Source organism: Cannabis sativa, chromosome 2, assembly GCF_029168945.1.
Source record: "Cannabis sativa cultivar Pink pepper isolate KNU-18-1 chromosome 2, ASM2916894v1, whole genome shotgun sequence".
NCBI classification, from domain to species: domain Eukaryota; kingdom Viridiplantae; phylum Streptophyta; class Magnoliopsida; order Rosales; family Cannabaceae; genus Cannabis; species Cannabis sativa.
The window spans coordinates 78,583,658-78,655,746 of NC_083602.1; the positions used below are offsets into that span (position 1 = coordinate 78,583,658).

General features: G+C 35.3%; 2 protein-coding genes across 2 annotated transcripts; both read left to right on the top strand.

Annotated features, from left to right (window-relative positions):
• The first annotated feature begins 17,947 nt into the window (after window positions 1-17,947).
• On the top strand, window positions 17,948-20,903 carry LOC115719697 (transcription factor bHLH130). The gene is made up of 6 exons (XM_030648842.2): window positions 17,948-19,324; window positions 19,403-19,749; window positions 19,838-20,011; window positions 20,114-20,179; window positions 20,287-20,355; window positions 20,478-20,903. The coding sequence occupies exons 1-6, from the start codon at window positions 18,775-18,777 to the stop codon at window positions 20,529-20,531; spliced, it is 1,260 nt and encodes a 419-aa protein (XP_030504702.1). The 5' UTR covers window positions 17,948-18,774; the 3' UTR covers window positions 20,532-20,903.
• A 26,310-nt stretch (window positions 20,904-47,213) lies between these two features.
• On the top strand, window positions 47,214-47,693 carry LOC115720186 (uncharacterized). Its single transcript, XM_030649344.2, has one exon. It carries the CDS (start codon window positions 47,214-47,216, stop codon window positions 47,691-47,693), a length of 480 nt encoding a protein of 159 aa, XP_030505204.2.
• Window positions 47,694-72,089: the final 24,396 nt, after the last annotated feature.

Genomic DNA, 72,089 nt, shown 5'->3' on the forward strand with positions numbered 1-72,089 from the left:
GAGACTTTATCTTGCTATTGGCAAGGTTATATTCGACATTTACTCTGTCTTGGCTTACGTGGACATACCTCATCATCTGGACAAAACTTGGGATAAATTTTTTCCCCAAAACCCTTTTCAAACATCTGGTCAGATAGGGACTTTCTAGCTCTCATCTTATTTGTAGTAGTGTCTGTCGAGTAGCCTGTCTAGCCAAGTGTTGGCTTTTTTGCATGGCATACTTTTAGATCTTTGATCTTCTCTCTCTCTCTCTCTCTCTCTCTCTCTCTCTCTCTCTCTCTCTCTCTCTCTCTCTCTCTCTACATATATATATACGTCTCATCTTCTCTTCTTTGATATATCTTCTTTGTACCTGCCATTGATAAGTTTCAAGCTTTTTAAGCTTTTAGAAACTTTTTGATTTTCATGTTAGAGATAATATTTTTGGTATTTTAATCCACATGACAGTTTTAGAATGTATAATAATTGACTTCTGATGGAAAAAATTCAATTTTGGCCTTCGTTGTTGTTGAACTCAAAAAGTGATCAACGTATAGTAGGGTCGTATAGATCTGATACTTGCCACATGTTTGGAAAAATAAGAATGAAAAATAATAGACAAAAGATTTGTTATAGAGGTTTGGCCCCCTTGTGATAGCACGTAAGACCTACTCTCCTTTTAGTTGTATTAATACTGAGGTTAATACTATCCAGATCACTATAGGTGGAATCTGCTATAACACCCTTAGGAATACAAGGTATGAATCAATAATGGAAAAACTCAAGTGTTGAGATGATGCTAGTGTAGGCGTGTGAGAGAGGGAGTGAGGAAGAGAGAGAGAGTTTGTTAGACACTTAGAACTTGGAGGCAGGTTACAGGCTTAGATGCAACTTAGGTTTCTAGGCTAAGGTTAAGGCATTTATATAGGAGGCCTAAAACCCTAGATTGTAGTTTAAATCCCTAGATGTTTGAATAGATTGTTATATAATTACAAAAGACTAAATTGCCATTGAATCTAGATATTATTCAGCCATTTTGTTGGGCTTTTAGGGCCCAATTTGCAGCCATGACTTGCTGTCCATGTGTAGAAGGGCACAGTAAAACCTGCAGAGCACCTCCTAGTTGGCTAGGCCCCTGTGGAGGCTAGGCTGGCTGGCCATGGTGTAGTCCCAAGACTGGCTGGCCAGCTCTTAAGGGGAGCTAGTCTGTCACTTGATGCCCGTTTGAGTGTCGGGGTCTCTATTTGTTCAGGTGCTAACTTGGCCTTCCTATTTGTAAGATGTATTGCCACATGGCACTGATTTTTTCTATGTAGGCATGCCACATCATGAGAACAAAAATTGGGATAACATTTACCCCCCAAGTCCATGCGTGGACAACTGTACGGATAAGGACTTTACTAGCTATATTGATGTGGTCAGGACTGTTGTAGCCTTTGTTCAATAAAAGTTGATGTGCTCTAATCTAATTGTTATAGAGTAATAACTGCTTTAGTTGCCTTTATGATGTGTAGGTGAGGTAAGTGAAGAAAAGGGGCCCACATGTATTACATAAGTGACTTTTAGGGGGAAACCCTTTTTTCACTTCTCACTTTTAACTTTTCACTTTCTCTCAATACAAAACTTTCTTTAGAAAAGCTCCTCCTTCTCTCTAGGTGGCCGAACCCACAAGTATCATTCTTCCCAAGATTTTTGTGTCGTTTCGATAATCCAAGCTTCCCACTTTCTTCTTCAACAAAATCATGTTGTGGGTAAGCTTCATATTCCTGCTATTTTACTTGATTTGATTGATTTTTCCATGGATGCATGAACATTATTTCTTGTTTTGAACATGCTTTGAATCTTAGTTAGATTTTTTGTCCTTTCGGTACTTTGATCTGCATGATAGCCTTAGGATAGATAATGTGTGATTTCTAGACGAAAAAGATTTGAATCTAACCTTTGTTGATATTCTTGGCTCCTTGAGTCATGAAGAACACGAATAACATGTTTGAGTTCTTGAAAAAACACGTGTTCTGATCCATGCAGATCTTGGTCGGCCAAGGAGGCCTTGTTTGAGGCCTGACCGGCCATAAGGGGCTTTCATGGGGTCTGGCTGGCCATAGGGACTGTGTCCCTAGGCTGGCAGTCTATGCCTAGAATTAGGGTTCCTGGCCAGCCACTAGACTGGGTCTTAGGGTTTGGCCGACCTCTAAGACCTGGAACCTTGGCCGGTCAAGGCCAAGGCTCCAAGTGGGCAACCAATTTTTCTCCCTTTTTGACCTTAGCTAGGGTCTCGTGACGGCCTTGGAGGCATATAAAAATCTGACCTTATGCGTGGTTTCTCCCAGAAACTTTGTATAAGGCTAGGTAGTGAGTTTAATATAGTCAATTATATAACTTAGGACTTACTATATGTCTTAGTAAGTGTACTTAAGACAATACATGGTCGTTGATCGATCTTGTACATTTTGTTTTCCCTGGAAGGTACCCTTGGGTACTGTTGACTTTAATGTGTTTATAGCTTTGTCAGGTTGCTCACCTCCCCTTCTTTCTTCCATGCAGGTAGTGTCGGGTATTGAATAGTGGTGACAAACACGTACGTCTCTTTATTTACATTTTTCTTATGGCCAAAACGAAATAGACTCTCCATAGGGTGCTTCCATATGACCCTTACGTGGCCAAGGTGGCCACAAGGGGTCAAGTTAGAATGGTGGAGGGGACCGCTCAGCCTCCTGCTGATGCTGAACCAGAGATGGACTCAGGGGATGAGAGTTCTGATGTAGAATCTGAGCTAGAGGAGGTTGTTCCAGTGAGGAGGAAGAGGTATAGGACTAGTTCTATCCTCATGGATTGTCTCTCGGGTAACATGACGCCCAAGGTAATCCACTGAACAGGCTCGGTGAGCCTTTAGAGCTAGGACTGAACCATGTCCTAGAGCAATCTCTTGAGCTGGAGATACTGGATGCGAGACCACCTGGAGTTAGTTGGGTCTTTCCTGCTTCTATTCTATCCGATGAGGCCTTCGATGAGATCCTTGCTAGTGGTTTAATAGAGGATGTACGTTTCGAGATTCCCTGTAGAAACTGTCGGTGCACATGGGGTGGCGGTGCTGCTTCACCAGTATTTTCTGGATGTCGCTACTTACTTTGGGATGAGCCCAACACAGCTAATGTCGAAGAGCATCAAGTATCTCTCGATGATTTTCGTCTTGTATAGGGAGCTAAGCTGGCTCCGCCTACCCCTTACGAGATAAGGTTCTACTTTGATCTGAAGTGTGTGTCAAAGTAGAACAGGACTGGATATTTTTATTTTAGCCAGATTGGTCACCAATTGCTTGGTGAAACTAATTGCACAACCATGTCAAAGGATAGTGGGTACACCAAAAAGTACTTTATTGCATACAGTCTTCGTAAGATTGGGCATTACAAATTCTGGCCGGTGCAATTCTTCAGACGCTCTATCCTTACTTTGCAAATAAGGGATATGGCAAATCACATCTTGTCTCATCGGTTGAGCAAAGAAATATAATCTGGTCGACCAATGTGGAAAATTTTTGGAAGTATGGCTTATATCCTCTTGCTCCTAGAGTTGTAAGAGTGACAACTGTAGATAGAGCCTACCCTAGAGATGGGCAAGCTTATGGCTTGGATGATGATGAAGTACCTTTATCCCACATTTCCCAAAATTTGGAGAAGAGAGAGAAGGCTCTCCACCGACACCTAGCCAGCGATTATTTGTTCTCAAAATGTTGGCACCATGCATGCAGCCTCTACTAGAGAGAGAGACCTGGGATCTTGCATCGTGCCGACCCGTTTAGCTTCATGCTAATTTCTGGTAGGTACATTTAGGTCTGCTATGGAAAGAACTAGTTCTTCTAAAGCTGTGGGTGACAGTAGTCTTTGCAGAAAAAGACAAAGGCCTGAAACTACCATTTTTGAAGTAGGGGCCCACCATCCACGTCACGATCCATCGTTGAGGTTGGGCCAACCTCGTCCGCACTATCCTTCCGCCCTCCCTAAAATACCTTCCATGTGGTTCACATTCCCTAAAAAAGGCTATTCCTTTCAATCCACATGACATGCGGAGAGAGAGGGAAGTGAATAAAGCCTTGAAGGAGCGTCTTGAGGCAGAGAAAGGATTGGTACATAGACGAGCCACCTTGCTCTTGGCCGTACAGAAAGCCAAAATTTCAGATAGCCTTCACACCCTATCCCCTACTAGACCAACTGTGGAAGTGGAGGGCTTGGAGAAGCGCTTGGCCCCAAAGGTAGGGAAAGAAGCCGCCCAATTTACAGTTGAACTTTTGGACCTGGTGGTTGGGAATGCCTCTCAGCTAGCCATGGAGATTTGAGCGTCATGTAGTATGACGTCTTTGCTTTAGCCCATTCTGCTAAGCAACAGGTAGTTGTGGTAAAGTTTAATGAGACCTTTCTTTCTCTCTCTCTTTTTTTTAATATTTTGACTCCTTTCCTGACCTTTCATTTCTCTCTCTCTTTTTTTTTTTTAATATTTGGATCTCTTTTTTGTCTTCTGCCCTTGTACATTGGCTGAGGCTTCTTGTAATGGACCAGGTTACAAGTTGCCTTATAGACATTCTCTCAAGTATCAACAAGGGTTGTGTACTCAAAGTATCTTGACTCCTGAGTCTTCTATTTCTTCGCGGAATCATTCTGACTTGGACCCTTGGAACTCCTTTTGCTCCGTGATTGTCTTACATTGGACTCTGGAGCTTCTACTTTTTAGTTCGTTTGCCTGAGAGCATCAATGTATCTAGTTTTTACTACTCCAAACCTAGAAAAACTAGACTATGCAGCTGGTAATGCGGAAGCACTTGGTCCGTAAACTGTAGGAGTCATAAAGGCAGTTGTTTGAGGGAAAATTGATGGACCGGTCATTTGTGGAGTCTGGGCAGCTGTTGTGTTGGTGGAAGGTGCTAGAAGTACTCCATAAGCTTGGGCGTAAGCATCTTCTGTGTTGATGGATCCTTGGGCTCTTGTTAAGAAATTAGTCAAAGTCTTTACTTTTTTGAGTTGGAGATCTCCCAATAGAAAAGATCCAACAATTAGTCTTGATGTCAAAGCCACCATCTTCATATCATTAGTAACTTTTGATTTTGCTCAACATCCATCATACGCTGGATGTACTTCTTAAGGCTTTCTCCTGGTTATTGTTTGACACTAGTAAAGGAACTAGCTTCCAGATCGAAGTTCTTTGTGGATACAATTTTTTTCTTGAACACTGCCCGTAGGTCCCTCTAGTTGTTAATTGATCCCAAGGATAGCCTTTTCCACAAATATTCTACGGACTTAGTCAAAGTTAGTGAAAAGCAAAGACATTTGGCATCATTGTTGGCCTTTGCAACTTGCATCATGTTATTTTATTTAGACAAGTGGTCCTTTGGTCTTTCTTGCCTTCATACAATTCCATTTGGGGCATTCTGAAGCACTCTGGCAGAAGTGCATCTATAATTCTTTTCACGCATGGTTATGTGTCCTCTTCTTCTAAATTGAACAGGACTCCAGTTTTCTTTCTAGAAATATTCTCTGTTGGCTTTATCGACTCTTCAACTTTGCATTTCAAGCATTGAGTTTTATCACTTGAATATTCCCTTCTACGAATGCAATCATTGATATGATTTCTCAAATTGTCCCCACAGGGCTTGTCTTTTTATGTTCTAGCTTTTTCTTTCTTTTCATTTAATCTTCTGCGAAGATCATTTGTGGAGAGACTTCCACTGTTGTTATCTAAAGTTGGATATACCTCATCGACATCATCACTTTGACTATTAGAGTCATTGCGACAATTCTTTTCCTTCTGGGAAGTAGACTTCTTGACTTCGACATCAGTCTTATCTTTCTATGCAGCTCTACCTCCCGAATTAGTTTGGTTACCCTTCCCTAAAGTAGGATTTCCTTTATTTTTCTATGGAGGTTGGCTGACACTTTTAGACCTCTTTTGTTGTTTAGTCGAAGGAGCCTTCTTTGAAGTTTCACCTATTCTCGATTTCTCTTTATCCTTGTGAGGATAGAGGTTTCAGGATCTTTACGATCAACTCTTCCAGGAGCCTCAGTTGTTGGAGTTGTTTTTACATTAGGGTTCCTTTTGGTTAGGGCTATCATCACGACTTCAATTCTCGTCATTTTCCTAGCAGTATCCCATTGAACGATCCTATCAAGATAACATGCTTTCAGTTAATTGAAATTTTCTAGCCATAATGACCACGAGATCTGGCCCATCAAGATTTTCCTTTTCTCCAACATCATTGTCAGTGGTCTTGTCCTGGTGATCATCCTTCAATGTGTCTTGAGGATCATCTTTTGAGGTGTCTTGAGGATCATCTTCAGCATCATTAGAACTATTATGTTCCAATTCATCATTTTTGAATATAGGAGCATCTAAAATTATGTCTTTGCCAAGTTGATCCTTGTGATGGCTAGTCACCTCATTCTGATCTTCTGTATTCCCTACATTGGCATTAGGATCAATGAAGTGAAGACCAAACTTGTTTCAGGTGAGGACCATGATTACTGAGCATAATCTTCATATGGTATCACTTCTTCCTTCAACTCTCAATGAAAGCACTAAAATATTTACCAATATTTTTAAAAAACTAAGAATAATAAATTAGAATTAAAGAAATGAATAATTCAAAGAAATAATTTAGAACAACACACAAATTTTTTACGTAGTGGGGCGTTAACAAGCCTTAGTAGACGAGTCGATACTATTATGTATCTTTTAGCTAGAAAAGCCTTTGAGAATATAATGAGAATAAGTTCTCAAATTTTTCTTAAGAAAACATTGCAAGAGTTCAACCCTAATCTGAAGGATTTTTTTGGGTATTTACACTGTTAAGAGAATTATACTTAGTTTCCCTTTTTCCTTCTAATGGGGAGTTTACATGAAAATACATAAGTTAGGCTGTTCTCGTAAGGCTCGGCCCATGAGGAGACTGATCTACTGACTAGGAAAATAGACACAATTGAGTTGTCAATTTTGTGTCCTATAATTATGGGTAATTAGTTATGAATTAATTGCTTGATCTCTATTTTAGGTAGTTTCCCTTTTTATATTGATATGATCATCTGTCGAGATTTGAGGAACATTTAATTCCTTATTCTGTGTGCTTGAATAAAAAGGGACGTCAGAATTATCTTCTAGGAATACGCTATCTGGCCCTCCGACATCGCTATAATGGAAGTGCTTCTGGATATGGACTATCATTAGAGGAAGCTCATCTGGTCGTAGAGCTAAGGTACTTTGTTGGAAGGCCTTGTATGATTTGGGCTTAGCCCAAATTATCTTCTTTGGACCCACAGGTGGACCTTTGGTGCTGACCTAGAATCCACGTGTCTCTTGCCTAAAACACGGATAAGAAACTCATTCAGTTACCTTTTTGTGCATTTCTGGGGCATCCGACAATATGTGGGCTTCCAGGTGGGTATGGATTTCCAGGTTTAGGAGCAACAATAGGTCTTGCTACTGGAGCATTCTATACCCTCTACGGGGTATGTATAGCTGGAGCTTGTATTCTAGGAGCTTGTTGGAGACCTACTCCCTGAGGAGAATTTATGGCTCCAGGCTATCCATATGCTACTGCTTATTCGGGATAGATAACTAGTATCCTCACCCAATTGGATAAATGGATGTTCGTGACTAATCCTTCAATTTTATCCCTTAATTAGTCACATTCATTCATTATATGTCCAATATGACTGTGGTATTCACACCTTTTGTTTTGGTTCCTTTTTTGTTTACCACCTTCGTACATAGGTGGAGGTCTTTTGTAATGAACCATAAAACAAGTGGCCTTGCAAACATTCTCACAAGTATCAATTAGGCTAGTATACTCGGAAACCTAGATTCTAGTGTTTTTCCTTTATTTGCAGATTAATTTTAGCTTAGAGCTTTGGAATTTTTTTTTTTTTTGCTCTGTGAATGACTCACATTTGACTCTAGAATTTCTGTTTGCTAGTTTATTTGTCTGAGAACTACACTGTATCCTATTTGTGCCGCTCTAAAGCTGGAGAAACTTGTCTGTGTAGCTGGCTACACAGAAGTACTTGGTCTGTAAACTGTGGGCATTGCAAACATTGTTTCTAGAGGAAAGATAGTCAGAGCAATCATATGCAAAGTTTGAGCAGTTGTTGTATTAGTTGTAGGTGTTGGAAGTACTCCATAAGCTTTAGCATAAGCATCTTCTAGGTTTATGAATCCTTGGGATTTGGATAATAAGTCAGATAAAGAATTAGCCTTTTTCCTTTGAAGTTATCCCCATAGATCCAATTGTTATTCTTGATGTTAAAGCTATAATTTTTATATCTTTATTAACCTTTGTCTTTGCAGTTGTATCCATCATGCAATGGATGTACTTCATTAGACTTTCTCTTGGTTGTTGTTTAATGTTTGTCAAAGAACTAACTGTTGGGAATATTTTATCAGGATCTAGATTTACTAACAAGTATGTTGATTAACATCCTACATATGAATATCTCTAAAATAATGAAATTAAATACATAAGAGTTTAGAAAATCTTACATTAGTTACAGCAGAATAATATGACTCTTTTTGCTCTGATCTCTAATCCTTGTTCCTTTCTGTCGCAGAGTATTATTAAGATCTGAGCCTGGATCTCTTTCTCTCCTTCGGGTTTGGTTACCATCGTCTTACTCACTATGATTGAGTACTTGACTTTGCTATGTGTTGGCATGGCACTCTATCACTATAGGCTCAAGTATGAAGAACAATGAAGGAGGCTTGAAAACTGTATAGAAGGTGTGTCTCATCTACTAGTTGTCGAACAGAGTTAGAAACTAGATTTTGGGAGGTTGAAAAGTGTTAGATGAGATGAGAGCATCACGTTCCTTTTATAGTGTTTTAACTAGGGCTTAAGGTTGAATTATATGGATTAAAAAAATATTGGGCAAAAATTCACACTAAGGCGAGCAACATATTGGTCCATTCTCTAGTTACAATTTTGTCACTTTATTTCAACCAGTTATTCTTCTTTCAATAATACCATATTTTCCAATTCAATTCTATAAATGCCAAAACTATTTATTTAATAATTATAATTAATTATCAAATAAAATTTTCATTTATATAATTTATTAATTAGACCATGCAAAGTCTCTTAATTAATAAATAGACCCCTAAATCTCTTTTCTTCACAATTAAGCCCTTGCTTAGTGAAAATTCATAAATAAGATATAGTCTAATTTTAGAATTATTATTGATTAATTAAAATCAATGAATGAGTCTGGAAGCATTATTGTAAAGACCGCTTAGTTTAATTTAGAAATTAGCAGTTAATCATGTTTAATTATGAGATTTATTTATAGCTATTTAAATAATTATTTATACTGTTATTATTGAATTCAGAGGTGCATTTTTATGTCATTTAGTAGTTTTCATAATTTTGCATTTCCGGTGCCCGGTAACATGGAACTCGGTGTTTGGCTCAGTAAAATTACAACTTAGTATGTCAGTAGATTGGGACGGTTTATTAGACATTGGGAATGTCGGGAATGGCCGGGAATTTAGAATTTCCCAAAATACCCCTTTAGTGTTATTTACGTGATTTTAGTGTGAAGGGGCAAAATGGTCATTTTGCCCCATTGTTAGTTTGTCTTTTTGTGGCTTAATATTTGGAAATATATGTTTAATTATGCTTTATTTTTGGCTGAAGTAAAAAGCGGTTAAGTGGCATTTCATTTCTATTTTTCAAAACTTAGAAAAAAATTACAAAAAACTCTCAAAAGCTCTCTCTTTTCTTCTCTCTCTCTCTCTCTCTCTCTCTCTCTCTCTCTCTCTCTCTCTCTCTCTCTCTCTCTCTCTCTCTCTCTCTCTCTCTCTCTCTCGGCTGGTATGGTGCTTTAAGGCTGAGATTTCCTTGATTTTCAAGCTCTTTTCCTTTCAATCTTAGTGTTCTTCAAGTGTTTGGTAAGATCTTTATACCTTATTCTTTTAATTTCTTGAATTTTGAGGGAAAAGATGATGTATGCATGCTTGAATTGGTTGTTGTTGTGGCTGCGATTTTGTTGTGATTTACAGTGGATTAATGTTGTTGTTTTAAGTAGATTAGAGTTAGTGTAATGCATGATAATTGCTTTGATTTCAAGCTTGGAAGTTTTTAGCTCAAAACTATGGTTTTCAAAGAGAAATGGTTAAAATCTGTTGCTGTGATTTTGTTGATGTTTGTAGTAGTTTTCAGTAGCTATTTTAAGCATGTTTAAGTAGGTTTGGACTGGTTTGATTGCATGTTGGTAGTGTTTGATCAAGTTTGAGTTTAAAACTCAAAGCTTGATACTTTAATGGTGATTTTTGATTCTGTGTGTTCTAGGTGGTTTTGTTGCTTTAAAACTGTTATTTGGGTCCTATAGAACAGGTCTGGAAGGTTTGAGGTTGTTTGGATTTGTTTTGGTTGACTTATGAATTTTTGAAAATCTGCCTGCGAGGAACCGGAATTCCGGTTGTGCATCCGGAATTCCGGATGGGTTTTGAAAATTCCCAGAACCGAAATTCCGGTTGGACAACCGGTCTACCGGTTGGGGAAATTTCAGGAACCCTAGTTTTCCTCATTTTTATGTTATTTGGGGTATTGCCATGTTTTTTATCGATAGGGAAACTTTTAGTTCCTAGTTTAAGTCCCCGGGATGTGATTTAGCGTATCACTTATAGTGTTGTGATTTTTATGGTTTAGGAGCCTGTAATCCGCCGCGCAGATAGTTCCAGTCAAGTTGACCGGCACACCTGAATTCGGAATTGAGGTAAGATTAGTATAACAGTATGCATATGTAGATTACATGTTTAGCGTGCATGTTAGGAAGCCTGTTAGATTACATTAGATATGTATGTTGGCTTCGAACCATCCGACTGTGTCACATCGGTATAGGCTGGAGTATGACCAGCAGCTGGAGTATGACTAGTATGACCGAGTATAGGCTGACACTGTATCACATCGGTATAGGCTGGAGTATGACCAGCAGCTGGAGTATGACCAGTATGACCGAGTATAGGCTGATACCTAGGTTGGTTGTTCCGTACTATTTGACGTATCACATCGGTACATGCTAGAGTATGACTAGCAGCTGGAGTATGACCAGTTCGACCGAGTATAGGCTGATACTGTAACACATCGGTACAGGCTGGAGTATGACCAGCAGCTGGAGTATGACCAGTTCGACCGAGTATAGGCTGTTACTTGTCAATAGTACCGTCCCTATGAATGTTCAGGACTCAGTATCGTGTTGGACACGGCAGTTAGGGTTATGGTCAGGGGTATGGGCGTCTGATCATGACCGGGATTTATGTATGAGTATTATTATGCTTTTCTTACTGAGTGTCGACTCACAGTGCTATGTTTATGTGTAGGTAAGGGCAAGGCTAGAGCTGATGGACCGTGAGCAAAAATTAAAAAGCAAAATTTTAATTAATCACGTTTTCCATAAACCTCGTTGATTAGCAACGAGCTGCACAGTATGTTTATAAAATCACGTAATACGCCTATGCTAGTTAGGGTGTTACAAGTATTATCTCAACTAGTGAGGGGACCATGGGCCTATATAACTAAGCTTCCAATAAGTAGATTTAGAATTTACCAAGTAAATTTTCTAACTTATTAATTTTTCCTTATGCCACTATAAATTTGGAATTGAATAGCACTCTCAATTATATAGAATGCTCTATATGTACCACAATATAGATATGTTATAATTATCCATTGTTACTATCCTAATAGTCAAAGATCCTCTATAGATGATCAACATCAAAAAAGGGACAAATTTACCGTTCTATCCTTCAATATATTTTATCCTTAAAACACTTAGCTACCTATAAATGATATTTCTAGTAAATTAATATAAACACTGATATGAGGCCTCAATCATTTATTTTTATTCAGCCGAGCTCGAAGGAAATCATTGTTTCACTTCTAAATACTTATAGAAGCTATAGATTCCATATCTATGATTAGCGCTCCCACTCAATTGAACTACCATGTTCCCAAGATGTAAATATCCGCCAAAACCATTGGTTAGCATCCACGAACAACTTGAAGAACATAAATAATATAACTAAGTTGAACTTAACCATATTAGGATTAAGATCCATAGACTTAAGATCAACTAGTGATATTGAAATTAGAAAGATATAACGATAACTTTATGATATCTTATCCAAGATCAATATCGGTCCCTTACAATGTATACTCCATACATCTGATACTGGTAAACTTTTCCAATACCCTGGAAAGAACATAAGACTTATCCAAGGTATAAGTATAACTTATCGCCGATTATCATGCAGTTTAAATCCAGTGAACTGACAAATCATGGGAGTTAAACTTTTGAACATATAATCAAGATTATATTCTACTGTGCTGGCGACACTATAATCATGAACAAATATATATATTTATATATGTTCTGGACTTAATAGAATTTATACATTAAATATAATAATGAAATAAATCATGTGAACTATGCAACATAGAATGATTTCTTATCTTTTATTAATTAGTAAATCTGATTATATTGAAATGAGTTTTATTTAGGGCACAAAACCCAACACTAACTACCAAGTTGAAATCTTTTGGTGCTATGAATTGTTTTCTTAACATTGTTTGCAAATCTTTCCAATTATAAACTGATTTGGGAGATAATCTTTTCTACCACTCTTCCGTAGATTTTGATAAAGTTAATGAAAGCAGAGGAACTTTATGTCATCACTAGCTTTCGCTACCTGCATCATTTGACTGTATGTGGATAGATGGTCCATGGGGTCTGCTCTTCCATCATACAGTTCTATCTAAGGCATTCTAAAGTGTTTCGACAATTGTGAATCTATGATTCTTTTTACACACGGTTCCGTGTCCTGCTCCTTCATGTTAGACACAGTTCCATTTTTCTTCTGGGAGATCTTTTCCATGAGCTTTGTTAACTCTTCAATTTTATGCTCCAATCGTTAACTCATAGCATCAAGTGATTCTATTCCACAAATATGATCCTTGATATGATTTCTTAGGTCATCTCTACAAAGTTTGGCTTTCTTAGTTTTGGCCTTTACTCTTTTGACGTCAGCTTTGTCTAGAGATCATTCGTGGAAAGACTTCCACTTTTTTCATCTAACAATGGATACACATTTTTGACATCATCACTTCAACTAACAGAATCATCACAATGATTTGTGTCCTTTTGGGTAGTAGGCTTCTTGGCTCTAGCATCAAATTTGTCTTTCTCAGCAACTCTACCTCTAGGATCAGTTTGATCCCCTTATCGTGAAGCATGGGTCCCTTTCTTTTTCTTTTGAGGTTGGTTGACAATTTAGATTTCCTTTGCTGTTCAATATGGGCATCCTTCTTTGAAGTCTCGCCTACCTTCTCTTCCCTTTCTCCTTATGAGGATTTTAGGTTCCAGAATTTTTAGGATCAACTTTACCAGCAGTGTTATTTTTGGGCAGTATGATTGGCACTATTTTCAATGGTCATTACCATAATTATGGCTTCCATTCTTGCCATTTTTTTGTGCATCAACAAAGATACTTTCTCTTGCAACGATAATTTTTCCTCATTTATTTTCAACTTCCTAGCCATGGCGATCACATTATCTGACTCCTCTAGATCACCTTCCTTTTCGACGTCATCATCAACAGGCATAACTTGAGAATTATCCCCAGGATCAACAGAGTTAGTCTCCTCAAATTCATTATCCTCATTCATAGGATCTTCAAGCATAGGCTTCTTGTTAGTTTGATCCTTCTTGCGGTGACTGGTTTCTTTATTTCGATCTCCTCCATGTCTTGTTTTAGCATTGAGATCAACATCTCCCTTTGTAGGCTCATTGATGTGGAAACTAGACTTGGTTCGGGTGAGTACCATAATTACTGAAGGTAATCTTAAATGGTATCACTGCTTTCTTCTGCTCTCAATGAAAGCACCAAAATATTTACTGAGATTTTTAGAAAACTAATTATTTAATATTAGAGTTAAAGAAAATATATCCAAAAGAATGATATATGAAAATGACAACTAAAACTTTTATGTGATTGGGGCGTTAATGAGCCTTATGTTGGAATATATTTTACCAGGATCTAGATTTACTAACATGTATGTTTTTAACATCCTAATATGAATTTCTAAAATGATATAAATAAACACATAAAAGGTATGAGAAACCTTACAGTGGTTGCAGTGGAATTAAATGACTCCTCCCACTCAGATCTAACCCTTGTATCCTTTCTGTAGCAGAGTATCACCATGATCTGAGCCCGATTATCCTTCTTGTTGATTGGATTCTTCACAGTCTTACACACTATGATTGAGGACCAACTTGTTATATGTGGGCATGCACTCAATCACTAATGACTGAATATATTTTGTTAAGAAAGGCTTAGGTATTTCGAAAATTCAAGAGGAAGACGAAGAAGGAAGAGGTCTCATCAGAAAGTTAGGTTTTTAGCTTTGGAGGCATTAGTTGGATGATGAGACCTTAGCTATCCTTTTATACTAATTTCCATAGGGTTAGGGTTGATTTATTTTGGAATAAAAACTTAATAAAAATAGAGTAAAATAGGACCATATGTCCGGCCACATATTGGGCCCCACTCAAGTTTAGTTTTTGCTATTTTTCTCAACTATTTTATCTATTTTTCACAAATACCACTTTTTACAATTTCAACCCTATAAATACCAAAACTATTTATTTAATAATTAAAAGAATTATCAAATAAAATTGTCATTTATAATATTTATTAATTAGACTCCAAAAAGACTCTTAATTAATAAATTAACCCTAAAATACCAATTCTTCACAATAAAGCCATAACATAGTGAAAATTCATAAACTAGACATAGTCTAATTTTAGAATTAAAATTGATTAATTAAAATCAACTAATTGAGTCTTACAAGCAGTTTCTCTCAACTAGTATGGGGACCATGGACCTATATAACCGAGCTTCCAATAAGCAGGTCTAGAATTTACCAAGTAAATTCTCTAACTTATTAATTCCTCGTTGAACCACTATAGAACTTGGAATTGCACTCTCAATTATATAGAACACTCTATTTGTTCCACGATATAGATACGCTATTTATTATCCATTGTTATAATCCCAATAATCAATGATCCTCTATAGATGATTTACATTGCATAGGGACAAAATTACCGTTACACCCTTTCAATGTATTTTATCCTTAAAACACTTAGCCACATATGAATGATATTTTAGTGAACTAATATAATCACTAAAATGAGCGCTCTATCATTTATCTCTATTTAACCAAGCTCGAAGGAAATCATCGTTTCACTTCTATGTCCGGATAGAAGCTATAGATTCCATATCTATGATTAGCGCTCCCACTCAATTGTACTACCATGTTCCCAAAATGTACGTATCACCCTGACCAAAAAGTAGGCTTAACTAACAAATTAAAGAACATGAATAATACTCTTGAGATCGAACCTAACCATCTAAGGATTGAGATTATTTGATCTAGGATCAACTAGGTGATATTGAATTGAATAGATATTACGGTAAGAATATCATATCTAGTTCAAGTTCAATATCGGTCCCTTCCAATGCATACTCCATACATCCAACCGAAGCTTACTTTAACCAATACCCTAGAAAAGACATAGCACTTATCCAAGGTGCAAGTAAACTCCGTTGTAGATTATCATATCAGGTAAACCCTGTGTACTGATAAATCAATACATATAATCACACAATCTTGTTTACTTTCTACTGTGTTGACAACACAATAAACAAGAATATCAGTGTGATAAGGGTTTGAATGAATTTATTAATCAAATAAGTAAATATATGATCACATGAACTAAATAACACATTAAACAAGTAATGAAATTAAATCTGTTTCTTTATTGATATGAATAGAAGAGATTACATTGAAATAGAGTTTTATTTAGGGCACAAAGCCCAACACCTTAGTCCATGAGTGAATAATATTATGAGATTTGCTAAAAAAGCCTAAGGGATTACAATGAATACCAGCACTCTATTCTCTTCTTAAGCAAATAAGTCAAGAATTTCTAACCCTTTACATGAAAGATTTAATGTGTATTTATAGAGTAATAGAGGTCATACTTAGTTGCTATTTTCCTCTAATGGGGAATTTACAAATAATACATAGATTTTGGTTTATCAAGTGAAGTCCAATCCACAAGGCAATGTGTGTACACTGATGTGGAGATTTAATCATGGTAATAACTATTCATGTCGTGTCTTATAATTCTGGGTAATTAATGTGATATTAATTACTTGATCTTTAATTTATTCAGTTTCCCTTTTTAGGCATGATAATATTCTCTATACAAAAATTTTAGGAAAGTATTCCTTATTCTATGCAGAGTAGTAAATGAAAAACTAGGATTGGCTTTCGAATACACGCTGAGAACCACTTATAGGTACACTGAGTTAACACTCCTCCGTATGCTGACTAGGCTTAGTCGTGCGATTGTTCTCTCAAAAAGTCAGATGTTAATTGGGCTTGGCCCAATTTATTTTATTTTGGGCCACTAATGGGCTTTAAGCTTCTATTTAGATTCCATGTATCTCTTGCCAAAAATATGGATAACAACATCCAATCTGGTTTACTTTACTAATACTTTGAAAAGACATTCCACTCAACTAGGTGTAAGTAAATCTTATCGGTGATTATCACGTCAACGTAAATTCAGTGCACTGATAAAAAATAGGGTTTAAAAAAATTATTTTACACGCATATAAAATACGAGGCGAATACATCGATGAAACCTTTTTGGGTACACCATAGAAATTCTCCTCAAATCTAATATTATTATATGGTGCGGCTGGAGGAAGAAGATGAAGTGGGGGTGGGGGCGGTGTGGCTGGAGGTAGAAGATGAAGTGGGTGTGGTGTAGCTGAAGGTATAAGTTAATGGAGAAAAAAAAAGAAAAAAAATGAAAAAGAAAAAAAAAAGATTTTAAATATATATTTTTTAATTTAAAATTATTTTTAATTAAATTATTATTTGGGCCAATACTATTTTAACTAGTGGAAATTTTGAATAAGTTAACGGATGGGTTAAGTTTAGGATTAACAGACATATATAAAAATCGATCTTGGAGATTATTACGCTATTTTTAAAGGTTGGAGACTAATATGCATCAACACAAATTTTTCAAAGACTTTTGTTGCAAATTTCTTTTATTATTATTATTTGGAGTATGTCCAATATTATTAATTAGAATGAATTATATAAATATATAAATTCAATTATATTTTTTCGATTATAGTTTATATAATTTGATGACATTGAAGTGGTGCTAACAAAGAGAGTGTGGTCAAATTTGAGAAAGTGAAAACAACTTAATATGTTTATACTTTGGGAAATTTGTGTACCACATAAAGGGTTAGTTTGTTAGAGCTCTACCAGTTTCGTATCTCTAAGAATTTTTTAGTTTGATTTCTTTTGATGATCGTAAAAGACTTAGTTATTTAAAATTATATATAAATTTTTAAAAAATTCTAAATAATTTATTGTACTGAAAATAAAATTTAAAGTGTTACTTACTATAGGCCCGTTTGGCACAGTTTTTAAAAAAACTAAAAACTGCTATTTGAAAAAATTGTGATAAAAATGTGTTTGGTAAACAGTTAAAAAATAGTTTTTTTTTAAGAATTTTAAGAGAAGCTACAACTAAAACTAAAACTGCTCCAACTCAACTTTAATGTATATAGGAAAAATAATGAGTGTCAAAAAATATGTAAATCTTATTTACATATAAAAAAAATAAAAATTTATTAATAAAATTAAATAATTACAACATATGAAAGTATATACAAATTAAATTAAAAAACTTCTTACATACCGAAACAAACAGGACAAACTCCATTTAAAAGTATACTGTAAACTTACACTATTATTTTTTACATCAGAAAACTAAAATAGTTTTTTTCTTAAAAAAAAAACTCTAGAACTTATTATTCTTCACAAATTAGTGGACATGTGTCTCAATTGAACTCAACCATTTATTTTCTTTTAGAAAGTTATTTTCGTTATAAGAGAGTTCTAATAAGGGTAATATGGTCATACTCATTTTTAAAGGAAAAAAACATACCAAATCTGGGTGACTAGATTTCTGGCTTCTTTCTTTACTTCCCAATTAGCTCAACTGATGTTTCGGAATTGCAAATAAAAATTGTAATTTTATTATTATTTTTCACGAATACCTTCTCTTTCATCACTGTGTCTGTCATCAAAAAGCTTGAAGAACACCACACCACTGCCACTAGTGCCACCACCACTACCACCACCTCCCTCTGCAACTAGAGAGAATTTCTGATTGTAGAGGAGGGAGAAAGTCTAGAGAGAGAGAAAGAAAGATAGGCTCTTTGGTTTTTAGTTATGTTCTGTACATGGTTTCTGGTTTAGTACTGCCGAATATTGATAAGTTGGCCGATTCAGTTTTTGCATTAGACAAAAGGGTTGTTGTAAGATTTTCCTTTTTTACAATTTCTGTGATTTTCCCGGAAAAATTTCCCTGTAAAAGTTGAGTCTGTTTAAGCCTCTGTTTCCATTTCCACGAGTCTAGAGCTATTTTCAGCCAAGTAAAAATAAAAATAAAAATACCTATTGGGGTTTTGGTTTGGTTGTACAAGATCTACAAATATCACCTGAACACAATTGGCGTCCACTTCTGAATTTGTTTTCCACTTTTCGTTTTGTTCTGTTCTGGTTGGTATAGGTAGAAGAGGAAGGAGAAGATAAAACCCAGAAAGAAAAGAGTGAGAAAATTCGAGAGAAAAAAGAAGAAAAGTTGAAAAAGGAAACAATGGAGTCTGATCTTCAACACCCTCAACAACAAATGGGGTCTTCATCTGGCTTGATGCGTTATCGGTCCGCACCGAGCTCATATTTCACGAATATAGTCGACAGAGAATTCTGTCAACAGTTCTTTAATCGGCCATCCAGCCCTGAAACAGAGCGAATTTTCGCTCGGTTTATGAACAGCGATGGCGGCGGCGGAGGAGTTGGTGACGAGGATGTTAATTTAGCCGATACGGCAGCTCAGAAGTTGTCGTCTGAGAATACCCAGTTCGTAACTCCAGCGACGATGAGTAACGAACCAGCTGGAGGGGTTCTTCCACCACAACCGCCGCCGCAACAACCGACAAATTTGAATAGCTATTCTTCTGCTTCCCCGAGCTTTTACCAGAGCCAGTCAAAGCCACCTTTACCAACTCAGAACATGGCTTCTAGTAACGAAGGGTCTTCGTATGTGAATCAGTTCCCGACGATGAGAACTGGGGGTGTAAATAACTCCAATCTTATCAGACATAGCAGCTCCCCTGCTGGACTTTTTGCCAGTATCAATATCGAAAGTATGCAACTTTTTGTTCGTTGTGTGTTTGATCTTTTGTCTGAACGAACAATAACGTGATATTTTGGTCTTTTTTCAGGCTTGACTGCAATGAGAGGTATGGGGAGTTATGGTGCCACTACCAGTACTAATGAAGATACAACTTTTTCTTCGCTAAACAAGTTAAAGAATTTCTCATCTGGAGCAGGTTTGATGAGTCCTTTAGATGAAATCATCGATGACAAAACATTGGTGGCTGCCATTCAAGACAGTAGTACTGAAGCATTTGGTGAAGGTCATAGCAATAGTAATTTCGTCCCAAACTTTCCGTTGGGTTCTTGGGATGACTCTGCTTTAATATCTGATAATATCAGTGGCTTGAAACGGCTGAGAGATGAAGATGAGAAACCATTTTCTGGGTTGAACAAGAGTCTATCAGAAACTCAGGTATATCTGTATAAGGATAGAATAGTTTTCTTAAGTATTTTAAATGCTTTGCTTTGCCACTAAATTTAAAAGATGTGATATTAATCAGAGCGTGGAAGCTGGAACTCGACCTCCCACTATGCTAGCTCATCACTTGAGTTTGCCTAAAACATCATCAGAAATGGCAGCCATTGAAAAGTTCTTGCAGTTTCAAGACTCTGTGCCTTGTAAGATTCGAGCTAAGCGAGGCTGCGCCACTCACCCTAGAAGCATAGCTGAGAGGGTACTTTATTATATATATATATATACATACATATTTTCAAATATATATATGTTTGTGTATGTATAATGACATAAAATGCACGTACATTGAGTTCATTTTCAGGTAAGAAGAACTAAAATCAGTGAACGAATGAGAAAACTACAAGAGCTTGTCCCCAACATGGAAAAGGTACTATTAATTAAGATTAAGACCTTCATCACCACCTTCTTTTATCATTTGTAGAGCTTGATGGTCATGGTGAAAAATTGAATACTTCCACTATAATCTTTTAACAGCAAACAAACACAGCCGACATGTTAGATTTGGCAGTTGAGTACATTAAAGATCTCCAGAGCCAAGTACAGGTAAAAAAAGGAAAAATCTAAAATATATGTATAAGAATAATTATTGTGTATTAAATGCTAATTTCTTTATCGATCTATTGATTTTTTTTTTCTTAAACATTGTTTTTGGTTATGATCTTCAGACACTTTCTGATGATCGTGCCAAGTGTACGTGTTCAAACAAGCATCAGCAATAACAGCAAAAGCCCTGGAAGTGACTTTGGTTATGTGATATGTGTGTACAGAGAGAATCATAAAAGTTTGGGTATAATATAGCTGAGTTTGTCTTTTGAAAAAGAAAAATGATAATAATGAGCTATAGCTTATTTATTAATTAGACATGATTCGCTTTGAGGAGTGGAAAAATGAAAAAGAAAAGGTACTACTGTGTAGAATCAGACCCCAAATATTTGATGACCCAAAATAGGAATTCACGGTGTATAGTAATAGTTTTTATTTTTATTATATATTTTATATTATATTATGCTTGTAGCAAATAACACCATGTAACGTGCTGCTTTTCAGTTCTGTAACTCAGCCTAGTTGAATAGCATTTATTTTTCTTGATAGAGAGATTTCTATCATTGCCACTAAACTAAACCCTTCCTTTTTCCCTTATTTGGTTTCATGGTATGCATGTGCACAGGGAAAAAAATCAATAAAAAAGCTTTCCTTTCTATTTTTTTTTATTATGGAGAAAGTGACTGAGTGAGTGCAGTGGAGTAAGTTGCCCAAATCATTAAATATATGATAACATAATTTAGAGTATAGGTTTTTTTTTTTTTTAATGAATATTTATAGTGTAGTTTGTATATTATAGTTGATATGTGGTGTCTGTCACCATAGCTAATATTGTTGTTAGTGTCATTTGTTGAAACTAATACTAGTATAAGTATTATTATGATCATGAGAATGCTATGGGATGCAAGCAATATTGTATGGGGTGCGATATCGTGACTGATCTTGTATAACCATAATGGCTTTTTATTTGGGATTATTTAAAAAAAAAATCACAATAAAAAAAAATAATACTAAACTACTTGTACGGAATTTTAAATACTTTACAACTTTCAAAATTTTATTTACATAAAATGTGATTTTTTTGATATATTTTTATGTTATATTTTAGTTATTTTGTTGCTTTTTTTTGTTGTTATTTGTATATTAGTTTTTTCTTTATGTAATTTTAATATTGGTTAAATGTTATTTTTCATGTTATTTTTATATGATTTTTTTTTTTAAATTTTAGTATTGTTTTTATTAGGGCATCTCCAACCCAACTGTATTTTCTTATATATAGTGTGAAATTTTCTTTTTTTTACTCCAATGGGACGGCAATGGTCACCCTATTTTCATGGGGATCTATAGTGTCCCACTATTAATAGTGGGGCACTATATATCACGGTATTTTTTTTTTTAGTTTTTAATGATTAAATAATATTTATTAATATAATTTATTGGATTTAATAAATATTTAGTATTAAAATATTTTTATTATATTGATAAAATAATAGAATAATAAAGAATGTAAAATTTGGTGTAATTTTTAGTGTTGTGGTTGGAATTGAAAAAAAATTTAGTGCTAAAATAGTAGCTTTTTGGTATTAATTTAACATCAAATTTGAGTTTTACCATTGGAGATGATTTTAGTACCGTAAAAATATAAACAAAAATGTTTAAATTTAACAAATTTTATAAAAATAGTAGTTTAGGTTAATTTTCTATTAACCAACACAACCATGGAATGATAGAACCTAACAATGATTTCTATTTGGGCCGAAGTCTGTTGTTTCACCTCTATTCCTCTCTCTTCTTAAAGAATTTTACAAAAATATGTAGCACTTTTACTATACGCCTCGTTTAGCTCATGTATTTTAAGGATTATTATTATTATTATTATTATTATTATTATTATTATTATTATTAATTTAGGGAATTATCCAATATACAGTTTTTTAATTTTTTTTTTTTTAAATTTACGGTTTGACTTTTTAAAGTGATTGCAGCGCTAGTTGCAATACGGGTTTTTATACGATTTTTTGTTGCAATTTAGGTTGCAGCGCTAATTGCAATAGATGTTTCTATATAAAATTCCGTAAAGATACAAAAAAAAAAAAAAAACTGTTTTGAGATGTAAAAAATGAAAAAGTGTCTTATTATTTTTTAAAGAAAAGTCCTTAACTACCTAGCAACAAGACTAGCAAAAAGTGAAGGGATCAAGGATTTATTCACGAGCACTCTCAATAATTTTCTTATTCAATTTTTTAAAATATTTTATTAAAATTTTTCTCTATTATTTAAATATTATATCTTTACATATATTTTATTTTTTAAAAAAGAAATATTAAAATTTTATATGAATAATAAGAAACATGTAAATGTATATATAAAATACGGAATTAATCAAACATATAGATAATATAGCTATATGATCGAAATACCTTCAGCCATTGATTTTTTGAGCTTTAATCCCTCATGAGTTTTGGATCTGCAAAAAAAGAAAAATGAAACTGATAATTAGTGTTGGGTAATCGAGCTTCCAAGCTCTTTCTGTTATCTTTAGATGGATTTACTGCTTTTACAGAATGCGTAGTGAGCTCAGTGACCGAGATTCTATATTTATATAGGTGAGACCTTCTATAAAGGTGTCTGCCACAATTAATTGTCAGAATATTTTGACAATTAATTCAAGAAATTAAATGAAAAATAAAATATTTGGTAAATCGTAATCTTACCATATGTAGAATATAAACCAATTAATTGTGTCCAGACTCAAAGAATATAAAATATTCATTTATCTTAAATTAATTTATTGATTTTATTCTTAAAATAAAAAATATTCTAATATTCTCTCACTTGGTTAATATTTAAATTTACTACTTAACCCAATGATTATTCTCTCTCTCTCTCTCTCACTCTCTCTCTCTCTCTCTCTCTCTCTCTCTCTCTCTCTCTCTCTCTCTCTCTCTCTCTCTCTCTCTCTCTCTCTCTATATATATATATATATATATATATATAACAAACATATCAATCATGGCAATATATCCTCATTATATGCTGAGTATTATCTTTTATGTATTACGATATATTCATTATATAACAATGTACTAAGCGAATAAACCCTAAATCTTATGTTTATTCTAGTTGTAATATCCTGGAAAATATATTGATATTTTAATAGGACATATTTTATTAAATATGTGATTAAGTGGGCCTTAGAGTAGGATTATAATCCTACTTAAACTAATTACGAGTTGATTAGGGAAATATGAGTAAATAAATAAATAAAGCATAATTTATTAATTACGGAGATTATATTGGAATATGTGGGTATCGTAGATACCATAATTTGAATAAAATATTCTCGAGCCTGACAAATGTGGAACTTGACGGGGAGGTCAGAAATGTCACGACAATAAAAGATGAATTGAATTGTACTTTATACCGGACTAGTTTAGAGTTTTGAGTTGTCAGTTTGGCGGATTAGCTAGAATTACTAAAATGCCCCTAGATTTTGAATGGTTTCAGTTTTATTAAGAAGGCAATATGGTCTTTTCTTAGGTTAATTTATTTTGACATTCAGTGTTATTTAGGCTAGGTTTTATTTGTTTATATTAGATAATTTTGAACCTATTTTTAGAATAATAAGTTTTTTTTATTTAGAAATCAAGAAACCACAAAGGCTTCATCTCCCTCTCCGTCCCCCTCTCTTTCTTAAGCAACTTGAACCAGCCAAAACCAGGGGAAATTCTTCACCTTTTTCCTTGAATTTGAGTAGAATTTGTACCCAAGTTCAACCTAGAAGCATTGGAGGTAAGTTCCTTACTTTGAGGATTGAGAATTTTCAAGTTTTAAGTTTATTTTCGGGTTAGGGTTTTGTGATTTCATGGCTGTAGGATTAAACTGGTTAGGGATTGTGTTTTCAGACCTGTTTTGAAATGTGTTAAAGTTTGAATTGAATGTTTTTTGCTGGTTGTTTAGTTTGGATTGAGTTAAATGAAATAAAATGAGTTTTCTTCACTTGAGTATGTGATTTTTGAATTAAGAGTTCAGATGTTGTAATTGATGCTTGGGATGCATTATATTGATGATATTGTACTATTATGGAGCTTTTGGGTTGCTTTGGTGGTGTTTGGATTGAATATGGAGGAGGAAAATTTGAAAATTGCAGCCCTGCCAGAACCAGTCGACCAGTTGGTCTAGTGCAGCAAAATCGGTCGACCGGTTTGCCTACAAGGGGAAATTTTCAGTTTTCTTCAGGGCCAGTTTTAGGGCTCGGGGTGATTTCCGTGTCTGGTGTAGATTGTTTAGAAGTTTTAAAACCTATTTTGGAGCTAATAGAAGTTAAGGTTTACCGGTTATGGGAATTAGGGTTATTCCCCGAATTATTGATTTAAGGTATTTATTGAATGTTGTTGTCGTGACATAGGACCTGAGATCGTCAAGCTTTGTTTTCCACTTAGGCCGACATGCATGCTTAATCTCTAGATTGAGGTAAGAAAAGTATTATGCACTGTTTATGGTTAACGACTATAATTGTGATAGTCTCGATTATGATCGAGATCCCGATATGTGTTTGTTGTTACTCGATTCTGATTGAGGTAATGATATAGAACGATTATTATCGTTTGTGACTCGATTATGATCGAGGTAATGATATGAAACGATTATTATCATTGTGACTCAATTATGATCCAGTAAAAGATACGGTCATTACCATTATGAGTAATTACTCATTGAAACTGCGGATAGTTCCCGTGGCTACTATCAAATTAATTAAAATTATATATATTATTATATTCTTTATCTCAAAATAATAATTTGAGATATGAGTTATTTCACCTTATATATAAAGTTTTTATCATCATTTTCAAGTAACATATTGTCTATATATAAAATAAATATTACTCCCATCGATCTTCTAGTATATAATTAATTCTATAATAATCTTTTCAAACCTAAATAAAAGATGACATAATGAAATACAAATTATGAGAAATTTGTTTTAATCTATGTGAGGCTTTTAAAGCTTGCATATATTCACCACCGTCAGAGGAAATCTTTAGGGTTGTTTGTATACCTTCTCCTCTAGTTCACTGATTCGTAATTGATGAATATATTGAAATGAGTAATAAATGATAATGATATTAATATGTTCTTAATTTATGCTATGCAGGCTCCACCCCATGTGCGACAATGCTTAGTTTCTTAAACCTGTCACACACTATTATTTGGGTGTACTAGGTATATGTATTGGAAAATGAACCCATGCTTTTAAAGAAACTTAGCAACTGTGGTGGGAGTTTATCTATCCTTACAAATTTTAATGTAGTATTAACCATCTATATTTGATCTCACTATCTTAATATGCAAAATGCATTATTTCTCTACTTAAGATTTAAATATCTTTGAAGCATATAAATCTTTAATTTTGTAGCGATAATATTTATGCGAGTAATCATTAATAAATTAGATGAAAAAATTTGTGAAATACGAGTCCATATCTACAAGTATTAGTTGACTTGTATGATTTCTAATACGACAGAATTTTAATGTGCACCATTTTAGCTTGTTGGTATACTTTTCCTTAATGTACTCCACACATGCTCTAAATAAAGTTAGTAAAATAAAGTGAAATGAGTATCCCTACTATTTACTAATACTTATTCTATTTTGGAGATATATTCCATAATCTTTGATGACATAATGTAGAGGAATTCTTATTAATAACACATTTTTTGTTGCCAGATTGAATATGCAGATCCTTATGAATGACATCATTTTATAATTAATATTGTAAAAGAATTTTAGACATGTGGCTAACTCAAGCTTCTAAAGAAACTTGGAGCATTAGGTCTTTAATAATTGTAAAACAAAGCTCTATTATATTGATTATTCTTGAAGTTTCTAAATGTGAATTCATCTTTTCTGTAGATAAGATTTGCTCACAATTACTGACTGCATTAGGTTTTGTTATCCGCGTTTCTAGCACTGAACATGTAGAATCAAGGTTAGCATCCAAGGCCCATTAGTGGGACCCTCAAATAGGATCAAGTGGACAAGCCCATTTGGATAAGTCCTTCCAAGAACGTATCTTAGCTCTGTAATCATAAAAGTTTTTACTTTCGGGAAGTCGTACCTGGAAGCATGTACAGTATCATGAGACCAAAGGGATAAGACGGTGTGTTCCTGAAAGACCCTTCTAGTTTCCCTTTTTATTCCTATGCATAAATAAGGAAACTCCAACTGCCAGATCACAATAGAGTATATATAAGGATAAATGGGAAAACTTCCTACATTGAATATTAAGCAATTAATTCATAGATTAATTGCCCATAATCAAAGCATACGGTATTGACCAAATCATGCTAAATCTAATTTGCCTAGTCAACAGATCGTCTCCTTCATGGGCTGGACTTCATGAGATAACCGAAATGTATAATTTACTATGAACTCCCCAATATAGGGAAAACAGAAACTAAATGCAATTCTCCCACTATTATATATACCCATTGAATCCTATGGATTAAGGGTTGAACTCTCTTGCAAATTTTACTTAGGCAAACTTGAGAACATATATTCTTGGTATTCTCAAAGGCTTTTACAAGATAAAGAGTTACTAAATAATACTAAGTTGTGGACTAAGACTAATTAACGCCACAACCACGTAAAAAACTATTTGTCTTTCTTACTCTTTATCTTTTGATTATTTGTTTCTTCAGTTTTTATCGTTTATACTCCTTTTCTAAAATTCTTGGTAAACATTTTGGTGCTTTCATTGATAGTTGATGAAAGTAGTGAGATCACTTGCAGATTACGCCCAAGTAATCATGTCCCTCACACAAACAAAGTCTCGTCTTAATTTTCACTAATCTTGGTGCTAAAGTTGGAGACTCTAATGACCCCCAAGAGGTGACTAGTCGTGAGAAAGGATGTTGGGACGAAGATTGGAATCAAGATGATCCTATCATTGAAGATGCAAAATCTAGAAAAAGTAGCTCTTAAGATGCTGAAGTTAACGCTGAGGACATACCAGAGGATATGCAGGAAGATGACCTTTAGGACAAGGCTGCTAATGATAACATTGGAGAGAAGAGCCAACCTGATGAGACAGATCTCGTGGTCATCATGGCAAGACAACTTCAACTAGCCAAAAGTAGGTTAACTTGGCAAGATCAATTCAACAATTTATTACTCGGCAAGATGACTAAAATGGCAGCTGTAATGACTGCCCTGACTAAGATAGCTCCTGACGTACAACCTCTTCCAACAGCTGATGCCTCTGACAAAGTAGATCCAAATGATCATGGAACTTCAGGCATTTGCAAAGACAAAGGTAAATGAATCGTTGTTGAAGAACCAAAGAAGACTCCTTCCACCAAGAAGCATAAAAAGTCTAAAGCTGCTGACCAACCTTAACAAAAGAGGAAAGGAAACCACACCTCAAGGCACAATGGCAAGACCAATTTTAGAGGCAGAGTCACACAGAAGAATAAGACTAATGCTAGAGTCTCAAAGGGAAAAGCCTCTTCCTAGTGACTCTAGTAACAACAATGAGGATGTTGATGAAGTACATTTGGTGTCAGACGACAATGGCAGAAGCCTTTCAACGAATGATCTCCAAATACGACTAAATGCTAAGAAAGAAAGAGCTAAAGCAGAAAAAAGCAAGACCCTGCAGTAACAATTTAAGAAACCACATCAATGATTGTGTTCGCAGAAGAGAATCTTCAAGTGATAAGACTCAACACTTGGAATGTAAGGTTAATGAGTTGATGAAAATAAAGGAAAAAATTTCTAGAAAACAAAGTGGTGTCGTATCTAATTTTGAGGAAGAAGATATAGAGCCTTATGTGAAGAGAATCATTGATGCCCCACTGGCGGAGCGTTTTAGAATGCAACAGATGGAGCTAGATGAAGGATGCACAGACCCCAGGGACCATTTGTCCAAATACAATCACATCATGCAAGTCGCCAAAGCTAGTGATTATGCAAATTTTTTATGTTTTTCATTAACGCTAAGCAAGTTCGTGGAGGACTGGTTTAAGAGGTTGTCTCTGGGATCGATCCACAATTAGAGAGACCTATAAGTAATGTTCAGAAAGTAGTTTATAGTAGCCAAGGACTATTATTTGGAAGCCAGCTCCTTGACTAGCGTTAATCAATAATAACGAGAAACCTTAAAGAAGTTTATCAAAAGGATGATGGATGTGGCTGCTAAAACCAAGGTCACTGATGACATAAAAATGGTGGTCCTAACATCAGGACTTACAACTAGAACTTTGTTTTGGGTAGATATTAAACGCAAAGGGTAGATACATTGTGTAACACCCTAACTAGCATAGGTGTGTTAAGTGATTTTTAAACGTACTGTCCAGCTCGTTGCTAATCAACGAGGTTTATGGAAATCGTGATTAATTAAAATTTTTGCTTTTAATTAAACTTATATAATATTTCATACAAAATACTTTGGGATCCCATTTACAAAATACTTTACAAAAAGTTAACTGTCTATTAAAAAATACTTGTCGCCCAGCGACTAATTACAAAAAGCGCTGTTGTCCCGAGGATCGTACGCTCCAGGCCTAACCGCCCTGACATGTACAATCTCCATCGGCTCCTCCTCATGGTTCCTCAGCCTTGGCCTTGCCCTTACCTAAACATAAACATAGCACTAGTCGACAGACTCAGTAAGAAAAGCATAAATCATAATCATACATAAATCCCAGGTTATGATTAGACGCCCATACCCCTGACCACAACCCTAACTGCCGTGTCCCACACGATACTGAGTCCCGAATGTTCGTACGACGGTACTTTTGACAAAGTAACAGCCTATACTCGGTACACTGGTCATACTCCAGCTGCTAGTCATACTCTAGCCTTACCGATGTGTTACAGTATCAGCCTATACTCGGTACATTGGTCATACTTCAGCTGCTAGTCATACTCTAGCCTTACCGATGTGATACGGTCAAACAGTACAGTACCACCGACCATATTATCAGCATATACTCGGTACACTAGTCATACTCCAGCTGCTAGTCATACTCTAGCTTTAACGATGTGATACTGTCGGATGGTACGAAGCCAACATACATATCTAATGTATTCTAACAGGCTTCCTAACATGCACGCTAAACATGTAATACTTATGCATACTGTTATACTAATATTATCTCGATTCTGAATTCAGGTGTGCGGGTCAACGTGAGTGGAACGAACTGCACGACGATTTACAGGCTCCTAAACCATAACAATCAAACACTGATAAGTGATACGCTAAATCACTTCCCGAGGACTTAAACTACAAACTAAAAGTTTCCCTATCGATAAAAGGCATGGCAATACCCTAAACAACAAAAAAAAATGGGAAGAGCTAGGGTTCCCAATTTTTCCCCAACCGGTAGACCGGTTCTACAACCGGAATTTTGATTCTGGGAATTCCTGGAAGCCCCATCCGGTAGACCGAATGCTGCAGGCTTCACTGAACCGGAATTCCAATTCAGTGCAGGAAACAATTAAAATTTCATAACTCATTCAAATCAACCCCAATTCACACAAAAACTTCAAGACCTGTTCTAAATACCCCAAATAACAAAACCCAAGCAATAGAACCAAGCTTCAAGCACAGAAACGCATTTCACCATTGGAGGTTCAAGATTGAGTTCAAAAACTCAAAACTTGACTAACTCCCCAAACTGCCACTAAATCATGCATAATTCAACCTATTCCAACATAATTCAACTCTGGAAAATAGATTTCACAGCAACAACAATCACAGCAACAAGATTCCTCATTTTTCCTTGAAAACTATAGTTTTTGAGCCAAAATTCACAAACTTGAACAAGGATAACTAGCATGCATCAAAACCTATCTTATCTCACTTAATTAAACATTTTTAAACCACAGAAAACAACAATAACAATTAAGAGCAGCTACAACCATAATCCAACAAGCATGCATTAACTCATTTTTCGTTAAACTTCAAGAAACTACCAAGAACAAGTTAAAGAACCTTACCTTAGCTTAGGATCACTACCAACTCGTTGAATTAGCAAGAATTACAAAGTAAAAACCCCAGCCCTTGCAGCCCCAAGCAAACAGAGAGAGAGAGAGCTTTGAGAGGAAAATTTGGTTTTTTCTCAATTTTTTCTAACTTTGAATAAAATGAAGAAAATGCAATTTCAATTCTTTTGTTTCAGCCAAAATAACACAACATAATCACATATTCACATTACACTAAGTCCACTAAAGGACAAAATATTATTGGGGCAAAATGACCATTTTGCCCCTCCACACTACAATAACATACAAGGGTACTAAAGGGTATTTTGGAAAATTCTAAATTCCCGACCAATCCCGACATTCCCAATGTCTAATAAACTGTCCCAATATACTAACATGCTAAGTTGTGATTCCACTGAGCCAAACACCGAGTTCCATGTTGCGGGGCACCGGAAATGAAAAATTATGAAATTTCACTATATGACATAAAAATGCATTCTGAATTCTAGAATAACAGCATAAATAATTATTTAAATATCTATGAATAATTTTCATAATTAAATCATAATTAACTGCTAATTTCCAAATTAAACTAAGCGGTCTTTACAACTATCCCCCCCTTAAAAGGATTTCGTCCCCGAAATCTAACCTGAACAACTCTGGATATTGAGCTCTCATATCTGATTCTAGCTCCCAGGTGGCTTCCTCCACCTTGCTGTTTCTCCAGAGTACCTTGACCAATGCTATGGTCTTATTCCGAAGGACTTTATCCTTTCTATCCAGGATCTGCACAGGTTGTTCCTCATATGTCATGTCTGGCTGCTATTCGAGACTCTAATAACTGAGTATATGAGTAGGGTCTGAAACGTACTTTCTCAACATAGAGACATGGAATACGTTGTGAACTGCTAAAAGAGCTGGAGGCAACGCTAACCGGTATACCACTTGACCTACCTTCTCGAGAATCTCGAAAGGTCCTGTAAACCTAGGGCATAACTTGCCTCTTTTCCCGAAACGTTTGATCCCCTTCATTGGAGACACCCGCAAAAACACATGGTCCCCTACTTGGAACTCAACATCTCTGCGTTTCGGATCTGCATAACTTTTCTGTCTACTCTGTGAGGCAAGCATTCTAGCTTTAATTTTCTCAATTGCCTCATTGGTCCGCTGCACTGACTCCGGACCTAGGTACTTTCTCTCCCCTGTCTCATCCCAGTGGATAGGAGACCTACATTTCCTACCGTATAACAACTCATAGGGAGCCATCCCTATCGTACTCTGATAACTGTTGTTGTAAGAAAATTCTATCAACGGTAGATATTTACTCCAAGAGCCTTCAAAATCCATGACACAGGCTCGTAACATGTCCTCCAATATCTGAATTGTCCTTTCGGACTGCCCATCTATCTGAGGATGGAATGCTGTAGTGAACTTCAGTTTTGTACCCATTGCCCGTTGCAAACTTTGCCAAAACTTGGACGTGAACTTCGAATCTCTATCCGAAACTATAGACTTCGGTACCCCGTGAAGCCTTACTATTTCTTTAACGTACAATTCTGTCAATTGGTCCACTAAATAGGTTGTTCTAACAGGCAGAAAGTGAGCAGACTTCGTGAATCGATCCACCACAACCTAGATGGAATCGAACAAACCTGTGGTTCTAGGTAACCCAACCACGAAGTCCATTTTGATATCCTCCCACTTCCATTTAGGTAGGGTTAAAGGCTGTAATAACCCTGCTGGTCTCTGATGTTCAGCCTTAATTTGTTGACAGGTTAAGCACTTCAATACAAATTCTACCAAATTCTTCTTCATACCGCTCCACCAGAAGTACGGTTTAAGGTCCTGGTACATCTCAGTGGTGCCGGGATGTAGGGAATAAGGGGTAGAATGAGCCTCTTCGGAGATTTCATTCCTGAGTTCCACACTATCTGGAACACAAACCCTAGCTTTATACAATAACATCCCGTTGTCTGACACTGAAAAATCCTTGGCTTGACCAGCTGAAACCTCGTCTCTAATTTTTACTAACTCTGGATCAGTCATCTGAGCAACTTTAATTTTTTCTAACAGATCAGATTGGAGCGTCAAGTTGTGAAGCTGGCCTACAACAAACTCAATGCAAGATCTGACCATGTCCTCTGCTAACTGAGGTGAGATCTGAATCATGCTAGCTACCTGCCCGGGACCTTTCCTGCTCAAGGCATCGGCCACTACATTGGCCTTCCCGGGGTGATAGAGAATCTCACAATCATAATCTTTCACTAACTCTAACCAACGCCTCTGTCTCATATTCAAATCTTTCTGAGTAAAGAAGTATTTGAGACTTTTGTTGTCGGTATAGATTTCACACCTTTCTCCATAAAGGTAATGCTGCCAGATCTTCCATGCAAAAACTACCGCGGCCAATTCTAGGTCATGAGTTGGGTATTGCTGTTCATAATCCTTTAACTGACGGGAGGCATAAGCGATAACCCGATTGGCTTGGATCAATACACACCCCAGACTGTTTGGATTCATCGCAATAAACTACAAATTTCTCTTTGTCTGAAGGCAAAGCTAGCACTCGAGCTGTAATCAACCTCTGTTTCAGCTCCTGAAAACTAGCTTCGCATTTATTTGACCACACAAACCGCTGATTCTTCTTCGTAAGTTTAGTTAAGGGTGTTGAGATCTTAGAAAACCCTTCCACGAACCGACGATAATAACCACCTAAACCCAAGAAGCTTCTAATTTCTATCACTGTCTTCGGTCTTGGCCAATCCCTGACGGATTCTATTTTCTCGGGATCCACCTTGATCCCATCTCTGCTAACAATGTACCCTAAGAAATACACCTGAGATAGCCAAAATTCACATTTCTTGAATTTGGCATAAAGCTTACATTCCCGAAGCCGTTGCAGAACCATCTGAAGGTGTAACTCGTGCTCCTCTTCTGATTGAGAGTACACAAGGATGTCGTCGATAAACACAATTACACAGATATCGAGGAAATCCTTGAATACTCTATTCATCAAATCCATAAATGCTGCAGGAGCATTGGTTAGTCCAAACGACATAACCCACAATTCGTAATGTCCATACCTAGTACGAAAAGCCGTCTTTGGAATGTCCTCCTCTCGGATTTTCAACTGATGATAACCCGATCGGAGATCAATCTTGGAGAAGACCGTCTTCCCCTGAAGTTGATCGAAAAGATCATCGATTCTAGGTAATGCATATTTATTCTTCACTGTTAGCTTGTTTAACTCTCGATAGTCGATGCACATTCTCATAGACCCATCTTTCTTCTTGACGAATAATACCGGAGCTCCCCAGGGTGACACACTAGGCCGAATAAACCCTATGTCCAGTAATCCTCGAAGCTGAATCTTTAAATCTTTAAGCTCAGTTGGAGCCATTCTATACGGAGCCTTGGAAATCGGTTCCACTCCGGGTGCCAAATCAATAACAAAATCAATCTCCCGCTGAGGTGGTAAACCCGGAAGTTCTTCGGGAAAGATATCTAGAAATTCTCGAACCACCTTAATGTCCTCTGGCCGAATGGTGTCTGGCCGAGTGGTGTCCATCACCATGGCCAGAAACCCTAAATAACCGCCATGCAGTAATTCCCTAGCTAACAGGGCCGAAATCACTGGGATTCGAGATCCCCGAATTGAACCGACAAAAACAAACGGTTCTTCACTTTCCGGTTGGAAGATTACCATCTTCCTCTTGCAGTCAATACTGGCTGAGTATTTAGATAGGAAATCCATTCCTAGAATAATATCGAAATCTACTAAGCTCATTTCTATTAGGTCAGCACTTAACTCTCTACCGTCTATTCTGATCGGCATAGACCTAATCCACCTTTTGGAGATAACTAATTCTCCGCCAGGTAATAGGGATCCAAACCCTGATTCGTATCTATCATACGGTCTATCCAATTTACTTAAGATTCTGGCTACCACATAAGAATGTGTGGCCCCAGAATCAAACAATACTGAGTAAAATGAGTTGTTAATTGATAGCTGACCTGTCACCACTGAAGGGCTGGCTTCTGCATCAGCCTACGTAATGGTGAACACCCTAGATGGAGTGGGTCTCGCCGAAGCCCTTGGTGCTTCTGATCTAAGCTGGGGACAATCCCTCTTGTAGTGTCCGGGCATGCCACACTGAAAGCACCCCTGACCTCTGCACTCACCGAGATGGTGCCTTTTACAACTGGGGCACTCTGGGTACGAAAAACGGGTCTCAGCACTACCCTAACGACCGCCTCGACTCTGGTTCCCCCGGAACCTCTTGTTCTGCCCTGAGCCACCGGATGCAGTGGATGTTTTCCTCTTCTGATCCATGGCCGAACCACTACCTCCCCTGCTAAAGCCTGATGCAGGAGGGGTAGGAGCCCCGCCACTCACTGGAGTCCTAACTGACTCCGACATACATCCAACTGCGCCCTCAGCTCGCAGTGCTTTTTCCACCATCTCAGCATAGGTGGTCTTGTCATCTGTAGTGATCATTAGGTCATGCTTGATCTTCACATTTAGTCCATCCAAATACTTTTCCTTTTTACTGAAGTCGGTTGGCACGATTCTTGAGGCCAACCTTCCCAACCGATCAAACTGCGTTGTGTATTCCGTCACACTCATATTTCCTTTCTGGGTCAGGTGAGTGAACTCTTTCCTTTTGGCACTTCTAACGACCTCATTATAATACTTTGCGTTAAAAAGTTCCTGGAACTTTTCCCAGGTCATTGTGGTGACGTCGTGTATCATGGACACCATGTCCCACCAGACCAACGCATCCTCTTGAAACTGAAATGTGGCACACACCACTCTGTCGTTCCCTGTGACACCAATAAAATTCAATATTCTCGTAATCACTGTTAGCCACTGCTCGACTTTCATGACATCCGAACCTCCCAGAAAAACCGGAGTTTCCTGCTTGCGGAACCTTTCATACTGGGGTTCCATTCTATTCGCCGCTACTACTGGTTCGGTCAGGACAACAGGGGCAGGTGCCACTGGAACTTCTGGCACAGGTACTGCAGGAGCACCTTGCTGTCTCAATCTCTGAATCACATTATCTTGCTCCTCTATTCTGGCTTGCATTTCTGCAAACCTAATTTCCCAATTCTGGGCTTCCTGATTGGCTTGGGCAGCCTGTGGCGGGTTAACATCATCCCGACCACGAGCCCTGCCCCTGGGACCTCTACCTCGGCCCCTAACATTTGGGGGAAACTGAGCTCCTTGACCTTGATTTGACCCGACCGAGTTGCCCTGACTCCTGGTATTTCGCCTGGCGTCCATCTAGTCTGAACAGCGTGCGAAACCAAGAGTTGGCATATCAGGTCATGATCAACGAGAGCTTACTAATGCCGCTTAATTTGAAAATTAAAAACATGCGCCTATTCTACTATCAGGCTACTAACATGCTTCCTAACAGGCTTTTCTTATTTCATAATAATTAAATAAGCTACTAAAGAAATAAAAGCTTACTGAACCGTAGAACGAGCTAATTGTTGATGACGACTGTACATGTCGTGACGATCTTCGAAAGACAACCTGGCGGCTCTGATACCAAATTGTAACACCCTAACTAGCATAGGCATGTTAAGTGATTTTTAAACGTACTGTGCAGCTCGTTGCTAATCAACGAGGTTTATGGAAATCGTGATTAATTAAAATTTTTGCTTTTAATTAAACTTATATAATATTTTCATACAAAATACTTTGGGATCCCATTTACAAAATACTTTACAAAAAGTTTACTGTCTATTACAAAATACTTGTCGCCCAATGACTAATTACAAAAAGCGCTGTTGTCCCGAGGATCGTACGCTCCAGGCCTAACCGCCCCGACATGTACAATCTCCATCGGCTCGTCCTCATGGTTCCTCAGCCTTGGCCTTACCCTTACCTAAACATAAACATACTGTGAGTCGACAGACTCAGTAAGAAAAGCATAAATCATAATCATACATAAATCCCAGGTTATGATCAGACGCCCATACCCCTGACCACAACCCTAACTGCCGTGGCCCACACGATACTGAGTCCCGAACGTTCGTACGACGGTACTTATGACAAAGTAACAGCCTATACTCGGTACACTGGTCATACTCCAGCTGCTAGTCATACTCTAGCCTTACCGATGTGTTACAGTATCAGCCTATACTCGGTACATTGGTCATACTCCAGCTGCTAGTCATACTCTAGCCTTACCGATGTGATACGGTCAAATAGTGCAGTACCACCGACCATATTATCAGCCTATACTCGGTACACTGGTCATACTCCAGCTGCTAGTCATACTCTAGCTTTACCGATGTGATACTGTCAGATGGTACGAAGCCAATATACATATCTAATGTAATCTAACAGGCTTCCTAACATGCACGCTAAACATGTAATACATATGCATACTGTTATACTAATCTTACCACGATTCTGAATTCAGGTGTGCCAGTCAACCTGAGTGGAACGAACTCCACGGTGATTTACAGGCTCCTAAACCATAACAATCACAACAGTGATAAGTGATACGCTAAATCACTTCCCGGGGACTTAAACTAGAAACTAAAAGTTTCCTTATTGATAAAAAGCATGGCAATACCCTAAACAACAAAAAAAAAAGGGAAGAACTAAGGTTCCCAATTTTTCCCCAACCGGTAGACCGGTTCTACAACCGGAATTCCGATTCTGGGAATTCCTGGAAGCCCCATCCGGTAGACCGGATGCTGCAGGCTTCACTGAACCGGAATTCCAGTTCAGTGCAGTTAACAATTAAAATTTCATAACTCATTCAAATCAACCCCAATTCACACCAAAACTTCCAGACCTGCTAAATACCCTAAATAACAAAACCCAAGCAATAGAACCAAGCTTCAAGCACATAAACGCATTTCACCATTGGAGGTTCAAGATTGAGTTCAAAAACTCAAAACTTGACGAACCCCCCAAACATCCGCTAAATCATGCATAATTCAACCTATTCCAACATAATTCAACTCTAGAAAATACATTACACAACAACAACAATCACATCAACAAGATTCCTCATTTTTCCTTGAAAACTATAGTTTTTGAGCCAAAATTCACAAACTTGAACAAGGATAACTAGCATGCATCAAAACCTATCTTATCTCACTTAATTAAACATTTTTAAACCACAGAAAACAACAACAACAATTAAGAGCAGCTACAACCATAATCCAACAAGCATGCATTAACTCATTTTTCCTTAAACTTCAAGAAACCACCAAGAACAAGTTCAAAAGCCTTACCTTAGCTTAGGATCACTACCAACTAGTTGAATTAACAAGAATTACAAAGTAGAAACCCCAGCCCTTGCAGCCCCAAGCAAACCAAGAGAGAGAGAGAGCTTTGAGAGGAAAATTTGGTTTTTTCTCAATTTTTTCAAACTTTGAATAAAATGGAGAAAATGCAATTTCAATTCTTTTATTTCAGCCACAATAACACAACATAATCACATATTCACATTACACTAAGTCCACTAAAGGACAAAATATCATTGGGGCAAAATGACCATTTTGCCCATGCACACTACAATAACATACAAGGTTACTAAAGGGTATTTTGGAAAATTCTAAATTCCCGACCAATCCCGACATTCCCAATGTTTAATAAACTGTCCCAATATACTAACATGCTAAGTTGAAATTCCACTGAGCCAAACACCGAGTTCCATGTTGCCGGGCACCGTAAATGCAAAATTATGAAATTTCACTATATGACATAAAAATGCATTCTGAATTCAAGAATAACAGCATAAATAATTATTTAAATATCTATAAATAATTTTCAGAATTAAATCATAATTAACTGCTAATTTCCAAGTTAAACTAAGCGGTCTTTACACATTGATTGAGTTCTTAACAAGAGCTCAAGGATTTATAAATCTAGAAGATGCTTACGCTCAAGCATATGGAGTACTCCCGCACCTTCCACCAAAATAACAAATGCTCAATGTTTGTAGATGAAAACTCCATCCATTTACCCTCTATCATCTACTTTTACTACTTCCACGGTATATGGACCAAGTACTTCTATGCAGCCAGCTGCACAAGCTAGTTTTTTTGAGTTCAAAGCTGCACAAACTAAGTACAGTACCGCTCCTAGACAAACGAACCAAAAGCAAAAGTTCTAGAGTCCAATATAACCCACTCACAGAGTAAAAAAGAGTTTGAAAGGTCCAAACTAGAATGAGTCTTTGAAGAAAGGAAAAACCCAAGAATCAAGATACACCTATTATAAAAGTCTCATAGATACTCGGGATAATGTATACAAGGAAATCTCTAAGATGGTACATTCATGAAGCCTCCACAATGTATAAAGGCTGAAAACAAAGAAGAGATTCGAGCAAAAAATGTTAATATCATGGTGATATTGGTCAAATGAATGTGACTATATAAAAGATGAAATTGAGGGATTAGTGCAGAACGGATACTTAGCAATTGGGTAAGGATCCTAGTTAAATATCCAGGATAAGCAGTTGCACACAGACAACTTTTCATTCCGGGAGAGCATGGAGTCATAAATCCTCCTCAGGGAGTAGGTCATTCGCAAGGTCTTGGAACACACACTCTAAATCCACAAGTCCTTCAAGGGGCACAGAATGCTCTAGCAGCGGCAGTAACTATAGCCCCCAGTCTCGAAAATCCATACCCTTTAGGAGCTGCATTGCCAGTCTTAGATGGTCATGTAGCAACTATTTTAGGTGGACCTCATATTGCCAAAAACACTCAGAATGCATAATAGTGGTACCTTTATGAGTTGAATAAATGTGAAGCTTGCCACTTGGTATAATCACCTGCCCAACGTCCAAGTATGATGAATTTACCAATGACTTTTACAGAAGATGACGCCAGACATGTGCACTTCCCTCATAATGACCCGTTGGTGATAGCGGCTCAAATAACAAATAAAAGAGTTTCTAGAATCCTCATAGATAATGGAAGCTCTGTGAACATAATTTTTATAAGAGCCTTCCATGCCATTGGTCTTATGGAAGCCAATAAGCAACCATGCCTAATCCAATTGCAAGGTTTTAATGGAGACACATTGATCCCCATGGGAAAAATAAAACTTTTGATGACTATAAATGGGGATGTTCCCGAAAGCAATGTAGTATCATCGTTTAAGTACAACACGTTTGTAATATTCAATTGCCCTACTGCTTATAATTATATCCTGGGAAGACCATTTTTAATTGATTTTGGAGTAGTGACATCCATCTGGCATCGTTCTTAAAATTCCCAAACGATACCAAAAACATAAGGACAAATAGAGGAGATCAAAGAAGTTCACGAAGTTGTTACAGTATTTCAACCAAAATTGTACTCGTGGTCTAAGAAGGAAATAAATCTGAAGCTAGAAAATTTTCCCAACCATCATTGGGGGGTGGTCCAAGAAGATGAGCTTAACCCATGAATTTGTGAGGAACATGTCATCGAACCAATGGAGGAAGTAGAAGAAGTATGCATAGATGATGGAGATCCCACGAAGGGTATCCAAGTAGGGAAGAACCTGCATTTGGTAGTGAAGGAAAAAATTATTTCCACGGTCAAAGCAAACAATGACGTGTTAGCCTAGAGTCATTTCGATATGACTGGCATTAGTGCCCATATTATTTTCCATGTAGTAAACATAGATCCCAACGCTGAACTAGTACGGCAAAATGGAGACCTCTGGATCCAGGGAGGTCAGATGCAATAATTATAGAGGTAGACAAGTTGGCAAACATTGACTTCCTTAGGGAAGCTCTGTATCCCATATGGCTTTCCAATCTGGCTTTGGTCCCAAAGCCTAATGGGACATGGAGAATGTGTATAGAATACATAGATCTAAATAAAGCTTGTCCAAAAGACTATTTTCCACTTCCGTGCATTGATCAAATGGTTGATGCTACTTCAAGATATCAACTCTTAACCTTCATGGATGCATACTCTGGCTACAACCAAATAAAAATGTATGTGGCTAATCAGGAGCATACTAGTTTCTAAATTGAAAAAGGAATCTACTACTATAAGGTCATGCCATTAGGATTGAAAAATTCCAAAGACTCTAACCAGTAAATGTGAATAAAATGTTCAAGAATGTTATGGGTAAGAATATGGAGGTTTACATCAATGTCATGCTGGTAAAATCGAAAACCTTTGAGAGCCATCACAAAGATCTAGAAGAGGCCTTTGTATTAATTTGGGAGTATGGAATGAAGTTGAACCCAAAGAAATGCACTTTCAAAGTTTCTTTAGGGAAGTTCTTGAGTTTCTTAGTGAGTTCTCAAGGAATTGAGGCAAACTCAAAGAAAATTAAAGCTTTTCTTGACATGCCTTTGACTATAAAACACAAAGATGTCCAGAAGTTGACAAGAAGAATAGCAGCACTTAGTAGATCTGTCTCTAAAACCATGGATAAGTGCATACCATTCTTCAACATACTTCAAGGAAATAACAAATTCGAACGGGCAACAGAATGTGAAGCAGCCTTCTAGCAACTAAAATAACATCTAGAGAAGGCTCTTATACTGTCCATACTAGTTAATGGAGAGCCATTGTTCCTGTACTTGGCAGTGTTTGATCATGCCATAAGTGCCACCTTAGTGCGAGAAGAAGGAAAGGTACAACTTCCAGTATATTATGTACTAAAAAGACTGCTAGGTGCAGAGTCCAGATATCCTTTGATCGAGAAGCTTTCCTTTCACTTACTAATTGCTTCACAGAAATTAAGACTACACTTTTAGGCTCACACCATAAGATTACTAACATACCACCCTCTCCATCAAGTGCTACTGAAACCAAAGTCTCAGAAAGACTCCTGGAGTGGCAATGGAATTGAGTCAATTTGATATACAATGTTATCCCAATTTTTGCACTCTGACGTGGCATCACATACTGGTGACACGTGAAATCGACTTCACATATCTGTTCGAAAGAGATATGCCGAATAGATGACCACACATATCTGCACGAACGAAGCCTTCTTAACCGGGCAGTGTACAATTTGAACAACATGCCAACACTTATCAATCTCAACACTTGCATCTTGAATCACAAAGGAAATCCCTATAATCCTGGGATCATATCACAGAGATATGGTAAGCTGTCCAAATCCCTTAATTAGTGTATTATGTATTTAATGTGTTATCTTGCCAATTATAGTCATTGTAAACAGAAGGGAAACTTTTCCAATACAGCTTATAGCCCTATAAATAGTGATCTATCCTCACTGGGCAAAGGGTCGAAAAACTTATCTAAGAGATATACTCAGAGATATCATTGTAAAAGTTCTAAGAGAAGAATCATTGCATTCTTTGTTCCTAAGTCAATACAAATTAAAGGGAGTAAGCTAATACCAAACTGCTCGGGGCCAAACCTCTTTAAAAGGTCTGTGTCTTTATTTATTTCATTTTACATCTATAGTAACTCATTGTCGTTAGCCAAAAGCGAGGCCAACATTTTAATGCTTTCATTGAGATTGTTAAACTCAAGCTCACTCTTTACTTCAGATTCAATCATAAACACGATGGTACAAACTCGTACAGGCGTGGTTGATCAAGTGAATCCATCGACAGTGGATCCTGCATTGTAGAATCCAAGAAATACAAGGGTTACACCAGCCACAAATCATGAGCGACCGCCAACTGTAGGTCACGGTGTGACGTCTCCTTTGAATGGAATCACACCTGGTGTGCAAGAGACTGGAAATATCAGTTCAGTAACCATTCTGGGTATTCCCAGTATTGGGGTTTCGCTAGCAACAAATGCCTAAATAACCGTTGGAGACGACACCAAGATCTAGAACCTCCATGCCGCTCTTGAACTCATGCAAGGTCATACTAATACCTTGCATCATGACCAGGAGGAGCTCCCTGCTGCTGTGAACCTTGCATTTGAAGAGCAAAGACGTCTGTTCACTGAATGGAGGGATAAAGAGGTGGAAACATTGGGGCTCAGCAAGCAGCCATGACGATTGAACAAGACAGGCCACCATGTTAATACAAAGAGCCTATCAGGCTACCAATCAACAACCTGCAACCATTATCCCTTTGAGCCAATCAAACGAAGATCCAGCTGTGAACGCTTCTCAAACCCTGAACTGTAACACCCTAACTATCATAGGTGTGTTGACGTGATTTTAAACGTACTGTGCAGCTCATTGCTAATCAACGAGGTTAATGAAAAATGTGATTAATTAAAATTTTACTTATTTAATTAAATACTTATAACATAGGATACAAAATACTTTGGGATCCCATTTACAAAACACTTTATAAAAGTTTACTAGTTCTTTAAAAAATATTAGTCGCCCAGCGACTAACTACAAAAGCCCTAATGTCCCGAGGATCGTACGGTCTAGGCCTAACCGCCCTGACATGTACAACCTTCATCTGCTTGTCCTCACGGTTCCTCAGCTTTGGCCTTGCCCTTACCTACACATAAACATAGCACTGTGAGTCGACAGACTCAGTAAGAAAAGCATAAATCATAAAACATACATAAATCCCAGGTTATGATCAGACACCCATACCCCTGACCACAACCCTAATCCCCGTGTCCCACACAGTACTGAGTCTCAAACGTTCATACGACGATACTTTTGACAGAGTAACAGTCTATACTCGGTACGCTAGTCATACTCTAGCGGTAACGATGTGTTACAGTATCAGCATATACTCGGTATGTCAGTCATACTCTGAGCATACCGATGTGATGCTGTCGGATGGTACGAAGCCAACATACATATCTAATGTAATCTAACAGGCTTCCTTACATGCACGCGAAACATGTAAATACATATGCATAGTGTTATCATGGTGTTGAGATTATTTGAAATGCACTTTTTGTTTTATATTAGTGCAAGTGGGAGTTTGTTGGGTTTTATGCCCTAAATAAAACTTCATTTCAATGTAATCTAGTTTATTCAACATCAATAAAGAAACAGAAGCATTTTTCATTCATTTGTGTATGTTTTGGTTCATCTTATCAATTGCTTGTCAATTTGATTTATAAATTCATCTGAAACCCTTTTCACATACTTGATCCTGTTTATTGTGCTGTCAACACTTTTGAAAGTAAACATGACTATGTGAATAAAGTTTCCTAGATTTATCAGACACAGTGTTTTACTGATATGATAATCTACAACAGAGTTTACTTGCATTTAAAGAAATGCTATGTTCTTTCCAGAGCATTGGTTAAAGTAAAGCTCAGGTTGGATGCATGGAGTATGCATCGGAGGGGACCGATATTGAACTTTGACTTAGATTTATTAAACTTACCGTAATATCTATTCAAGTCAATATCGCCTAGTTGATCCTAGATCAAATAAACTTAATCCTGTTATGATTAGGCTCAATCTCAAGAGGCTACTCGTGTTCTTTGATTTGTTAGTTAAGCCTACTTTTAGGTCAGGGTGATACGTACATTTTGGGAACACGGTAGTGCAATTGAGTGGGAGCGCTAACATAAACATGGAATCTATAGCTTTTATTTGGCGAATAGTAAGTAAAGGATGATCTCCTTCGAGCTTGACCAAACAAAAATAAATGGTGGAGTACTTATTTCACATAACCTGAAATATCATTTATACGGGGTTAAGTGTTTTAAGGATAAAATACATTGTAGGGTGTAGCAGTAATCTAAATCCCTTTACAATGTAGATCATTCATATAGAGGATCATTGATCAAATTAGGATTATAACAATGGATAACTAATGATGTGTCTATATGGTGGAACATATAGAGCATTCTATATAACTGAGAGTGCAATTCTAAGTTCTATGCCTGGATTCAACGAAGAATTAATAAGTCAGTGAATTTAGGTTATAAATTCTTGATCTGCTTATTGGAAGCTCGGTTATATAGACCCATGGTCACCCCACTAGTTGAGATAATATTGCTTGTAAGACTCATATAATTGGTTTTGATTAATCAATTATAATTATCGAATTAGACTATGTCTATTTGTGAATTTTTCACTATGTAACGGCGAAATTGTAAAGAAAGAGTTTTAGTGGCATATTTGTTAATTATGATACTTTGTATGGTTCAATTAATAAATATGATAAATGACAATATTATTTAATAATTATTTATAGTTATTAAATAATTAGAATTGACATTTAAATGGTTGAATTTGAAAATTGGCGTTTTTGAGAAAATGAGATGCAGAAATGATAAAACTGCAAAATTGCAAAAAGTGAGGCCCAAATCCACATTGCTTAGGGCCGGCCACTTTTATAGGGTTTTTCATCTGATATTTTCATTATTTTAATGCCAAATAATTCAAACCTAACCCTAGTGGAATGCTATAAATAGATAGTGAAGGCTGCAGGAAATTAACACTTAACTTTCTACTTTTTCCTTCAGAGAAAAACCTGAGCCTTCTCTCTCTATACCTAGCCGCCACTTCTCTCTCTCTTTTCTTCCTTGAAATTTCGAAATACTTAGTGATTAGAGTAGTGCCCACACACAGCAAGTGATACCTCAATCATAGTGAGGAAGATCGTGAAGAAATACTTTCAACAAGAAGGAGTTTCAACACTAAAGAAGGAGGGAAAAAGATCCAGGTTCAGATCTTGATAATACTTTGCGACAGAAAGGATACAAGGGTTAGAGATCTGAACGGAAGGAGTCATATTATTGCACTGCACCCAATGTAAGGTTTCTAATACTTTATATGTGTTTATTTCATAATCGTTTTAGAAGTTCATATGTAGGTTGTTAATTAACATACTTGTGAGTAGATCTAAGATCCTGGTAAAATAATTTCCAACATGGACTTCTTCTTTCTCCCCTTCACACGCTGGGGTATAAAGTCTGCCGGATAAAGCCCGTACTTCACAAAGTTGGCCTCCGAGGTGAAGAAAGTGATATTCCGTGCAGCATCCAATAGTTGGATAATACTCTGAGCTCTGTCCGTAAGAGCCAGTGTAAGGGGTGGACGATAATATATTGGGAAATCAAAATTAATCAAGTGTAACCATCAAAGCGTGATGAGAAAAACTCGGTTTCGAGGCACTAATTAAGTGAGAAGCATTAATTATCCAAAAACTAAAGAGACGCCTGGTTAGCCTCACATCGAATAACGAATAGACGCGCCTAACATGTGTCACCCATTCAAACGCAAAGGTAGCTCAGATGAAGTCTACACGCAACTTCGGAAGTCCCGTACAAACTTGGGGGAAAATGTTATCCCAATTTTTGCACATTGACGTGGCATCACATACTGGTGACATGTGGAATCGACTTCACATATTTGCTCGAAAGAGATATGCCGAATAGAACACCACACATATCTGCACGAACAAAGCCTTCTTAACCAGTCAGTGTACAGTCCGAACAACATGCCAACACTTAGTAATCTCAACACTTGTATCATGAATCACAGAGGCAATCCCTATATTCCTGGGATCATATCACAGAGATATGGCAAGCTGTCCAAATCCCTTAATCAGTGTATTCTATATTTAATGTGTAATCTTGCAAATTATAGTCATTGTAAACATCAGGTAAACTTTTCCCTCAAAGCTTATAGCCCAATAAATAGTGATCTATCCTCACTGGACAAAGGGTCTAAAAACTTATCTAAGAGATATACTCAGAGATATCATTGTAAAAGCTCTAAGAGAAGAATCACTGCATTCTTTACTCCTAAGTCAATACAAATCAAGGGGAGTAGGCTATTACCGAACTGCTCGGGGTCGAATCTCTTTAAAAGCTCTGTATCTTTATTTATTTCATTATATTACATGTATATTATATCCTTAATCACTTACAATTTTGACTCATTTACGTTGACCAAAAGCGAGGTCATCATATAATATCAGCCCCAAATTTAAATTAATGGATAAGCCTTAGTTGACTTCATTGTGGAGTGCACAGGGATAAATGACGATCCTAAAATGTCAGTCCCAAAGAGAGAAGTCTAAAAGATATATGTAGATGGAACATCAAATGAAAAAGATTCCAGAGCAAAAATCATTTTAATATCTCCACTAACCTTTAGCTTCAAAGTGAACTTCCTTTCTCGTTCGGAGCTTCCAACAATGAAGCTGAGCATGAGGCTATAATCGTTGTATTACAACTATCAAAACAGGTTAGTGCTAAAATATTGAACTCTATAGTGATTCACAACTTTTAGTCAACGAAGTGTCTGGGGAGTACCAGAAAAAAGGAGAAAAAATGGCTAGTTACGTAGCAAAAACTCGAGAGTTATCGCAACAATTTTAGCCATACTATATGAAGTAAATCCCTAGAGATAAGAACACTATTGTAGACATGTTGGCAAAATTAGCAACGGATACAGAAATAGAAAAATACCACTTGTCCCCATCGCTCATCTGATCACTCTGAGCACAAAAAAACTGGGGGTATCTGGCATCGACCACTCAACTTCTTGGATGGCTCTGATATTCAAGTATTTAAAGACATGTACTCTCCTAGAGGATAGAGTTGCTTCATAGAAGATGTAGTATCAAGCCCCCAAATACGTGATCATGGATGAGAAACTATACATATGTGGATTATCAATGTCGTATCTAAGGTGCATAGCTCGAACGGAGATAAGCACTATTATGCATGAAATACATAGGCCCGACCCTGGGCATAGGCGGCCTAGGCCTATGCTTAGGGCCCACCTATCGCAGGGGCCCAAAAAAAAATATTTACCTTTTAAAATTATACCATTTTTTTACTGATTTTGAAAAATACCATATTTTTTTCTAAATAAGGGCCCAAAATAAGTTTTTTTTCTATGGCCCACTAAAAGTTAGGGCCAGCCCTGAATACATGAAGGATTTTGTTGAGATCACACATGCGGACCTAATCTTTCCAAGAAAATTATTTCCTAAGGCTATTTCTGGCCTACTATGAAGAAGAATCGCACTGAATGTGTCCACAAATGTGAGCAATGCCAGTGTTACTCGAAAGTTCCAAGGGCTCGACCAACAAAGATAACCCTCATGAACAGTCCTTGGCCCTTTGTGGTCTGGGGAATAGACTTAGTGGGATCACTTCCAAATAGAAAGGGAGGAGTCAAATTTTCCATTGTCACTGTTGACTACTTCACTAAATGGGTGAAAGCTAAATCCATGAACATGGTGACTTCCACGAAGGCTCTAGACTTTGTGATTAAAAATATAGTGTGTAGATATGGACTTCCACACAAGATAATGTCTGATGGAAAGCAATTCAATAGTGATCAATTCACTGACTTTTGTACCAAACATGGAATACTCAAAAGCTTTTTTGCAATGGCCAGACCTCAAGCAAACAGACAAGTGGAAGCCCTCAATAACATTCTGAAGACCACCTTGAAAAAGAAACTTCAAACTTGTAAAGCTCACTAGCTGAAAGAACTTCCAAGAGTTCTTTGGGCCTATGGAACCACTGAAAGAACTTCTACATGCCACACTCTATACCCCATGACCTATGGGTGTGAGGATGTAATCCTAGTTGAATCCACAGTGCCTACACACAGGAGGGACACCTACAAACCAACTCAAAACCATGCTCTACTTTAAGAATCCTTGGATTTAATTTAGGAGCTTTGAGAGTAGTCACAGGTCCAACTCCAGATGTATCAAAATATAATTGCCAGAAATTTCAACTCTAAAGTCAAGAGCAGAAGATTTGAAATCAGCGACCTTGTTTTGAGAAGGGTATTTATAGCCTCTTAAGAGACCGGAGTGGGGGTCTTAGGATAAAATTGGTAAGGTCCATATGAAGTTATAGATAACATTGGTGATAAGACTTACCATTTAAAGAGACTAGATGGAACAAGAATCCCAAGAGCATGAACCGTTGACCACCTACACCGATACTATTAATAAACTGGGGGTGGTGAGGTTCCTTTTTATTTTTCTTTACTTTTTATTAAAGTGTTAATTTCTATGTTCACCTCAGGGTAGGATGTATCTGAATAAAAGAAGAAGTTTTCATTCCATATTTGGTCTTTGAATGTTCTGTCTGTTGGAAATATTTTACCAGGATCTAGATTTACTACCAAGTATGTTTTATTAACATCCTAATATGAATTCTAAAACAATGAAAATAAACACATAAGAGTTTAAGAAAACCTTACATTGGGTGCAGCGGAATATTATGACTCCTTCCATTCAGATCTCTAGCCCTTGATTCCTTTATGTAGCAGAGCATAATCAAGATCTGAATCTGGATCTCTTTCTCTCCTTCTTTGATGCTGATTTTCCATAGTCTTACATATTATGATTGAGGTACCACTTGATGTGTGTGGGCACTACTCTATCACTCAAGAGAATTTCGAAATTTAGAGAAGAAAAGAGAAAGGAAAGTGGCGCTCAGGAATTCTCTCTGAAAAGAATGAGATGCAATTGTGTGTTGTTACTTGAAGCCATTACTTTCTATTTATAGAATGCCCTCTAGGTTTAGGTTAGAATTGTGTGGCATTAAAATAATAAAAAAATAAAATGGTAAAAACCTATGCATAGTGGGCGGCCCAAATAAGGAAATTGGGCCTCACTTTGCAACTTTCCCATTTTGTAATTTTTCATTCCCATTTTCTCAAAAATGCCAATTTTCCAATTTAACCATTCAAATGCCAATTCAAATTATTTACTAACTTAAAAATAATTATTAAATAATATTGTCATTTAATATATTTATTAATTTAGACATATAAAGTATCTTAATTAATAAATAAACCTAGAATCTCTTTTCTTTACAATTTCGCCCTTGCTTAGTGAAAATTCATAAAGTAGACATAGTCTAACTTTTAGAATTATAATTGATTAATTAAAATCAATTAACTGAGTCTTACAAGCAGTATGGTCTCAACTAGTATGGGGACCATGGGTCTATATAACCGAGCTTCCAATAAGTCGAACCGAATTTACCAAGTAAATTCCCTTACTTATTAATTCCTTATTGAATCCACTCTTAGAACTTGGAATTGCACTCTCAGTCATATAGAACGCTCTATATGTTCCACGATATAGATACATCATTAGTTATCCATTGTTATAATCCTAATGTGATCAATTATCCTCTATATAGATGATCTACACTGTAAAGGGATTAAATTACCGTAACACCCTACAATGTATTTTATCCTTAAAACACTTAACCCTGTATAAATGATATTTAAACTAAGTGAAATGAGTACTCCATCATTTATTTTCGTTTGGTTAAGCTCGAAGGAAATCATCCTTTACTTACTATTCGCTAGATAGAAGCTATAGATTCTATATTTATGTTGTTAGCCCAAGATATGTTTCCAAGAGGGGGGGTGAATTGGAAATTTATACTAATTTCGGTAAATCAAAACTTTTAACACAAAATTAAGCAATTAGCCACTTAATCAAATAAAAGCAAGTAATATGGCAAGCAATATATTATGACAAATAATCAAACTTGTAAAATAAAGAGTTTAAGGATTAGAAGATGCAAACTCTCGATTTTTACAAGGTTCGGTAGAACTATGCCACCTACGTCCTTGGTCTTCAAAGCTATGGACCTAGCTTTGAGTTCCAATATCGAGCCAAGTTAACGGGCTTGACTAACCCTTACAACCGGGGAATTTTTCACCAAGGTTTTTCCCAAACCTCTCACAATAGTTTTCTTCCAAGGACTATCAACCTCGCCGGATTGTTGAAGTGCCAATCTCACTTTTCTTGGGTTGTTTACAAAATCGGTGTCAACCTCACCTAAGACCGAGTTGTTTTTCTACCGGTGCCAACCTCACCTCTCAATACAATGAATATGTAATTTTGAAATACAAAGCAAACTCTCTCTAATAAGATGGAAAACAAAGTAAAATCCTAGAGAGAATTGCAAGCACACTAGAGAAGATAAGAACAAGTTTGGCTCAAGTGTGTGTGGTTGGTGTGTTTATGAAAAGATGATAATTCTTTAGTTTAGAACACTTAGAATGATATTATATGATGAATAGAAGCTCAACCAACCTGCATTTTTGAGTGAAAAACGAGTTTATATAGTGTAGGAATGAAAACTAGCCGTTTATAGCCGTTAGCACATTTTTCGAGGCCACTTCAGCCATGATCCAGAATTCCGGATTGGTTACAACCGAATTCGGTTAACCTAATTCCGGATGGGAACCGGAATTCCAGATGCAAAAGGTTCATTTTTTCGAACTAAAACGTGCATAACTTTTTACTCGTTTATCCGATTTCAAAAATTCCAGTTGCGTTCTCTTAGTTAAATAATATGTGATCTTAAAAATCAATTTAGAAAATTTAGATATCATTTTTTGTGAAATAACTTGTCGCACAAGTTAGTGAGCCAAACTTTTGAACTTATAAATCCTAGTGTACTATGCAAATCACTTTAACAAGACTAAAGCAAATTTATACCATTTGATTGTTTGTAGTCTTGATGTAGATGAGCTTCCTAGCTTGATTTGCATGTTTTGATCCCATGTTGACTTTTCCCGAGAGTTGACTTTTGACTTTGACTTTGACTTTCGGGTTGACTTTTGACTTTGAGCTTTTTGAAGACCTCTTTTGAATAGGGTCTTGACTTGTTGATCCCTTGATGAATCTTTTGCTCTTATGAAGTACGAAGTAGTTTATATACTTGTTGAATCTACTTCTTTGATTATGTTTGACTTTACCGAGCAAATATGGATACTTTGTGAACTTGCTTGCAAAATGATCAAGAAAAGATTAGTAACAAATAATAATCAAATATTTGTTTATCATCAAAATAAATGAGTGATGGACTTTTGGTCAACATTCTCCCCCTTTTTGATGATATCAAAATATTTGATTATTTTAAAGGAAAGAAAAAGTAAATTGAAACATGTGGAGTTTAGCTCCCCCTTAATATATGCATATATTGTTTATACCGTTTTACCTTTGCATATTTATTGTTAACTTTTCTTAACATGACAAAGCTCCCCCTTAATCATATACTCAATAAACTTGTTAATACTTGAAAACATAATATGATTAATGCCAAAATAATCAATTCTAATATTTCTCCCCCTTTTGATTTCATCAAAAAGGGTGGGATAGGAAGCAAGGTCAATCTATTTCTCCCCCTTAATCATACAAGATATGACTTGTATCAATGAAGCACAATAGGTAAAGAGAAATTTCAAATGCATAAAAAGATGAAAGTTCATATAGTCAAAACAAGTTTAAACATTCATCTACCAAAAAAAAATATGTCAAAAACCTTGAAAATAAGAGATGCAGGTAAATAATTGCATGGTTATGACTCAAGTATGATAAAACTAACGTGTTCATGCACTTAAATCACTAAGATGACAAGAATTGAGACTTTTTGGTAAGTTTTTCAAAAATTTAAGCAAAAACAACATATGTACCAAAAATTAGTTTCATGCATCCTTTTTGAAAAATTCTTTTTGTATCAGCTTAAACATGATTAATATGAAGTGTACAAGCTGGAAAAATAGAAAAAGCTTCAAAAATGAGAGATTTTGGCAAGTTTTACTCGTTTTGGTCATATAAGGTCATTTTAAGCAACTTACTTACTAAAAATTGATTTTATGCAAAATTTTCATGCAAAATCTTTTTTGACAGCTGATATATGATAAAACAAACATGCTCAAACAAGAAAATCAGAAAAAAGTCAAAAATCATAACTTTTCGGTAAGCTTTTCGATTTGCTTAAAAACTAGAAATCTACCAAAAATGAGTTCTATGCAACCAAATTGAAAAATTCTTTTTCCAGTAGGTCAAAAATATCAAATGTGAGGTGTACAAACTTACGGAATTGAAAAATAATGAAAATTGAGCACGTTTAGAGAAAAACACTCTTTTAGGTCTTAAAAAGTCAAAATTATGCAAGATAGTACCAAAATCAAGATTTGAGCATTATTTTTGAAAAATTCTTTTTGAGACAGTTTATATATGAGTATTTAGAGATGTACAAGCTTTCAAAACAACAATTTTCTCAACAATATGAAATTTTGGCTAATTTCACCTATTATGGCCTTAAAAAGTTGAAAATAAGCAAATGACATACCAAAATTTTGTTCAAAGTATATTTCAATCAAGAAAAACCTTTAGGCATGCTAAATACACTCATTTGGACATGTTCAAACATATAAACACATATACTAGCCAAATATATAAAAATTCACATATTCACTAGTTCAAAGGTATGTCCAAAGTTCACCAAAAATTTGCATAATGACCTATAATCTGAATTTTTCAGCATGTATAGTTCAAGAATGTCAAAACTCAACTAATCAAAACTTTTATTCATAGAAATAGTATGTGACATACCAATTAAGCATGTATGCATAAGAGAGTGAACAAGAAGGATCAAAAGCAAGTCAATTAGCCAAACACTTCAAATTTCATTTTCTTTTCATCTAGGTATCTTAATCTCATCAAAATAAGTAAAATTAATAAGAATGATATTACCGATTCCCAAATTTGTTAATTTGGGTTGTGTTCAAGAATTGACATGCTCTTTTTCTATGCTTTTTGAGACTTGTTGGTAATGTAGGAACTTGGCATTCTTCTTTAAGCATCAACACCCAAGAGACAACTTTGGTTCCTCTTTATTGATACCTACAAAACAAACTTATATCTTTCTTTTTGGTACCCACATGACTTTGGGTCCTTTGATGTTAGTCTTTAAAACCTTTGGTATCCAAATAGCCTTACCAAAATAGGCATTCTTTTTCACATGGCAATAGGATTTAGTGTGACCATCTTGGTTACAATAAGTGCAAGTTAAGTGCAAATTACTAGATGATTTGACAAAGAAATTCCTAAGAAATTTTTGTTTCACACTAGTGTTATATCCTACACCACTTTTTGAAAAAGCACATTTTTGACTCCCAAGTATCATTTCAAAATTCTCTTTTCCTTTTGTAAAATTGTAAACCACCTTGTTTAAATCATCAATTTTAGCTTTCAAGTTTACAACATCTTTTTCAAATAAGGAACACTTTTTGCATTGGGTTTCAATCAAAAACTCAATTTCTTTGACTTTCAAAGCCTCAACTTCTTCAAGCAATAATCTTATTTTCTTTCTTTGAGTTGAGTTCTTAGCAAGCAATTTTTCAAAATCAACAAGCAAATCATTGAAGGATTTTGATAATTCATCATAAGACATATCAAGTGCATCATCATCACTTTCACTTTCAAAATCACTTGTATGGTTAGGATTACTTACCTTATCATCAATGGCCATAAAGCAAGTGTTGGCTATCTCATGTTGTTCATCTTCAGAACTTTCTTTCTCACTTTCACTCCAAGTAGCCATCATTGCCCTTCTTCTACTCCTCTTTCTCAAAGGACAATCCGTTTTCATATGACCGGGCTTTTTGCATTCATAGCAAATAATTTGATCATCTTTTCTTGAGCTCTCCCTTGAGTTGTAAAATCTATTTGCATTCTTCTTGAACTTCAAAAACTTCTTAAAGTTCTTTGTGAGTAGGGTTATATCCTTCATATCACTATCAACATCCTCACTAGCTTCACTATCATCATGTGAAGTGGATTTGAATGCAATTGTGTTCTTCTTCTTTTTATCAACTTCCTCTTCTTCTTGAGCATTCATGAAAATCTCATGATTCATGAGAGAACCAATGAGCTCTTCTAATGGTAGAGTTGAGAGGTCCTTGGCTTCTTGGATGGCAACTACTTTGCCTTGGTAGGCTTTGGTGAGACTTCTCAAAATTTTGGTCACCATATCCTTTTGTGTAAGTACCTTGCCAAGAGAGTTCAAACCATTAGTAATAGTTGTGAAACGAGTATACATGTTAGCAATGGTATCATGTTGTAACATCTTGAAATTTTCATATTGAGTAACTAAAAGTTGAATTTTAGTTTCTTTCATGGCACTAGTTCCTTGATGAGTTACTTCTAACATTTTCCACATGTCATGAGCCGAGGAGGCATGCTCAATATTTTTAAATATATCTCTATCTAGTCCACATATTAAAGCATACTTAGCCTTAGCATTCTTAGACATCATCTTCTTATCATTTTCATTATATGCATCATATTTCTTTATAGTTTCTACACCATCTACAACATGCATAGGAATGTAAGGACCATAACATACAATATGCCACAAATCATAATCAATGGATTGAAGATACGTTTCCATTCTAATTTTCCAATAAGGAAAGTCTACCCCATCAAAGAATGGTGCTCTACTTGTGCTTAAACCTTCTAGCATGTTATTGTGTGAATTGTTTGGAAACGCCATGCTCTAGATTGTGAAATCTAATCAAATTATTTGAGCCCTTGCTCTGATACCAATTGTTAGCCCAAGATATGTTTCCAAGAGGGGGGTGAATTGGAAATTTATACTAATTTCGGTAAATCAAAACTTTTAACACAAAATTAAGCAATTAGCCACTTAATCAAATAAAAGCAAGTAATATGGCAAGCAATATATTATGACAAATAATCAAACTTGTAAAATAAAGAGTTTAAGGATTAGAAGATGCAAACTCTCGATTTTTACAAGGTTCGGTAGAACTATGCCACCTACGTCCTTGGTCTTCAAAGCTATGGACCTAGCTTTGAGTTCCAATATCGAGCCAAGTTAACGGGCTTGACTAACCCTTACAACCGGGGAATTTTTCACCAAGGTTTTTCCCAAACCTCTCACAATAGTTTTCTTCCAAGGACTATCAACCTCGCCGGATTGTTGAAGTGCCAATCTCACTTTTCTTGGGTTGTTTACAAAATCGGTGTCAACCTCACCTAAGACCGAGTTGTTTTTCTACCGGTGCCAACCTCACCTCTCAATACAATGAATATGTAATTTTGAAATACAAAGCAAACTCTCTCTAATAAGATGGAAAACAAAGTAAAATCCTAGAGAGAATTGCAAGCACACTAGAGAAGATAAGAACAAGTTTGGCTCAAGTGTGTGTGGTTGGTGTGTTTATGAAAAGATGATAATTCTTTAGTTTAGAACACTTAGAATGATATTATATGATGAATAGAAGCTCAACCAACCTGCATTTTTGAGTGAAAAACGAGTTTATATAGTGTAGGAATGAAAACTAGCCGTTTATAGCCGTTAGCACATTTTTCGAGGCCACTTCAGCCATGATCCAGAATTCCGGATTGGTTACAACCGGAATTCCGGTTGGCAACCGGAATTCGGATGGGAACCGAATTCCGTATGCAAAAGGTTCATTTTTTCGAACTAAAACGTGCATAACTTTTTACTCGTTTATCCGATTTCAAAAATTCCAGTTGCGTTCTCTTAGTTAAATAATATGTGATCTTAAAAATCAATTTAGAAAATTTAGATATCATTTTTTGTGAAATAACTTGTCGCACAAGTTAGTGAGCCAAACTTTTGAACTTATAAATCCTAGTGTACTATGCAAATCACTTTAACAAGACTAAAGCAAATTTATACCATTTGATTGTTTGTAGTCTTGATGTAGATGAGCTTCCTAGCTTGATTTGCATGTTTTGATCCCATGTTGACTTTTCCCGAGAGTTGACTTTTGACTTTGACTTTGACTTTCGGGTTGACTTTTGACTTTGAGCTTTTTGAAGACCTCTTTTGAATAGGGTCTTGACTTGTTGATCCCTTGATGAATCTTTTGCTCTTATGAAGTACGAAGTAGTTTATATACTTGTTGAATCTACTTCTTTGATTATGTTTGACTTTACCGAGCAAATATGGATACTTTGTGAACTTGCTTGCAAAATGATCAAGAAAAGATTAGTAACAAATAATAATCAAATATTTGTTTATCATCAAAATAAATGAGTGATGGACTTTTGGTCAACATATGTTAGCGCTCCCACTCAATTGCACAACCGTTCCCAAAATGTACGTATCACCCTAACCCAAAAGTAGGCATAATTAACAAATGAAAGAACACGAGTAACACTCTTGAGATTGACCCTAATCATATCAAGATTAAGATCATTTGATCTAGGATCAACAGGTGATATTGAATTGAATAGATATTACGGTAAATTCTAATATATCTAATCAAAGTTCAATATCAGTGCCCTCCGATGTATAGTCCATACATCCGATACTGATAAACTTTGCCAATGTCCTGGAAAGGACATAACCCTTTTCCAAGGTGTAAGAATACCTATCGCTGACTATACCATGTCAGTCTAAATCCAGTGTTCTGACAAATCAGGGAATAAACTTTCGAACATATATTTAAGATTATATTCCACTGTGCTGACAACACTATAATCATTAACAAATTCATATGTTCTGGACATAAATAGAATTCATACATTATATATATAATCATGAAATAAATCATTTGAACCATGCAACATAAAATGTTATTTCTGATCTTTATTAATAAGTAAATCTGATTATATTAAAATGGGTTTTATTTAGGGCACAAAACCAAACACTGTCATGTAATAAGTGATAAAAAATCTCAATTATTTATCACTTGGCGCGTAGCATATATTATATTGTTATCAATATTTTTACCCCTATCACACAAAATAGCTAAATTAAATTATAAGTAAAAGAGTAGGGAGTATTGCCTAAAACTAGAACCTCAAAAAACTGGAAGTAAGCCACTATCTTATTATATTTGAAGTTAATCTAGCATTTAACCAAGTATAAGAGTAGGGAGTGTCACCCAAAACTGGAACCCCAGGGAGCCAGAAGCAAGCCAATACCTTATTATTCCTGGAATCAATTCTAACATAATAATAGTTAATCCAAGTGTTAACCCCAAAAATTGATAGACTTCATTTTCGAGATTAGTCAACAATTAGTCCCGACAGTCGAGAGACATCAACTGTAAGTGTCAGTCGAGGAATGACAGAATCAACACGTATGGCCTAGGGCTCATTAATCTTAATAATCCATGGTTGCAAGTCTGGAGATATATCTGTGCAACTCAGAGGTCAATCCTGTAACAACTCGCGAGTAGAGTTGGTAAGATTAACTTACGAAGTTACAATTGTTGGAGGATTGTCATAATGATACATTTAAAAATAGATCTTTTCATAAACATAAGATCTATATATCTCTTTCTCATCTTTCTAACGCATCTTGAATTTTCTAATTCTGATATATATCGAGAGATACATGGCTAAAATAGTAAGACTGCTAAATTGTGACAACTGGGTGTGCGAGCCCGAGAGCCATTGTACGAGCCCATGAGGTATTGTGCGAGAGCATGGGATATTGTGCGAGCCCATGAGCAATTGGGTGAGCGGGGCGGCATTTAGGTGAGCCGTGGAGCATTTGTTTGAGTCGTGGAGCCTTTACACAAGTTATGAAGCATCTGTTTGACTCGCAATGGAGCATCCGTGCGAGCTATTGTAACTTTTGTGCAAGGGGCTTGCATGCAAGTGTGGTGCAACACAGTAGCAAGATAAGGGTGGTGGGTTTTATGCCCTAAATAAAACTCATTTCAATATAATCAGATTTACTTATTAATATAAATCAGAAATAACATTTAATGTTGCATGGTTCACATGATTTATTTCATGATTATATGTACATAATGTATAAATTCATCTAAAACCCTTTTCACATACTTGATCCTGTTTATTGTGCTGTCAACACATTGGAAAGTAAACATGACTATGTGAATAAAGTTTCCTAGATTTATCAGACATAGGGTTTTACTGATATGATAATCTACAACAAGAGTTTACTTGTATTTGGAGAAATACTATGTTCTTTCCAGAACATTGGTTAAAGTAAAGCTCAGGTTGGATGCATGGAGTATGCATCGGAAGGTACCGATATTGAACTTTGACTTAGATTTATTAAACTTACCATAATATCTATTCAAGTCAATATCGCCTAGTTGATCCTAGATCAAATGTTCTTAATCCTGTTATGATTAGGCTCAATCTTGAAAAGCTATTCGTGTTCTTTGATTTGTTAGTTAAGCCTACTTTTAGGTCAGGGTGATATGTACATTTTGGGAACACGGTAGTGCAATTGAGTGGGAGCGCTATCATAAACATGGAATCTATAGCTTCTATCTGGCGAATAGTAAGCAAAGGATGATCTCCTTCGAGCTTGACGAAACGAACATAAATGGTGGAGTACTCATTTCACATAAGCTGAAATATCATTTATACGGGGTTAAGTGTTTTAAGGAATAAATACATTGTAGGGTGTAACGGTAATCTAATCCCTTTACAGTGTAGATCATTCATATAGAGGATCAGTGATCAAATTAGGATTATAACAATGGATAACTAATGATGTGTCTATATGGTGGAACATATAGAGCATTCTATATAACTGAGACTTCAATTCTAAGTTCTATGCGTGGATTCAACGAAGAATTAATAAGTTAGTGAATTTTAGTGCTAAATTCTTGATCTACTTATTGGAAGCTCGGTTATATAGACCCATGGTCCCCGCAATAGTTGAGATAATATTGCTTGTAAGACTCATGTAATTGGTTTTGATTAATCAATTATAATTCTCAATTTAGACTATGTCTATTTGTGAATTTTTCACTAAGTAAGGGCGAAATTGTAAAGAAAGAGTTTATAGGGGCATATTTGTTAATTATGATACTTTGTATGGTTCAATTAATAAATATGATAAATGACAATATTATTTAATAATTATTTATAGTTATTAAATAGTTAGAATTGGCATTTAAATGGTTGAATTAGAAAATTGGCGTTTTTGAGAAGATCAGATGCAGAAAAGGTAAAATTGCAAAATTGCAAAAAGTGAGGCCCAAATCCACTAGTATAGGGGCCGGCCACTTTTGTAGGATTTTCCCTCTGATATTTTCATTATTTTAATGTCAAATAATTCAAACCTAACCCTAGTAGAATGCTATAAATAGATAGTGAAGGCTTCAGGAAAAACACACTTTTTTCTGACACTTTCTGAATCAGAAAAACCTGAGCCTTCTCTCTCCCTATCTTTGGCCGAACCCTCTCTCTCTCTTCCTCTTGAATTTCGAAATCCTTAGTGTATGAGTAGTGCCCACACACAGCAAGTGATACCTCAATCATAGTGAGGAAGATCGTGAAGAAAGACTTTCAGCAAGAAGGAGTTTCAGCATCAAAGATTCAGAGAAAGAGATCCAGGTTCAGATATTGATAATGCTCTGCTACAGAAAGGAATCAAGGGCTAGATATCTGAACGGAAGGAGTCATTATATTCCGCTGCACCCAATGTAAGGTTTCCTAAACTTTATATGTGTTTATTTCATCGTTTTAGAAAGTTCATATTTAGGGTGTTAATAAACATACTTGTGAGTAGATCTAAGATCCTGGTAAAATAAATTTCCAACAACTGGCCTCAGAGCCATGGTAATTGATTTACTTGCAAGAAATTTGGACTTTAAAACGATTGTTTGTTTGTTTTTGGATGGTATCATGTTGTATTGAGTGTTATTTGATGATTGATTGATGTTTGTAAATTTTAGTGAAAAATAATCGCGATTCTGTTTCTGGAATTATTTTTATTGGATAGTATGGAAAAAATTAAGCAAGTTAGCCTTTTACAGAACTAAATTTCGATTTTATTTGAATTAGTTATGATTTTTTGAAGATTCGAAAAAAATCGGAGCTGTGCTGAAATTTTCCTGCGATCGCGAAAACTGTCCGTACAGCTCACAATTTTTTTGTTTTTCTTCGTTTTTTCATGCTTTTTCATGGAATTAACTTTCGATTTTTTGTGTAGTTTTGTATTTATACTATTACTATTCCTAATTCAATTCTAATTATCATTTTGAATTAATTTAATATTTTTTTAAATTTAATTCAAGATATTAGTGTAATTTTAATTTAAAATAGTTAGTATCTATCTTTTTTGCTTAATTATCTATCTTATTTTTAAATTTGATTATATCTTATCTAATTTTTAAATTTAAGGTTAGATTTTAAATTTTTAAATTAATTTTTTTTTTTAAATAATTTGATCTTATTTAAATTTAAAATAAGATAACTATAATCATGTAATTTTAAATAGATATAAGATATTTTGCTAACTTTTAAATTTTGTTATTTTATTTATTTAAATTACATTTAAAATCTGAAAAAGATATTCATTTATCTTTTTTAATTTTTTATTTAATTTTTATTTATAAAATAACATTTAAATTTTAAAAGTAGTTAGCAAATTTTGAAATGATATTTAGGTTGGTTGAAACCTAATTTTTCAAAATTGTAGGTTTAATTTTAAATTTAATTTTTTTTTTAAAAATTTCGAATTATTCAAATTTTTTTTAAAAATTTTCGAAAATTATTTTTTATTTAATTAATTATTTCGAAATTAATAATTTAATTTAAAGTTAAATAAATCCTACATCCAACTATCCAGCTAACCTTGTTGCAGGAGTATGTGTTTTAGCTTGTTTGTAAGTTTTCAAAACCTATTATTACTTGATTGCAAATAGCCATGGTTACCTTTTGCCAGATCTATTGATCTGATGACTCCCTTGGTCAAGTTAATAATTTGTAACAAGTATATTTACAATCTTCTTTCATCTGTGTATGACCTAGCAACATAATAGGACCTATCCAAAGTGTGCCTGTGTGAGCCTATATGTTTAATTTTATTATAGATGCATATAGGTTGTTGTTGCTAAAATAAATTATCATAGTTCTTGATAGAATTTATTTAGGCCCATTTAGTTATTGGGCTTATTCAATTAATAACAGTTGTTCTTATTAAGGTTAAATTCTTCTCTTTTGGGCCTTGTGTGAGAGTTGGGAGCCATAGAAGTGGGTACGACATACTGAACCCAGCACCCCCTCACATGAACCACCCCAATTGTGAAGGCCCATTTGCCTTATTTGAACAACTGTACTAGGTTAATTACACTAGTTTAACCTAATAAAATTGATTAGCAACATAATTAATTTCATTTATTTTGAAATTAATTTAAGAAAATTATAGTTTATAGAATTTTTTATTCTAAGCTAAACTATATGTATTTTCTTGTATTTAATTAAATATAGAATTATAACCATCTAGATTCTTTCTGGAGCTTAATTTAAATTTTTCATTAAATATTCCTATTTAAGTTGATATTTACTTATCTACAACTAACCAACTTAAATCTGAATATCTTTTGAATTTCAAATTTCAAAATTAAGTTGAGAAATTTGAGGTATTGGTTATTAAGATTCTTTAGATATTTTTAAGTTAATATCTTTTCGAATATTAACTTAAAATGGAATATTTTCAAATTAAGTGGTTACAACTTAATTTTTGACATTTAATTAAATTTAAATTTGAAAATATTTAAGTTCTAGATTTTTTCTAATACAACTTAAATTAGATATTTTTTCAAATTTTGTGGAAAAGATACTTAGTCAAATAAGATATTTTCTAGATAGTTATTTCTAGACTACTTATTATTTCTAATATTAAATAGGAAAATATTATAAATTGTAAAATTAATTATTTAAATAATTAATTTTGGTACAATTTATTTTAAGTATATTTTTTCCTAGTATTAAACTAGAGATTAATAATTAAGCCTTCTCTACACTAATTATTTATTTCTTGAATTTAATACATTTAATTAATTTGAAAATTAAATATCTAAGTTGATTTTCATCATGATACTTAAATATTTCTTTTTCATGACACTTAATTAAATAGAAAATTACTTTGGTTGAAATTTATTTTTTCAACTAAATTTAAATAATTTTCAAAATATATTTTTCTTTATTTTATTAATCAAATTTCGAAATTACATTTCTTAAATGCTGGAATTTCGAATTTCATTTGAAAAATAGATTAAAGTTGTAAATTATTTATTTTAATTTTGGACCAACTTAAATCAATGATTTTTTCATTTATTGATTAATTTAAAATAAATTGAATTAAAGTATATTATTAGAAATTGAATTAATTAGTCAAAGGAAAATCTAAATAGATGATATTTTTGCTTGAAGTATTTTTCTAGTGTATTTAATTAAATAGAAAATTAATATTTAAGTTGATTTTCATCATCATACTTAAATATTTGAAATTTTTCTTATATATATTTAATTAAATAGGAAAATTATATTTTTTGTTGTAAATTAATTTTATTAATTAATTTTGGGCCAACATTAAATTAGAATAATTTTTCCAGGATTAATTTTTTATTTTAACTTGCATTTTCGAAAATTATGTCCTTGAATACTTTAATTTTTCGAAATGCAATATATATTTATAGAAAATTAAATTTGAGTTGTAAATTAATTTAAATTAATTTTGTAACAACTTAAATTGAATATTTTTCTAAATATTTATTGGAAATTATTAATAAGATGGAAATAATTCATGTTATTTTCTTATCCATCTAAGTAAAATTTATAAATATTAAATTAAAATTTATATTTAGAATTTTTTATTCTAAATTGGAAATTTTAATTAAATAAATATATATTTAAAATAAATAGATTAAATAAAGAGAATCAAAGAAAATACATTTCTCTTTAAATAATGAGCTTTATTATTAAGATATTCGATCTCCATTGTGGGTTTTACACCGCGTTTGTTTTAGTGAGTAATCCTCCCTAATGGAGGAACGTTCATTAGCAATTTCGCACCGTTTAACCTCGCATGATAAGTAGTTTGTAAGTGTTTTGTATGGTATGGATCACCCTAATGGTGGCAACCATACTTGACTTGCAAATTGCGAAACAATGGTGGAAGCTCATAAGATAGAATTGCCTTGACTCTCGCCTAAACGGGACAACACTGAATTCCAATCTTGATCGAATAAAAGGTTGCTAGAATGTTTAACATTTTAGACGAGCTGACAACTCTATTCAACGAATGGTAGCTTTGACTCTCGCCTAAACGGGACACTGATATCAGTTTGTTGAAAACCTTAGAAATTATTTAGGATTGTATGTTTTAGTATTTTCACTGGTCATTCCTACTTGCTATATGTTTAATAATTTCTGAATTGTGTATGAATTTATATTGAACCATGTTATTTTCTGTTATTAAGTTGTAGTGTAATTTCGAATCTTCATTGTTGGTCTAACATGTTTGTTTTTCTAATGAGATAAATCCCTAATGGATTTTCACCATTAGACATACATAATAGTGTAAGATCTCGAAAGATAAATATTGTATATGCAACATCTAGCTGTTCATCAATTGATGACACCTTAGACTAGTATTTTTACAATATGAAACAAGAAGATTACATAAATAAGATTACTTTGTCTTTTGCTAATCGAAGCATCGTTTGATTCTTATTTATAAACGAAATTATCCTAATTCCTCTTAGCTTATTCATTTCGAATTAGCTCAATAACATATCATTGGATGAATGGTCTATAATTCATTTCATGTCATTCTATATTTTCTCTTAAGAAATTAAATGACGCATATGATTATAATCCCGAAATTCTATTCCCAATTGATATAAATCCTCAATCTTAGAAATCTCCTACTTGTATGGGCAAATTTGACTTAGAGTTTAAATAGTAGTGGTGGTCCAAGAAAGAATTACTCATTATATTTGGTATAAATTTAAGTCTTTGACTTTAATTTTAGATTCCAAATAGAAATTTTCTTATATTTCTGATTCCAGATACAATACAGTTACACTTTCTCAAGTGTTTAATATCCATCTTTTATTAATGGATTCAAACTGTATGGAATATGAGTTAGGTATTCTGTGACCAGGATCCACTTGCACTATTCTAAGAATTCTTTGATGTAACTAAACCTATGTCATCAAAAGACACTACCACATTTTTTTAATCTATGGAAATTGTATCTTGTTCATAATGGATTTGACAAGATCAATCTCTGCAAAGAGTTAATATGCCTATATCCACTGAAAGTAGTTCATCTCATTCGCAGATGGATGTACATTCAGGGGTGGATATGAGTTTTTCGTTGTATTCTTAAAACGATAACTCTAGATTATACCTTTTAGTAAGAAATTTGAAATGTTTAAAAATTTCATTAATTTCTAGCACTGGTTAAAACCATTAAGGTAAGTGGTTAAAGATCTTGCGAACTGATAGGGGTGGAGAAATAGTTAGTAGATATGCAGTTCAAAGATCATTAAATTGATTTTTGAATTATATCCAAACTTACCTCCCTAGAAATTTCGAGTTGCATATTGATGATTAGTTACTAGTCGTTGCCTAATTCCTTCTATGGTAATACAATTTCAGAATGATGTAATGGTTGTATACTTAATGTAAATTAGTACTAGATTCATGGATGACCTAATCAAAATCTTAAGAAAAGCTAGAATTGTTAACCGTGGTTTGTTAGCTATTCTAAGTGATTAGGGGTGGACCATCCCATAGTTAATATATAAGAAAGTGTTTGTTCAAACAAATACTACTTTCCTAAGATAATGACTAAGTCTGAAAACAAGTAGCAAATAAATGAGATATTTTTCTTGATTCCAAAAGTGTTCTATCATCTTATATAACATATGATGATCCCACTGCCTCTGTTGTCTTGTCACAACCGAAGAGATCAATACCATTTAGTTTTCTTCGACATAATTCACGGTACCTTGTCGTAGTGGGAGAGTTTCTAGGAACTCACCTTCTTATGACTTGGGAGACACTAGTGATTAAAATCCCTTGTGAGTTTAAACTAGTAATGGATTGTCAAGATAAGAAACTAAGAAGAAAAGCCAATAGAACTATGGTTTAATCCATTCACATGGAATAACCTAAAGTTTTCTATTACAAGGACATAAAAAGAAATTTTAGTTAATAAGTCTATTCTATGGACTTAACAAACTTCCTGTTCCTATTATTATAGGTTTGAGTTTATCTAAACCTATGGCTTGTGGTATACCTGGTAATTACTTACTCTAATGCAAGCAACTTACTTTAGTAAGATGCTGAAGCATTTTCTTTCTAATGGCAATCTATATAGGCTTCACAACTTCTTAGGTATAGATTTTATTTATCTAAGGAAAAGTCTTAACTATTCCAGAAAAGATAAAGCCATGAAAGAATTTCTTAAATCAACAGTGAGAGGTCTTAGATATGCTTTTGTATGCCTTAGACCAGACACCTGCTGTTGAGTGGGAGTAATGAGTAGGTATCAGATTAATCCAGGAGAAGAACATTGGAAGACAATCAAGTAAATCTTATGATTAAGAAGAGGAACTATATGTTAGTCTATAAGGGTGTGTTTAAAACTCTTAGACTACACCATATCAGATTTCGAAATTTGCCTTTGTGCTAGAAAATCTTTCTGATAAGATGGTGATTCCTCTGGGGGTGGAATAGTGATTTTGGAGAAGTGTAAAAACCTATCTGAAGTCTCTAGGTCTACTAGAGAGGGACTGAATGTTAAAGTTACAGGAAAGGTACTTATTCAGTCTAAGGAATGTTCTATACATTTTTGGCATCATTCCAAATTGCCTTAAAGTACTAGTGTTAATTTCTTGATTAACCAAAAGTAGTTGCCAAAGGTATAGAGTCCAGTATCCCAAGAGAGTAGACATATAGAGAGGAATCTCACATTATCAATGATTTTGTGATTAAAGGAAGAGTAATAGTGGAGGAAAGGTTGTGTTTACTTCAACCTTTCAAATCCTATTACGAGGAGTTTACTACTACTACACTTGATTTGTATATCAAGGTGTTGAGATTATTTGAAACACACTTTTTGTTTTATATTAGTGCAAGTGGGAGTTTGTTGGGTTTTATGCCCTAAATAAAACTCATTTCAATATAATCAGATTTACTTATTAATATAGATCAGAAATAACATTTAATGTTGCATGGTTCACATGATTTATTTCATGATTATATGTACATAATGTATAAATTCATCTGAAACCCTTTTCACATACTTGATCTTGTTTATTGTGCTGTCAACACATTGGAAAGTAAACATGACTATGTGAATAAAGTTTCCTAGATTTATCAGACATAGGGTTTTACTGATATGATAATCTACAACAAGAGTTTACTTGTATTTGGAAAAATACTATGTTCTTTCCAGAACATTGGTTAAAGTAAAGCTCAGGTTGGATGCATGGAGTATGCATCGGAAGGGACCGATATTGAACTTTGACTTAGATTTATTAATCTTACCGTAATATCTATTTAAGTCAATTTTGCCTAGTTGATCCTAAATCAAATGTTCTTAATCCTGTTATGATTAGGCTCAATCTTGAGAAGCTATTCGTGTTCTTTGATTTGTTAGTTAAGCCTACTTTTAGGTCAGGGTGATACGTACATTTTGGGAACACGGTAGTGCAATTGAGTGGGAGCGCTATCATAAACATGGAATCTATAGCTTCTATCCGGCGAATAGTAAGCAAAGGATGATCTCCTTCGAGCTTGACAAAACGAACATAAATGGTGGAGTACTCATTTCACATAAGCTGAAATATCATTTATACGGGGTTAAGTGTTTTAAGGAATAAATACATTGTAGGGTGTAACGGTAATCTAATCCCTTTACAGTGTAGATCATTCATATAGAGGATCAGTGATCAAATTAGGATTATAACAATGGATAACTAATGATGTGTCTATATAGTGGAACATATAGAGCATTCTATATATCTGAGAGTGCAATTCTAAGTTCTATGCGTGGATTCAACGAAGAATTAATAAGTTAGTGAATTTTAGTGCTAAATTCTTGATCTACTTATTGGAAGCTCGGTTATATAGACCCATGGTCCCCGCACTAGTTGAGATAATATTGCTTGTAAGACTCATGAAATTGGTTTTGATTAATCAATTATAATTCTCAATTTAGACTATGTCTATTTGTGAATTTTTCACTAAGTAAGGGTGAAATTGTAAAGAAAGAGTTTATAGGGGAATATTTGTTAATTATGATACTTTGTATGGTTCAATTAATAAATATGATAAATGACAATATTATTTAATAATTATTTATAGTTATTAAATAGTTAGAATTGGCATTTAAATGGTTGAATTAGAAAATTGGCGTTTTTGAGAAAATCAGATGCAGAAAAGGTAAAACTGCAAAATTGCAAAAAGTGAGGCCCAAATCCACTAGTATAGGGCCGGCCACTTTTGTAGGGTTTTCCCTCTGATATTTTCATTATTTTAATGCCAAATAATTCAAACCTAATCCTAGTAGAATGCTATAAATAGATAGTGAAGGCTTCAGGGAAAACACACTTTTTTCTGACACATTCTGAATCAAAAAACCTGAGCCTTCTCTCTCCCTATCTTTGGCCGAACCCTCTCTCTCTCTTCCTCTTGAATTTCGAAATCCTTAGTGTATGAGTAGTGCCCACACACAGCAAGTGATACCTCAATCATAGTGAGGAAGATCGTGAAGAAAGACTTTCAGCAAGAAGGAGTTTCAGCATCAAAGATTCATAGAAAGAGATCCAGGTTCAGATATTGATAATGCTCTGCTACAGAAAGGAATCAAGGGCTAGATATCTGAACGGAAGGAGTCATTATATTCCGCTGCACCGAATGTAAGGTTTCCTAAACTTTATATGTGTTTATTTCATCGTTTTAGAAAGTTCATATTTAGGGTGTTAATAAACATACTTGTGAGTAGATCTAAGATCCTGGTAAAATAATTCCAACAAAGGGCTCCCATGCAAGCCCATGAGAGGCCCGCATGTGAGTAGGTGAGTGTGTGCGAGTATATGGGAGAGTGGTGAGACGTGTGTGCAAGTATATGGGTTAGTGGTGAGACATGTGCGCGAGTATATGGGGGAGTAGTGAGACGTGTGTGCGAGTATATGAGGGAATGGTGAGACGTGTGCATCGTATATGGGTGAGTGGTGAGACGTGTGTACGAGTAAATGGGGGAGTAGTGAGACGTGTGTGCCAGTATATAGGGGAGTGGTGAGACGTGTGTGCGAGCATATAGGGGAGTGGTGAGATGTGTGTGTGTGCGAGTGTACGGGGCTCGCATGCAAGCTGTGTTTCTGTAATGGGGAGAGTGTTGTGTGTGTACTGAGTGTTGGGGGTTTGTATTCGAGCGCATGGGGGGTCTCACATGTGAGCCATTGTGTGTGTTGTGTAAGTATGTTCTGAGGATTATAAATACAGGGTGAGAGATGAATGCACACTGACTAGGTGTGCAAGGAGAAAGCGTTCAACCATGCCTTCTGAGAACTCTAAGAGTAAGGAGGTACAAGTAGCAGCGACAACGAAGCTGCAAAGTTTAAGTACCCAACCAAGGGTACGTTGCAACCACTCTCCTGCAACTTGTAATTAGGGATCACATGTTGCAACCACTCTCTTGGACCCTACAATCGGGGACCACATGCCAACAACCGGGGATCACCCTCCTACAACCAGGGACCACATGCCTGCAATTGGCCATCACCCTCCTACAATTGGGGACCACTTGACACCAAACAAGGGTACAAGGTGAAAAGCCATCTCTAGAACTTTCGACTTGTAGCACAAAAGTGACGTCTTGTCCCTTTGGGACCACTTTGTACACCAGGCCATTAGAGCTTATAAATACCCCTTTCTTAGATGTGAGAGGGGGTTGGAAAATCATATTTGTAAAACCATATTAAAAGCAATAAAAAATTCTCCATTATTCTCTCCATTTCAAGATAGCAATTTGAGTTTATATTTCATCTTACTTTTCATCTCATTTTTGAAATTTAAGCATAAGTTGGTTTTCCGGCCACAAGTTAGTTGACGAGTTCTCACCGTTAACACCAAGTTAACTTATAACAGAAGTTCAGGCTTCATGGTTAACTCATGTTAACACAACTAAAATATTTAAGCTACTTAAATAAATTAATTAATTCAAGTTAATTAGATGGTTAAGTTCAAAAAGCCCTAAACATAAGTGGTATTTACCAAGAAAGGTCCAATTATAAAGTAATTAATTAGCTCAGGTTAATTAGTTATTTAAGTTTCAGAGAAACCTTTCAGTAAAAACACCTTCAAATATTTTTCTCTAAAAATAAGAAAAATATGTAAATCTAAGCATTTAATAAAAAATCTAAAGGTTTAGGCCTTTGGAACCAGAACCTCACGAGACTGGAAGCGTTAAAACTTAGCATATTCTATAGATTAAAGTGAAAATATCTAAATAGTTGATTAAACAGTTCAACGTACTTGAAAACCCTGTGACAAGGTTATAAAATATTGTCTCTGCACACACAATAAAGGGGGACCATTGTTCCCCAAAAGATAAAAATTAGTAAATACAAAGTTGTTGAAAAAAGGCAAGAATGGTTAAGACTGGGCTGGATCCTTTAGCAATTGTGTATCTTTGTGTGGAACATCAGGCAAGACCTCTGGGATAGCACAGTTGGTCGAGACAGGAACACCATAGGCCTGTAGAGAAGAGTCGTCCATGTTCTCACCTACAGGAATGGTAGTCCCTGAATTGTCTGCTTCTATCTTTTGAGCTGCTTCCTTAGCTTTATCCACCTCCTCTAGTGCCAAGATCTTAGGCATCAGATTCTCCTTATCTTCAGCATCCAAGAGATCTATTACAAATTTTTTGTGCTGACAGATAGTGTACAATGAGTAGACAAAGGCCTGTTCCAAAGCTTTGGTGGTCTAGGCTTTTTTCTCTTTTTTTTTTCCATGATTACCTACTGAAGCTTTCCCTTTAAGTCTGAATTTTCACCCTCTAGTTTGGTGAACTTTTTCACCCTCTACTGAAGCTCCCTCTCTATCTTGGTCTCCTTCTTTTTGTGAGTTGGGGCGTTGTCCAAAGATTCAGTCACCCTTTCCCTTACGATGGCTTTCATTCTGGCATTGGCTTCAGCTAGAGCATCGACATCTTCATCCCTCTTTCGTTAAGCATTGATATGTTCTGCCCTCAGCACATCAAGCTCGTAGGCCAGCCGAGTGACCATGGAGAAATTGCTCTCCGCCATTAGGCTCACCTGTGAAAAAGGAAGTGCAAATGAATTAAATAGTGGAGAGGTGCAAAGTGTCAATTCAAATCAAAGGAAAGTCAAACTTACAGCATTGGCTTCGGTCCTCATAGCATCTGCCTCGTAGATTGGATCCCTGCTTGCCATCATGGCAAACCTATCAACTTCAAGCCTACAATTTTTAGTAGCACTTTGATCAAGCAAATCAACTAGAAATGGCGATACATTAGTTCCAACTTGAGGATGAAGCTGTTGGGTTTTATGCCCTAAATAAAACCCCATTTCAATGTAATCTAGATTATTCAATATCAATAAAGTAACAGAAGTATTTTTCATTCATTTGTGTATGTTTTGGTTCACCTTATCAATTGTTTGTCTATTTGATTAATAAATTCATTCAAACCCTTTTCACATACTTGATCATGTTTATTGTGTTGTCAACACAGTGGAAAGTAAACATGACTATGTGAATAAAGGATTCCTAGATTTATTAGAACACTGACTTTTACTGATATGACAATCTACAACAGAGTTTACTTGCATTTGGAGAAATGCTATGTTCTTTCCAGAACATTGGTTAAAGTAAAGCTTGGGTTGGATGCATGGAGTATGCATTGGAATGGACTGATATTGAACTTTGAAATAGATTTCTAAAACTTACCGTAATATCTATTTAATTCAATATCACTAAGTTGATCCTAGATCCAATGATCTAAATCCTTATATGGTTAGGTTCAATCTCAAGAGTATTATTCGTGTTCTTTGATTTGTTAGTTAAGCCTACTTTTGGGTCAGGGTGATACGTACATTTTGGGAACACGGTAGTACAATTGAGTTGGAGCGCTAACATAAACATAGAATCTATAGCTTCTATCTGGCGAATAGTAAGCAAACGATGATTTCCTTCGAGCTTAACCAAACGAAGATAAATGGTGGAGTACTCATTTCACTTAGCTGAAATATCATTTATACAGGGTTAAGTGTTTTAAGGATAAAATACATTGTAGGGTGTTACGATAATTAAGTCCCTTTACAATGTAAATCATTCATATAGAGGATCATTGATCAATTTAGGATTATAACGATGGATAAATAATGATGTGTCTATATGGTGGAACATATAGAGCATTCTATATAACTGAGAGTGCAATTCTAAGTTTTATGCGTGGATTCAACGAAGAATTAATAAGTCAGTGAATTTAAGAAGTAAATTCTTAAGCTGCTTATTGGAAGCTCGGATATATAGACCCATGGTCCCCTTACTAGTTGAGACAATATTACTTGTAAGACTCATTTAATTGATTTTAATTAATCAATTATAATTCTCAAGTTAGACTGTGTCTATTTGAGAATTTATAACTTATTAAGGGCAAAACAGTAAATAGAGAATTTGAAGGGTATATTTATTAAATGGGAAACTTTAATTAGTTTTATTATTAATAAATAAATGACAATATATTATATGATAATTAATTAATTATTAAATAATTAGATTTGATATTTATGTGGTTGAATAAATTAATTGGCAGTTTTTTGACAAAATAGGAAACTAGCAATGTAGGAAAAGGAAAGTTGGAAAAGTGGATAGCCTTGTTTCCACAATGCCTAGGCCGGCCACTTTGCTTCCCTTTTCCCATTGATTTTTCAATTTTTTAATGCCAAGTAATTCAACCATAGCCCTAGGTGGTCTTCTATAAATAGAAGGTAAAACCTTCAGTTTTTGTAACACTTTTGATAGAATTTTCTCTCACACAAAAACTCAGCTCAAGCCGCCACTCTCTCTCTCTCTCTCTCTCTCTCTCTCTCTCTCTCTACCTACTCTGTTTTCAAAATTCTCGAAGTGATAGAGTAGTGCCCACACACATCAAGTAATACCTCAATCATAGTGAGGAAGGCTGTGTAGAATTCAGATTCAACAAAGAAGGACATTCGGGCTCAGATCTTGATTATACTCTGCGACAGAAAGGAATCAAGGGTTAGAGATCTGAGTGGGAGGAGACATATATTC

Bases quoted from the DNA above. Each gene is read 5' to 3' on its own strand.
- LOC115719697 (XM_030648842.2), top strand. From the start codon at position 18,775: ATGGAGTCTGATCTTCAACACCCTCAACAACAAATGGGGTCTTCATCT. The intron at 19,750-19,837 runs GTATATCTGTAT...GATATTAATCAG, and splicing joins AGAGTCTATCAGAAACTCAG to AGCGTGGAAGCTGGAACTCG. The intron at 20,180-20,286 runs GTACTATTAATT...ATCTTTTAACAG, and splicing joins TTGTCCCCAACATGGAAAAG to CAAACAAACACAGCCGACAT.
- LOC115720186 (XM_030649344.2), top strand. From the start codon at position 47,214: ATGAAGAAGAATCGCACTGAATGTGTCCACAAATGTGAGCAATGCCAG.